Here is a 72,089-nt window from a genome sequence, read left to right on the forward strand (position 1 = left end):
CAGCGCTGTATTCCCCACAGCAAAATGGAGTAGTTGAAAGAAGGAACAGGACCATGTTGTCAACTACTCAGAGTATGCTCAAGGCAATGAATATGCCACATGATTTTTGGGGTGAAGCAATAAGACATATGTTATACATATTAAACCGGATTCCAACGAAGGCTTTGGTGAACAAGACCCCGTATGAAGCATTGAAAGGAAGAAGGCCGAATCTGGAACACTTAAAGGTTTTTAGCTGCACAACATACGCTAAGGTATTACCACTTCAACAAAAGAAGTTAGACGATAGAAGTATACCCACGGTTTATCTTGGAATAGAAGAAGGATCAAAGGCATACAGACTATATGATCCAGCGGAGAACAAGATATGTGTAAGCAGAGATGTAAAGTTTATGGAAGGTCAGCCATGGAACTGAAATAGTTATATGTAAACGATAGATTCTGAGAATCCCGAATGGACAAAATTTTTCATTCAAGAAGATAACAACCCACCAGAGTTAGAAGAAAATGCACCAAGTAGTCCTGATAATAGTGGGCCACATCATGGAGATTCAGGAGTAGACCAGACAGAAGAAGAACAAGACTCCTATGTAACCCCGCCAGCACATTCGTATAATCAGAACTCATCATGGAGTTCAAGTAGATTGTCAAGTAGAGGTCCATATTGTCAAGTAGAGGTCCATCTACATCTGAAAGTACAACGAAGAGTATTAGTGACACTCTAGTAAAACTAAGAAGTCTCGAAGAACTATACGAAGAGACAGAGGAAATTCAAGTAGATCCACAAGAATTATTACTTGCTGAAGATGAACCAACGAATTACAAGGAAGCATCTAATGATGGAAAATGTATTGAAGCAATGAAGGCTGAGTTAGACTTGATAAACAAGAATAACACTTGGAGATTTACAGAGTTTCCAAGAGATCACAAGGCAATAGGTTTAAAGTGGGTATTCAAGACTAAGAAAGATACAAACGGAAATCTGGTGAGACACAAAGCTAGGCTGGTAGCAAAAGGATACGTTCAGCAACATGGAATAGACTTTGACGAAGTCTTTGCACCAGTAGCACGCATAGAGACGGTTCGACTAATGTTGGCTTTAGCAGCATATCAAGGTTGAGAGGTACATCACTTAGATGTGAAGTCTGCATTCTTACACAGAGATCTCAAGGAGGAGGTCTATGTCTTACAACCGGAAGGATTTGTAAAGCCAGGAGATGAAGGAAAGGTTTACAAACTATCAAAAGCTCTGTATGAATTGAGACAAGCACCACGTGCTTGGAATACGAAGTTAGATTAAACCCTAAAGTCACTTAACTTCAAGAAGTGCACTTTAGAAAATGTAATCTATACAAGGACAAGTAAGACTTCTACACTAATAGTCGGAGTCTATGTTGATGATTTGATAGTCACTGGAACATCAAGAAAAGAGATAGATGTTTTCAAATCTCTGATGGAAAACAAGTTTGAAATGAGCGATCTAGGATTGCTAGCATACTATCTGGGAATAGAAGTTATTCAAGCAGGAGGTGAGATAGCCATCCAACAAACAGGCTATATCAACAAGATACTCAAAGACGCTGATATGTTAACCTGCAACGATACAAAGATTCCTATGAATCCAAGAACATAATTAACAAAGACTGAAGAAGGAGATCTAGTAGATGCAACGCATTACAGAAGCCTGATAGGTTCTCTCAGGTACTTATTGCATACGAGGCTATATCTATTTTACTCAGTCAGTCTGCTTAGTAGATTCATGCATGAACCAAAGCAGCAACACTTGAAAGCAGTAAAGCAAGTACTACGTTATATCAAAGGAATGAAAGAGCATGGGATGATTTACAAGAAGCAAGAGGATGTAAGATCACAGGTTATAGTGATAGCAGTTATGGTGTTAATACAGACAAAGGAAAAGGAACAACTGGTCTAGTATTCTATTTTGGAGAATCACCTATAACCTGGTGCACACAGAAGCAACAGACAGTGGCACTATCATCATATGAATCAGAATTCATGGCAGCCACTGCGGCAGCATGCCAAGCACTATGGATTAAAAGACTATTAAGTGAAATTACAGGCTGGAAGGAAGAGAAGATAACACTCAGGGTGGATAATGTTTTTGCAATAGCACTCATGAGAAATCAAGTCTTTCATGGAAGAAGCACTCACATTGACACACGCTATCATTTAATAAGGGAATGCGTGGAGAACGAACACATCAATGTGGAACACATAAGTGGAGACTACAATGGGCAGACATACTAACAAAGGCACTAGCAAGGGTCAAGTTTGCTACAATGCGAGAACCGCTCGGAGTTCAAGATCTACAACAACTCAATGATGTTCAACATTAGGGGGTGAATGAAGTTCTTAATCATTTCACATCCATACTACAAGGGATAGTTAGTATTTAGTTTAAATATTAGTTAGATGGCGGTTATAAAGTTCAGGGACTGAAAATGGCAAACAAGAAGTTGATAACCACCACCCCAAGGGTAGCGAAATCCCTTGGAGAGGCACCTCTTAATTTCGGCAGCCACAAGGAAAGGAAGGGGACGCGACTTTTGGCTTATGGACACACCTCTTCAAGATTCATTCTCATCCACACAATCTAGAGACACACCCGTTCACGAAGAGACGTGTCCATTCACTCGTACCCATTAGAAACTATAAATAGGGCCTTAGTTTTTCATTTGTATTCATTCCATTGTATTCAAATTCAGTATTCAATAAAGTTTAGAATATCGTTTATGTTCTAGAGATCAAAGATCAAGTCAGGGCAACATAGCCGACAAAGGTCATATGGTGAAACTATTGCTGATCGTACCATTGTTGAAAACATTTTAAGAAGGTTGACACCAAAGTTTGATTATGTAGTTCCATTTATAGAAGTGTCAAATGGTCTAGCAACTCTAACTCTAGTAAAGCCAGTAAAGCTTATGGGTTCCTTATAGTCTCAAGAAGAAAGAATTAATAGTCGTCGCCAAGACAAGGTAGAGAGGACTGATGACCATGCTCTCTAAGTGTTTCAAGTCACTAAGGTGGTGTTTGTTTTTTCTAAAAAATATTTGCGCAGACTCTTCTGTCTGCACCGCGCAGACCACGTGCAGACAATACCATTTGCATACTGTTTGTTTTTCCGATGATGTTTCACTAAAAATCATCTGCGTGAGCTCTTCTTGGTGCAGACTTGGTCCAACCACTTCTGAGATCTTCTAAGGTCTGCAGAGGGTTAAACCCCACCACTCACCTCCACCGTCCACCACCCACCACCGTCCACCGTCCACCACCCACCACCGTCAATCACCACTACCACAGTCTACCACCCACCACCATCGTCCACCACCGTCCACGTCCACCACCTACCACCACCGTCCAGCACTACCACCACCACCACCACCCACCACCACCCACCACCACCAATTTATTTTTTAAGTCTACATACGTTAAAAAACAAATAGCGTTCTTCTTGTAGAGTATAGAGTTTTAGTCTACCTTTTCTTCTACAAATGTGGTCCGGAGAGTGCAGCCATTTTACCTCTTAAAAAACAAACAACACCTAATAGAAGTCCCCAAAGCAATATAAGAGGGAAAGGTCGTGGCATGTTTAGAGCCAAAGGAAGAGGCATAATTCCTGAAAGAAATAGAGGGCCTCAGTGCTATTTGTGTAACAGGTTTGGCCATGTAAAGATTGATTGTTGGTACAATGATGAAGGCCATGCAAATGTTGCTAAAATGAAGATCAGGAAGATATGAATGCAGGAGAAGAATCTCACTTGTTTATGACGATGATTCCTTCTGAACAGTTTGCCCTCATGGCTTATGATGGTCAAAACAAAGGACCTAACTATATCTGGTTCCTTGATTCTGGTTGTTCAAACCACATGACGGAAAATATAGACAATTTTACCCATATTGGTCACTCATTTAAACTGAATGTAAGACTGGGAGACAAGAAGAGCATGTTAGTAGATGGTAAAGGTACTTTTAGAATAAATATCAAGAATGGAGGTTACAGATTGCTTGATGATGTGTATTATGCTCCAAGTCTAGAGTATAGTATTCTAAGTGTTGGCCTGTTGATGAGAAAAGGGTACTCTTTTCTATTTGATGATGGAAAGTGTTTTATAAAGGACAAAGCAACAGGAACTACACTCATGACCATTCTAGTGGCAAGGAACAACATGTTTTTAATGGATGCTTCTCATGCGGAATATACCAACTCTTCAAAGACTACTGTTCATTTTAATGAAGTGTCAAGTCTATGGCACTTTAGGTATGGCCACTATAATTCACATGCTTTAAATCTTCTGCATGATAAAAGAATTATCCTTGGTTTGCCACAAATTCAATCAATGAATGACTATGATGGTTGTAGTTTTGGAAAGGAAACTAAGGCACCATTTAACTCAAAGTTGTGGAGGGCTAAAAAGAAGCTTGAGCTGGTTTAGGCTGATGTTTGTGGTCCTGTGCAAGTACCTAGTTTGGGAGGTAATCTTTATTATCTGTTTTTATTGATAACTATAAAAGAAGATGTTGGGTCTACTTTATCAAAGCCAAGTCAGAAGTGTTTAGTAAATTTAAAATGTTTAAAGCCCTTGTTGAAAAAGAAACAGAATGCTCAATCAAAACCTTGAAAATAAATAGAGGAGAATTTTGTTCAAATGAGTTTAACTTGTTTTGTGAAATAGTGGTATTAAGCATGAGCTTACTCGTCCTTACACCATACAACACAACAGTGTGGTGGAAAGGAAAAATAGAACAATTATGGGTTTGGCCTGGAGTATAATCAAATAGAAGCAACTGCCTAATTACTTTGTGGCAGAGACAATTGTTATGTATCTTATTAATCTGGCTGCTACCAAGGTAGTGAAGAATCAAACTCCTCAGCAGGCCCGGACAAGTTATAGGCCTAGAGTTGATTATCTGAGGGTGTTCGGCAGCTTGGCATATGTTAACACACCTACTCAAGGCAGAAGAAAACTTAAGGATAGATTAGAAGCATCAGTTTTCATTGGGTATATCAATGAAACTAATCGATATAGATTGTACAGTCTAAAAAGTAAGAAACTGTTCACAAGAAGAGATGTTGAAGATCCAAGAGAATACTCAATGGGTATGGGAAGATAAGGCTAATAAAAGAACCTGTGAGTCTAGTTATTTAGATCTATTCTCTTAAATGTACATCATTGAAGCCACACTTAATAATTGTGCTTATTCAAGTGTCACGCCCCGACCCGCAGCAGATTGGTATGGGGCATCATGATTGTCCATAGCTCATGACAATGACAATTAATGATAGTTTTAATATTTAAAGCACATCCATTTTAAATTGTCACATAACAAGAAATTACCAAATAATTCATACAATGTTCAAAACATAAAACATAAGATAATATTCCAATTTATTTTTCTAAAGCCCGTCCTATGTGTGTTCATTTTCCAATCCACATACTTGATATGTTGTATGATGTTAGAAAATAAATTTTAGGTCAACAAAAGTTTGTGAGTAATCCTTATTTTTATAAAATGATTTTTATATTATTTTTAAGAACAAATTTGAACATGCTTTCAAAAGGTTAATATAAAGATCGTAATTTATCAACGGCACAAACAACAAAACCATGTATACCAACGAGAATATACAAACAAGTGAATATACGACTCAAGAGAATATATGACTATGCGACTATGTGACTGTACGAGACTTAAGCCCCGAAGAGCAAATCTAATGATGGTGGCGATACTAGGATACAACCCATGGTCGTGGGGAACCTAGTCAGTCGGTGGATCCACAATGACGTGATTGAATACAATAGTCTGTGACATCACATAAAAAATAAATAAATCCCAACTACACATCCATATAATAACATGCTGAAATTTGCATGTTACTAATAAAGTGAATAAAACGCCAAAACATGATACACCTCAAATGCTTTAAATGTAAATAGAGGAAAAAGATAGAATTACTCACGGGTTGCGAAAAATTGATCCGTGAGGATTACCGCATGAAGAGAACATATACAGTCTAAAATAATAACAATAATCACCCTAAAATATCAATAAACAAAATACCAACCGAACAGAATGTTGGACCTCCAAAAGAACAGATGACATTCAAAAGCCAAAACACGACCATGGGATTAAGAAATAAACAACAAATTGAACCAGACATCTCCACATCTCCGAAAGATGGTGAATATTGAACACTAATCAAAACATCTATTGAATATTTGCCAACATATGTTCTAGCCTTAGAAACCATTGTTGAAGAAGAGCCAAGCACTGATCAAGACCCAAGTGCTATTGAAGCAAAGATCTGTTGAAGAAGACCAAGCATCTATCAAGGCCAAACAGATATAAACAGATATGAAGCAACAACGGTTTGAAGATCAGGGGTTTCATTAATGTAACGATATTTAGCTTTGTAATGGATGTTTAGTAGATTAGATCAGATGTTAGATTCCCACAGATGTTTGCAAAAAATTGTGGAATCTTTTTTGTTAGAAATGTTAGATGTCACTATTAGGGTGGTGTCAGCCAATCACGAACAGACCTTTTGTACTTAGTATAAATAGATCTCTCCTGTTAGAGATTTATTCTATCGCATTCCATTCTCTTTTGTACGAACATGTCTCCTGTGTAATCATTTGATTCAATGAAAAACAGTCGTTGATGATAATTCCTTGCTTGTGAGTTTACTATTTCAATTGTAATCATAATTGCTTGTTTTATTTAGAATTAATTCACAAGTACAAACTCGGATCCTAACAATTGGTATCAGAGCTTGGTCATGTTGTTTAACGTTCAAAGATCAGCTCACAAAGATCCAATCTGTTCATAGCACAGAGTTGTTAAGTGTTAAATTCATAAATTATTTTTCACATACTCTGTTTTTTTTTTTTTTTTTCAAAAGAACCAAAGAGATGGCATAAAATGATCCCCATAACAATGGCTTCAGTAACAAGCCGCCTATGCTTGTTGGATCTGAGTATAACATCTGGTTAAGATAAAATTAGACCGTTAGTTTAAGCTTTCTCAAAATCCTTGTGTCCCCGGAGCCAAAAACCTAATGTGTGTGGGGTGTGCATATATTTTTATATATATTTTAGCTCTTTTTATTGGCTAAGATAAAATTATACCGTTAATTTTAAGCTTTCTCAAAATCCTTCCAAGCAGCGTTACCCTCAACCTATTGGTCTGAGTCAGTAGGGACACAGTCCCGCAAGGTCAGATTATTGAAAGATAATTAAGTTATTAATGTGAAAAGTGGTAAGCCCCCCTTCCAGAAAGCGTTATCCTCAACCCTTTGGTCTGAGTCAGAAGGGATACAATCCTCGCAGGGTTGGTTTAAAGTTTTAATAGTAGTTTACAGATAAGGGATTCAAACGGTTCTTACTTCTCCCGAGGCATATTGTACCGCACACTCGTAAAGTCTTACTAAGCTTGAACCAGGTTCTCGTAGGATGTATACACTGAATGAGACATAGAATTACCCAACCACCCTTCTAACCCCATTTCAAGTCGTTAACGTGCTTTATATAGATCGTAAAGACATGAATATGTGAATCAACAACATATGAATAATGGTTAAATAAATTCGCCTTCAATATAAAAAACTAGTTATTAGATTCATTAATACATACCCAAATAAAAAGGAGCCAAAGATTAGAAATCGCAAAGTAATACATAAAAGATTTGTCTTCACCAAGTGATGTAAGAGTTTAGCTAAGCGTGACTTTGTTTGACAAGAAGTCTTACGATCGATCTTGGATCCCGAGACTACTACACACTCTAAATGATGGAAGATGGATGATGGTGGTGGGTGTTGGTGTTGTAGTGGTGGTGGAGTGGTGGCAAGTGTGAGAGAAGTGGTTTGCCAAGGGATGGATTGGAATGGAACCAAGAACCCCTATTTATTGCTGAAGTCAGACTATCAGCATGGCCCATGCCCGCCTAGCAGATATAATGTAGATAAAGAGGATGGGTATTATGACCAGTTTGGATGTGAAGAGTATAATGATTTTGTGCCTCCACCACAACAGTTTATTCAAAGAGGTCAGAATCGGGTCAGTTTGGGTCAGCAAAGGTATAATGATGTTCAACAAAATAGTTATGGAAGATCTACCGAGATATCAAATTAGAATCACCAGCAAGGCAATCAGAGACGTTATCAGTAGAATGCAGATCAAGGAAGATCGAGTGGTCCAGTTGTAGGTTCGAATAATGAGATGATGGAACTGTTGAAATAGATAAAGAAGGGATAACCATTCGAGCTATCAAGGAGATCAAGATAACTATGACAGCAACTGGCAGGCTCAAGAGAATAGGCAACCGGGTCAACATGAGTCGGATGATTATGGAGTTTTTAAAGGATATTTAGAAAAGCAACGAGGTCAGAGATAGGGAGGTTAAAGCCTTGTCACAGCAGGTTGAACAATTAGCTAAAGAAGTGGCTATCATCAGAAGAAATCAAGATAACCTTCTTAGTGATTTTCAGAAAAATCTAGCTCACGATTCTTCTCACATGAGTGTCCACATAGATGAGGTAAGTACTCATTCTCTTTCTAAAATTTCTACTGTTGAAACTCAGTCACCACAACATGTTGAGGGGATGGTAGAGGATGTGACTGAGTCTGAGGATGAGAGTGAGAGTGAACGTGATCAGGAAATTGAAGTTTTATAAAATCTAAACATGGTCCAAATAAAACGTTTTCTAATAGTGATAATGGGAATGTAAAGGTTCCATTCCCTATGGCCTTACTTGCACCCAAAAATTTAAGTAAACGGAAATCATCAAAGGGTGAATGTTGGGAAAGTTATGAAAAGTTAAAAATAAATAAACCATTGTTGAATAAATTAAAGAAAACCCTTATCACGTTGAATTTTTTGAAGAGTTGAGTACCCGAAAACGATGTTACAAATTTCCAAAACAACTTGATATCGTTCATGTGAATGTCGTTTTGATGGGTACCCTTCCCTCGAAACTCCAAGATCCAGGTGCACCTATTATTTCAATACAAATAGGTGATTTTAAATTAGATAGGGCTTTCTTGGATCTTGGAGCCTGTGTAAGTATATTATCGGGGAGTTTACATGATCAGTATGATTTTGGGCCATTGCAAGAAGTTGAAACCATAGTGGTGTTGGCTGATCAAACTCCTACGTGTCCTCGGGGGATTGTAAAAGATGTGATTGTGAAAGTTGGGGAATTTTATTATCCTGTTGATTTCTTGGTACTTGATTGTGTTAAAAATAACCAACCAACTGTTATATTGGGTTGATCGTTCCTAGCTACTACTCATGATGTCATTCATTGTGTTAAGGGAATGGTCAGGTTTAGGTTTTGGGATCAAAAGTCGATTTTAAAAGTATTTTCAAACTCTACCAAATTTGTGGCTAATAAGTGTGGACCTTCTGAAAATAAGAGTCTTGTGGAAGAGAAAGAATGTTTTATGATTGGCAGGTTGGTAGAGTTAAGAAAAAGAAGAAGAAACCGAGGAGGAGCAGGAGAAAGAAAGGAAAGAAATCATAGAAGAGGGATGGAGAAGAAGAAAAGTATGCATTGAATAGTTGGTTGTTGAACAAGTTGGATGAAGTTTCGGAGTTGTGGATGAATAGGTTGATGAAAATGAGAGATTGCAAACACCCTACACGTCCACCATGATATGATGGGTATGATCTGGATGAAGATCTAAAACTTAGCCCTTCTTGGGAGGCAACCCAAGTTTTGGTTTTTATTTTATTTGTTTTTGTTTTTGTGTGCAATCATTCAAGTATGTGGAAGTCGGGAGGTTTGTTTAAGCTTTGGTGCAATTAAGGGCAATGCACGGTCGTTTGGGGGGTTGGGAGGTGAAAATGCGTTAAAAGTTGGAAATTTTTCTAAGGTAAAAATTTCAAAAATTTAAGAAAATGGCTGGAAAATGGGTTTCCACGCGACAAGCGGGGGGCGTTTGAGAATGTTGTCGCGATACGCTAAAGACTCAGGTCAAACAAACGAAAGTTAACGGAGTGTTTGGGTAATTGTCACGACGCGCGACGTAAGGAGCCGGAAGAAAATCTTATTTTTTAATGCTAGTCGTGGTGTTTGCCTATCAAACCTGATTTTCTCCCATTTCTCTTTGTTTACTAACCCGTTTAACCTGTTTGGAAGCTTGTGAGTTTTATATTGATGGTTTCGATCGTTTTTGTCCATACTCAATCTCCATTTGGACGAAAGGGATTCGAATTATGTAAAGACAAGCATCCCATGTTGAATGCAGCCGTGAATGAAATGATATACGGTTGCTGTGGAACAAGGCTCATACCGCGTCAAATCAGGGGAGTCTGTTCCATTTATCTCTGTATTTTGTTTTATGATGTTAGTGTGTCGTGAGTTTTGCTCTCTATTGAGGACAATGAAGGAAATAAGTGTGGGGAGGGAGACTAGCGTCTAGTTGTGTCATAGTCAGTGTCGTCTCATATTTGTGTATATATATATATATATATTGAAAAAGAAATTGAAAAAATAGAAAATGTTTGGAGAAAGTTTTTGCAGTAAATGGAAGATGATAGGTACAATTGGATCTTTTGTAAGACCCTAATTCGTATTTGACCAAAAGTCGCAGCGGAGATTCATACTATAAAATTTCTTTCCTTATAAATACCTTGTCTTACTTAAAATTTCATTTTAACACAACTTTTTCACATGGAGTCATCAATCGACTCATTTACAATTAATAACATAACATGGGTTTTCTATATTTTATACACCAATGTTCCCGTACAATCTGTCTTGTGACTCGATCCTCGATCTCTATTCCTTGATGATCCTCGTGACTCGTACTACCTGCGCTCACCACATAAAATTCATAACATTAGTACGCACTATAAACATACAAGATTTATTCATGTTTACTTTTCGTTCCGTTAACTCTTTACATCCCAGCTTTCCATCTTTAGTACTCAATTTCATTGGTTACATGCGTACCTACTTTCAGACATACTTATACACATTTATATGTTCACACATAACTATTTACATACATACGTACATACCCACATATAAACACACCTACATCATTACATACGTATCTACGTACACACATACCTACATCATTACGTACACTCATAACATTATACATATATACATACATACATCCCTACTTGCAACATACCTAACTCATACATGCCTACTCACATACATACCTTCATATATCCGTGTATATTTGCTCACATACTTATAGCATACATACGTAGGTACCTACGGGCTTACATACATTTCTACATACGTGTATAGAGACTTACAAACATACATACACACCTATCTACATGTGTGCATACACTTATACTCGTAAAAACGTAAGTTAAATTAGTCGTACGCAGTTTGGAACGCATTTAAACGAGTTTCCAAGGCAAACAGAGCAATTAAAAACTTTTGGCAAAACACACCCCGTCACGTCGCGCGACGGATACATGCTTCTACCGTCGCGTAGCGCGACGGCGTCATATGATCAGAATTGTTGCAGCTGGTTGCTGCATATTCCCAGCACATCCGGATTTTACGGAAACGAGCGTATCTTTCTCATTTTTGATCCGTTTTACCCGATTCTTTTTCCTACGTGATCGTAATTTAATTCTCTATCACATGGAGTTAACATCCAACATCCGGATTAAAAAAATTCTTGACTTTTAAGCTATCGACTTATCGCCTTTTTTATAATTTTTGACACGTTCATGCATTTATCAACATAACCTGTTTGTTTGACCTAAATTTCTCATGAACCTTATAATTTCAACGTCGTCTATCATATAAGGTTCCAATCATGGGTTTCTTACAACATCCCAACCCATTTCCACTTAAATGTTATTTTGACCCGTTAAGGGTATTTACGCATTTTTAAGGACTTTGACTCGCAAAGATCATACCTTTCGCTTTCATATATGTCCAAAGTAATCATTTAATCCCATGGCTTGTTTCTAAACAACCTTTTAAAGTCGTTTGCCCGTTATACTTATCAAGGGCGTTTTTGTCAACTTCGCTCCATCCTTTACAACAAAGGACTTCATTGCACATTCAACCAACCCTATCACTTAACTACAACTCTAAACACACATACCTTGCTTGGATCGAAGCTAAGATCCGTTTAATACTTAATCCACCAAGTTGTTAGATGATATCAACGAGATCCTTTCACTATTCAATCTGTGAATTCATAATACTTGACAAAACAACCATTAGTCGATATCGCCAAATGGTGATATCTTCACCATTAACCGATTTGGCCTTAAAAGGCAATTTCATCCTTCTGGGGTTGTAATTATTCATTATTCATTCCTTCTAATTTATTTCTTCTTTAATTCATAGTCAAAATTACCGTAATACCCTTTCTACCCTTTTCAACCCTCAAACTTAGTTTCTTGACATGGTCATATGTTCCGACCCGTATCAAACTTGTCGAAACATTATTCTTCATATATTAGATTATCATGCTCTTAATCTATACAATGAGTAGCTATTCTACAAAAGGGGGGTGTAAGTTCCACTTACCTAGTATCCGAATATGCTTCCCGTGCGCATTAGTCCCGTTTAACCCGCTTCCTTCTCAAGCTTCCATGTCGCTTATTAAGCATCAACTATCACATATCATTCTCAAGATAGTTAGCTTATTCATCATTCATCAAATCCTTTTTATCACACGGATCTCATATTAAGTTTATCATTTAACCTTAAAACATGCTAATCCATCATTTCTTGTTAGTGCATACATCTGTCGACTTCGTCTTGTATCGAGTCTTAGACTAGATTTGCTAGATCAGGGCACGTTGTACAAGAAAATAGGAGTTTAGGTTGAGTTTGGAGCTGATTTCGCTTGAAGAGGCTGTTTCTGCTTGAAATGACAGGTGTCATGTCACACCCCCAAAATTACCACCTAGGGAGTGTCCCTGTTAGGCGGGTGACGACTAGCAATGAGCCACCAATTACATTGAAACACAAGTTTGAAATAAAACTTCATTATTTAAAGATACTGAAATCCCAACATAAGTTATTCAAAAACCATAAGTTTAGCGGAAGCGTTAATGTATCGTAATATAAATGTTATCCAATCAATCATAGTAAATAAATGTCTAATAATAAATCCATCAAGCAACCATGACCACTCGCGCCCTCCAGCCAGCAAGTTCCTGCTTTCCAAGTACCTAAGGACCTGCGAGCATGTAACACGTGTATCAGACAAAGCTGGCGAGTTCACAGTTTTAGAAAACGTTTGATTACCCGTTGTATATAAAATAGTTCAATACCCAATGCAAGTAATATTGTTAATATCTCATTTCCAAACACGGACGGCTCCTGAAATACATGACTGCCCTTCCCACGTACTCCTATCTAGTACTGGGCCAGACTGGGTCATTAGTTCACCTCCGTCCTCTACAGGCACGGGGTGAGGGTGCCAAACCTAAGTAGCGCTACTAACTAATACCCGATAAGGGACTTACAAACGATGATAGGTGAGAATATTAACCAATATACCCGTTTTTACCCAAAGACTTATCCCCCCACGGGATACCCACTGACTGTCCCCAACCACTGGGACGCATGCTCGAATGTAGTGAACTCACCTTGGTTTGCTCGGTAGAATTAGTTACTCGTTTAACAACAGTGATTAACCAAGCCCTATGATAGTTACACATAACAGTCAGTTTGCATACAAGCACATCACGTATCATTTCTCATTTAATCATGTACACAATCACCAATGTTCACATTCATCACTAAGCATGTTAGGAAACTAAATCAGGTACAACATCTTTCGACACATTATCTTTCGGTTCACAGTTATCATCTTTCGATTCATAGTTATCGTTCGACACATCAGTTATGTTTCGACACATCTTTCGACACATCAACAATGTTTCGGTCAACAGTTATCTTTCGGTCAACAACAATGTTTCGGTCAACAGTTATCTTTCGGTCAACAACAATGTTTCGGTCAACAGTTATCTTTCGGTCAACAATAACTATCTTTCGACCTACAGTTATCTTTCGATCCTATGGTTATGTTTCGGTCAACAACAGTTATCGTTCAGTCAATACGGTTATCATTCAATCACAGCGGTTTTCACTCATCAAACAGTTACAACATCTTTCGGTTACAGTAACCCTAATCATACAATCCGACAATTACGTTTTGTGTTTTCACCAAAAGTCAGTCCGTGAACGTGTGTGAATGAGTGCATACTTGTGCTCTAATGTACGATATGATATTCAAACAAATCACGATAACTGAACAACAATAATCAATAGCCTATCCGATGGGCTAGAATACAACCGATTAACATTAATCCAACCGATTAACCCTAGTCCGGTTCTACAACAACCCGAAACCATTCATCAAATTAACCCTAATTGGTTGAAACAGGAACGTGGAACAATAACATCAATCAACATTATATCACAGAAATCGTCAATCAATCACCTACTTGTTAAACCCTAGTTCCATGCATGAACTATCTATCAAACAAGATCATGTAATTGAGAGCATCACATAGGAACAATATGCAAAGGATTATACTAACCAAATGACGGATGAGAATATGATGATGATCACAACAGGAGGTTCTTGATTGCTGCCGTCGCCCAAAAGGTTTCTAGGGTTTGGAATATGATTAAGTGTTTTGTGCTAGACATCTACGTAACGTTTTATAACATTGATGGGGGTTTGGGCCGGTACCGAGTTGGGCCGAAGGTTAAGGCCTTTCATCGAAGGATCCTTCTGAGTCCGAAAGATTGTCGAAGGATCTTATCCTGGGTCGAAGGATAGGTCTTTCGGTTCCGTGATCCTTCGAAGGTTGGCCTTTCAGTCGAAGGATCCCAACTTGGAAGATGTCTTAGCATAAATCAAGTATCCCAATACGTTACTCATTAACAAGTTTGCAACATAATCCTACTAGCACAATGATCTAGGATATGTAAATACAACAAAGGAGTCGGGGAATAGGATAATACTAACCTCAAGAAGTCGGGTTGTCACATCATCCCCAACTTGAAAGAAATTTCGTCCCGAAATTTAGCAAATAGGTACAAGAGAGTGAAGCGACAATTCAAGATCGTTGCGGAATTTCCTCAGGTGTTACATCATCCCCAACTTGAAGGGGAATCTCGTCCCGAGATTCACTAGTTTTGCTTGACTCTGCTTTGTCTTTGGGAAAGAGGTGAGGGTACTTTAGTTTCATCTGATCCTCGCGTTCCCACGTGAACTCCGGTCCACGCCTTGAATTCCACCGGACCCTAACAATCGGAATTCGACTGTGTTTACGCACCTTGACCTCCCGGTCCATGATTTCAATAGGTTCTTCAACAAACTGCAGCTTGTCATCCAGCTTGAGCTCTTGAAATGGCACAACTAGTGTCTCATCAACCAGACACTTCTTTAGTTGAGAAACGTGAAACACATCGTGAACATTGCCTAATTCCGCAGGTAACTCGAGTCTGTAAGCGACTTTACCGATCCGCTCAATAATTTTGAATGGCCCAATGTAACGTGGATTAAGCTTGCCACGCTTCCCAAAGCGTACAACGCCCTTCCACGGTGAAACTTTCAACATAACCCGATCATTAACTTCGAACTCTAAAGGCTTTCTACGCTTGTTAGCATAACTTTTCTGACGATCACGCGCTGCTGCCATACGATCCCTTATCCGAGCTATATTTTGCGAAGTTTCCAGAATAAGTTCAGGACCTGTGAGTTGACTGTCACCTACTTCCGCCCAACAGAGAGGAGAACGACATTTCCGCCCATACAATGCTTCGAACGGAGCTGCCTGAATACTTGTGTGGTAGCTGTTGTTGTAGGAAAACTCTATTAATGGCAAGTGTCTTTCCCATCCCTTCCCAAAATCGATCACACATGCCCGCAACATGTCTTCAAGTGTCTGAATAGTGCGCTCACTCTGACCATCCGTCTGTGGGTGGTAAGCGGTGCTCATATCAAGTTTCGAACCAAACAATTTGTGCATAGACTGCCATAATTCAGAAGTAAAGCGCGGATCTCGATCTGAGATGATAGAAGTTGGCACTCCGTGTCGAGCAACTACCTCCTTAAGATATACCGCTGCAAGCTGCGAAAACTTATCTGTTTCCTTGATTGCTAGAAAATGTGCCGATTTCGTGAGTCGATCAACAATCACCCATATAGTGTCGTTTCCAGCCTGAGTTCTTGGTAATCCAGTAACGAAATCCATAGCGATCTGTTCCCACTTCCACTTAGGTATTTCTGGCTGCTGTAGTAGACCCGAAGGCTTCTGATGTTCCGCTTTAACTCTAGCACAAGTTAAACATTTACTCACGTACGTGGCTATGAGGGCTTTCATGTTCGGCCACCAATACATAACCTTAAGATCATGATACATCTTGTCCGATCCCGGGTGGATAGAATATCGTGACTTGTGTGCTTCATCCATTACAAGTTCTCTAAGATCACCAAACAGAGGAACCCATACTCTTCCCATGATGTAGTAGATGCCGTCAGATCTCTGTTCAAACTGTTTTTCCATACCGCGCAAACCCTCAGTTTTAATGTTCTCTTCCTTCAATGCCTCAGTCTGGGCCGTACGAATCCTATCAGGAAGGCTGGAATGGATAGTGAGCTGTAAGGCGCGAACGCGTTTAGGTTTCGTTTCTTTGCGGCTAAGTGCATCCGCCACAACGTTAGCTTTACCTGGGTGATATTTGATGGCACACTCGTAATCATTGAACAATTCCACCCAACGACGCTGTCGCATATTCAATTCTCTTTGGTCGAAGATATGCTGAAGGCTCTTGTGGTCGGTGTAGATTGTGCATTTCGTACCGTATAAATAGTGCCTCCAAATCTTTAGCGCAAACACTACTGCTCCTAACTCCAAGTCATGTGTCGTGTAGTTCCTCTCGTGAACCTTCAACTGTCGAGAAGCGTAAGCTATCACTTTCTCGCGTTGCATCAACACGCAACCGAGACCCTGAATCGAAGCATCACAATAAACTACAAAATCCTCAGTGCCATCCGGTAGAGATAAGATTGGTGCGCTGCATAACCTTTGTTTCAAAAGCTGGAAAGCATCCTCCTGTTTCGTCCCCCAAGAGTAAACTACTTTCTTCTGTGTTAACGAGGTGAGTGGCTGTGCAATCTTTGAGAAGTTCTGAATGAAACGGCGATAATACCCTGCTAGACCGAGAAATTGCCGCACCTCCGAAGGGTTCTTTGGTGCCGCCCAATTTCTAATGGCGTCAACTTTGGCAGGATCCACATGTATGCCTACCTCATTGACTATATGCCCCAGAAAATGTACCTCCCGTATCCAAAAATCACACTTAGAAAACTTTGCGTACAACTGCTCCCTCCTCAGGAGTTCTAGGATAAGGCGTAGGTGCCGCTTGTGATCCTCCTTGTTCTTGGAGTAAATTAGAATGTCGTCAATAAAAACGATAACGAAGTCGTCAAGGTATGGCTTGCACACGCGGTTCATGAGGTCCATGAAAACCGCTGGTGCGTTGGTTAACCCGAATGGCATAACCAAGAATTCATAGTGACCGTATCGCGTCCGAAACGCGGTTTTGGGAACGTCTTCCTCTCTGACTCGCACTTGATGATAACCAGACCTTAAGTCGATCTTAGAGTAAAAGCTCGACCCTTGTAACTGGTCAAACAGGTCGTCAATACGAGGCAAAGGATAACGGTTTTTGATCGTCATCTTGTTGAGCTCGCGATAATCTATACACATTCGTAAGGACCCGTCCTTCTTCTTCACGAATAAGACTGGGGCTCCCCAGGGGGAAGAGCTAGGTCGGATGAAACCCCTATCCAACAGCTCTTGGAGTTGGTTTGATAATTCCTGCAGTTCTCCTGGCGCAAGACGATAAGGAGCACGAGCAACTGGGGCTGCCGCTGGGGCAAGGTCAATCTGGAATTCCACCTGACGATGTGGAGGTAAACCAGGAAGTTCCTCAGGAAATACGTCAGGATATTCCCGAACAACTGGAAGATCCTCGATCTTCCTTTCATCAGGCGATGAATCGGTAACAAGAGCTAATATAGCAGGATAGCCCTTACGCAAATACTTCTGAGCCTTCATTGCCGAAACCATGCTAACTGGGGTCCCGCTGCGATGACCTTGAACTGATAGAAATTCCCCACTGGGAAGGGGAACACGTATGATCTTCTCCTTGCAGAGAATCTCTGCTTGATACTTGGACAACCAGTCCATACCAACGATCACGTCGAAGCTTCCAAGAGTAATAGGAATCAAGTCAATGTCGAAAACTTGACCCAGAAGATCGATTTTACACCCAAATAGAACATGCGTAGCTTCGATTGTTTTACCATTTGCGATTTCTACTATGTGTTTCATTACAAGAAGTGTAGGACTTAACCCTAATTGGGAGCTAAACTCTAAAGACACGTAACTCCAGTCGGCACCAGAATCAAATAAAATAGAAGCAATAACACCGTTTACTGAAAACGTACCAGTAACCACGTTGCCGTCGTTCCGCGCTTCCCCAGCTCCCAGCACAAACCCGCGCCCACGCGCAACATTACCCCCGTTGTTCCCTGCATTGTTATTCCCGTTACCACCCCCTGTGTTCTGTCTCAGCTGAGGGCAGTCTCGCTTGAAGTGCCCCTCGGCCCCACACTGATAACACCCTTTCTGATTACCCTGAGTTTGCTGAGGCTGTTGCCTACCCGCCTGCTGCGCTGGCTGCTGCTGAGCTGGAAGTGTGGTCCTACAATCCCTGGCCTTATGCCCCGGTCGATTACACCGATAACAAACTCGAGTACACTGCCCCTTGTGATGAAGATCACACTTGCTGCACAAGGGTAGCTTCCCCGCATATGATCCCTGCCCTGATCTGTTACTCGAGTTCTGATTTACTGATGCTGTCTGGCTGAAACTGCGGGTGCTGCCAGTATCCGTCTTCTTCTGAGGCTGTGTAGAGTTGGACCCCTTGTCCGTATCGTTCCACTTACGTTTGCCATCTGCAGCAGATGCAGTGGAAGTAGTGGCAGCTGTGGTAGTGCTAGAAATACGAGGTGGCAATGAGTCGCTCTCCACCTCCTGGTCAACGATTTTATGTGCCAATCTAACAATCTGGGTTAGGTTATTGAGGTTCGCTGCTGTAACTAAACCCTTCACCCGTGGAGGTAACCCCTTAATAAACAACTCGATTCTTCGGGGCATGGGTCGGGACAAGTTCGGACACAAATCAGCTAACTCATACGACCGCTTCACATACGCCTCGATTTCAGACCCCACCATTGTCAGATGATAGTACTCATTCTCTAACTTCGCTATTTCATCTCGAGGACAGTATTCCTCTCTCATCAGTTCCTTAAAATCATCCCACGTAGTGGCGTTCGCCGCCTCAATACCTAGTAGTTGGACCTGGGCATTCCACCAGGTCAAGGCACCATCCTGAAGCGTGCCTGCTGCAAACTTTACCCTATCCCCAACTGGGCAGTTACATATCGCAAACACTGACTCCGCCTTTTCGAACCAGCGTATAAGTCCTACAGCCCCTTCAGTGCCACTGAAGGTCTGTGGCTTGCAATCCATGAAAGTTTTAAAAGTGCAGACCGGTGGGTGAGGCTGGTTTTGTGGCGCCGGCTGACCTATTAACGAAAGGAAAATAAACCAACAAGTAAGACTCAAGTTCATGATTCAAAGGAAAGAATGTCTAGTACATGTCATACCAGCCAGATAAGCTGCCAAGGCTGCAGCCACCTGGGCGTTGAGTAATGCCTCTAGCTCAGCTTGAGTCATATGGATTTCGCCTTGTCCGCCACCGCGGCCTCCACCACGCCCACCGCGTCCACCACGACGACCTCCACCACGTCCGTTCATGATTCTATAAGTATGGGAAGAAGTAACAAATTAACAGACCATTTCAGGCGAATGTCAAGTATTGCTACAGTATTCACAGTTTTCGAGGTTCTAATACAACATTGGCTAACAACGCGGGATTCCTTTTTCACACTAGTCGAGATTTACTGGGACTCACATGCACCTCACGTTGTTATTATGTGTGCACCCATAATAATAACCTGATTTGCATGCTTATCTCAGTTCCTCCCTACTCATGTTAGAAGGTTTCCCCTAATTCATTACAGTATGACCGTCGATATCACAACATAGATCATGTAAACACAAGAAGAGTCCTACTCTTAAAAACACGTAGTATGGACAGGTAGCATAGTAATTCGTATTGTAATGGCATGTGTGTGTTCGAGTGTGATATCAATCATGAGTATGTACTAACTGTATTATACAATAGTAAACAAGAGACGAACCTTGCTGCCTGGAGCTGAGTGTCATGGTCCATGTCGTATCAGTATGTCGTATCAGTTCAGTTATAGTCTGGTTTTATAAAACATTTTTAAAACCAATTCACTATAACCAGTGGCTCTGATACCAAACTGTCACACCCCCAAAATTACCACCTAGGGAGTGTCCCTGCTAGGCGGGTGACGACTAGCAATGAGCCACCAATTACATTGAAACACAAGTTTGAAATAAAACTTCATTATTTAAAGATACTGAAATCCCAACATAAGTTATTCAAAAACCATAAGTTTAGCGGAAGCGTTAATGTATCGTAATATAAATGTTATCCAATCAATCATAGTAAATAAATGTCTAATAATAAATCCATCAAGCAACCATGACCACTCGCGCCCTCCAGCCAGCAAGTTCCTGCTTTCCAAGTACCTAAGGACCTGCGAGCATGTAACACGTGTATCAGACAAAGCTGGCGAGTTCACAGTTTTAGAAAACGTTTGATTACCCGTTGTATATAAAATAGTTCAATACCCAATGCAAGTAATATTGTTAATATCTCATTTCCAAACACGGACGGCTCCTGAAATACATGACTGCCCTTCCCACGTACTCCTATCTAGTACTGGGCCAGACTGGGTCATTAGTTCACCTCCGTCCTCTACAGGCACGGGGTGAGGGTGCCAAACCTAAGTAGCGCTACTAACTAATACCCGATAAAGGACTTACAAACGATGATAGGTGAGAATATTAACCAATATACCCGTTTTTACCCAAAGACTTATCCCCCCACGGGATACCCACTGACTGTCCCCAACCACTGGGACGCATGCTCGAATGTAGTGAACTCACCTTGGTTTGCTCGGTAGAATTAGTTACTCGTTTAACAACAGTGATTAACCAAGCCCTATGATAGTTACACATAACAGTCAGTTTGCATACAAGCACATCACGTATCATTTCTCATTTAATCATGTACACAATCACCAATGTTCACATTCATCACTAAGCATGTTAGGAAACTAAATCAGGTACAACATCTTTCGACACATTATCTTTCGGTTCACAGTTATCATCTTTCGATTCATAGTTATCGTTCGACACATCAGTTATGTTTCGACACATCTTTCGACACATCAACAATGTTTCGGTCAACAGTTATCTTTCGGTCAACAACAATGTTTCGGTCAACAGTTATCTTTCGGTCAACAACAATGTTTCGGTCAACAGTTATCTTTCGGTCAACAATAACTATCTTTCGACCTACAGTTATCTTTCGATCCTATGGTTATGTTTCGGTCAACAACAGTTATCGTTCAGTCAATACGGTTATCATTCAATCACAGCGGTTTTCACTCATCAAACAGTTACAGCATCTTTCGGTTACAGTAACCCTAATCATACAATCCGACAATTACGTTTTGTGTTTTCACCAAAAGTCAGTCCGTGAACGTGTGTGAATGAGTGCATACTTGTGCTCTAATGTACGATATGATATTCAAACAAATCACGATAACTGAACAACAATAATCAATAGCCTATCCGATGGGCTAGAATACAACCGATTAACATTAATCCAACCGATTAACCCTAGTCCGGTTCTACAACAACCCGAAACCATTCATCAAATTAACCCTAATTGGTTGAAACAGGAACGTGGAACAATAACATCAATCAACATTATATCACAGAAATCGTCAATCAATCACCTACTTGTTAAACCCTAGTTCCATGCATGAACTATCTATCAAACAAGATCATGTAATTGAGAGCATCACATAGGAACAATATGCAAAGGATTATACTAACCAAATGACGGATGAGAATATGATGATGATCACAACAGGAGGTTCTTGATTGCTGCCGTCGCCCAAAAGGTTTCTAGGGTTTGGAATATGATTAAGTGTTTTGTGCTAGACATCTACGTAACGTTTTATAACATTGATGGGGGTTTGGGCCGGTACCGAGTTGGGCCGAAGGTTAAGGCCTTTCATCGAAGGATCCTTCTGAGTCCGAAAGATTGTCGAAGGATCTTATCCTGGGTCGAAGGATAGGTCTTTCGGTTCCGTGATCCTTCGAAGGTTGGCCTTTCAGTCGAAGGATCCCAACTTGGAAGATGTCTTAGCATAAATCAAGTATCCCAATACGTTACTCATTAACAAGTTTGCAACATAATCCTACTAGCACAATGATCTAGGATATGTAAATACAACAAAGGAGTCGGGGAATAGGATAATACTAACCTCAAGAAGTCGGGTTGTCACATGTCACTTTCAAGCGGAACCGTAGGCCTATATATAGATGTTCAAGCGAGATCACATGTAACAGTTGTGAACTTGGATACCGAGGTGCTGCCGGTTTTCCTTTTGCGTGTAATCTGTTATATATAAATCAGAAGTGTGTTTAAAGTGAATTACTAGCTGTTTCTACAACAGTTTCTTAGTTTCCGCCTCTGAAACTGATAAAAAATCCTCTGAACGACTCGTTCGGGTCCGTACACGATCATACAAGTGGTATCGGAGCTCAGGAGGAGGAGTTCTTTCCGATTCAGCTTGAAAATCTCTGTTTCTACACCTTCTTTTCTAAATCAACAAGATTTTACGGTTAAAATCAGTTCACTTTTTCACAGTTTGTGTAAAACTACAATCTAACAAACCCTTGAAAGTTTGAGAGCAAAATTCGGACTAAAAAGTGGTAAAAAAATGGACTTCGAAGTGATTCCGCTTGAACGCACAAGTTTTGTTTCCGCTTGAAGTTGACTTATTTCGCTTCAGTTGACATATTCCGCTTGAAAGCTACGTGTGATTCCGCTCCAAAATTGTTTTTTTTTTTGGGTATTCCGCTTGAAACTACAAGGTGTTGTTTTCGCTTGAACAAAAGTTTTGGTATTCCGCTTGAACTTGTAGATCTTATTTCGCTTGAACAGTGTTGTTCTAGAAAAACGTGTTGCCTAATCATGGAAGAAGAGTTCTATAACGCGTTTGCTACACCTTCAACTACTCCGTCGGTTATTGCTCAAAACATGAACTTAGAAAACGAAACCAGAACAATGCAAAAACCCCCGAAACTTATGGGAATCGAGGAGTACCATGGATGGAAGAATCGTTTTGAGAATTGGGTTCAGGCAAACCATCTGAGAGCTTGGGAAAGTATTGAAACCAAGTATGTCAGACCGCAGTCTGCGTTGAATGTCGACAAAATCATCTCAGAATTTTCAGACCAAGAGAGAGACAGTTATAAAGGAGAAAAAATGATGATCAGTCTTCTACAACAAGCTGTCAAAGAAGACATTTTTATTTTACTTCAACATGATGGGAGTGCGTATTCAATCTAGAAGCACTTAAGAAGAAATTTGAAGGAAGCACAGAAATGCTCAAGAGTAAAGCATCATTGTTGAAAAAGGAATTTGAATTGTTTACTAGTATGCCTGGTGAAACTACAAAGACTATTATAGAGAGATACTGTCATCTTGTGCGTACCATGTCTTAGCTGAAAATCACTAAAACTCCAGCAGAATGGGTTGAAAAGTTAGCTGATGCATTACCACAGAAAGAATGGGGTACGTATCTGATGATTCTAAAGAATTCTGGAGAGTTTAGCAGATTATCAATCGGACAGTTTATTGAAAAGCTGGAGGCACAGGATCTTGAACAGCAGAAAATTGCAAGAATGAACAGTTCAAGCCATCAACAAGACATCAAACTGTACTATAAAGGAAATGTTCAAACAGCTGAAGCAAGTCCAAAGATTCAAACCGCGTTTAGTGCAGGAAATCAATCTGGAACTGGCAGTCAAAGTTCAGTAAACACGAGTGGATTTTCAATGTTAATCCTCCAAGTGTTCAAAGTGCAAATGTTGGAAATGGTCATATGATTCAGTGCAATGTGGCATTACATCTTCAAAATGGACAGAATTTCTCTGAAGAAGTTGTGAAAAATCATATGGCATTATTGGTTACTGCTTTGGAATCTTATGAAGGATTGATTGCCGGAAAAATTGGTAATCCGATGCTAACAAAAGAAGATTATGATCAAATAGATGCAGAGGAATTGGAGCTTATGGACATCAAATGGTGTCTAGCTAGTGTACTGAGAAGAGCTGAAAAGTTTAAAATGATAACAGGAAGAAATGACATTTTGGATGCTCATCTTTCAGCTTTAGTTTTTGATAAATCTAAAGTTACTTGTTTTAAATGCAGGGAGAAAGGTCATTTCAAAAGAGAGTGCAAAAATCAAGAGTCTAGTGGAGCAAAGAATCCTTTTGGAAAAGATGATTACTATAGAAAGGCTATCTATCAACAAATCACAAATCAACCGCATCATCAAAAAGATTCACAGACTGCACATGGAAAAATGATCGAAGATGCAAACAAGAAGGCTTATTATGGCATCACTGATCAAGATGATGAGAAAGTGGCTGAAGGTTTTAGCTAGGACAAATATATTCCAGCTGATTCCAATGTTAGAGCTTTCATTGCTCAGATTATTCAAAAGCAGGAGTTAATGAAGGAATGGATAGCTGTGTTATCTGATGAAGAAAAAAGTCAAGATGAAGGATCTGTTTCATCAGAAAACAGTTCATCAGATACAAGTGATGATGATGAAGAGATTGAACAGATAAATATTGGAAAAACTCATTTATCTTCTGATAGTTTTGAATTTTATTTTGCAGATAAACTGAAGAAACTCAAAGAGAGAAAAGCCACAAAAGAAATGAAAGAGACCAAGATTGTTGAGAAGATAGTTGAAGTAGAAAAGGTAGTTGAAGTTGAGAAGATTGTGGAGGTTGAAAAAATAGTTGAAGTCCCAAAACCTTGTCTTACATGTTCAGAATCCTGCAAAAAATTTGAAGAAAAAGATGAGAGTTTTAGTGAATCAGAAAAGTTAAAGGAAAAGTTGTTGTTCGATGTCAATAATTTGAAAGAATCATATGATGTGTTGAATAGAATAGTGAACAATTTGCAAAAGACAAATACAGAAAGAGAAAATGCTTTGAAAATGATGAATGCAACGATGATGTCGAAGCAGAAAGAGATAAATTTTTATATTGAAGAATGTGTGAAATGGAAGCAAGAGTTGGATGGTGAAAAAGTTGAAAACGAAAGAATCAGACGATTACTAAGAAGTTATACAAGTTCTGATTACTTAATTGACAAAATTTATCCTACTGTTGTAGGTTTTGAGGCGTTTAAAGATGAAGAATCGAAGCCAAAGAAGAAAAAGGATACTAGTAAGAAACAGAGCGTCTGTTATAATAGGTGTCCGCCTCCAATTTGGGAAGGGTATTCGCCTAGAAAACCGAATGAGGAACAAGTCAAAAAGGCAGTCAATATAAAGTTAGAGTCCGAGTTAACCGATGTATTGCCAGAGAATATTGACATCACGTTCACAGCGTCCGACCCAGATCATGAGTCTGAATTAATAAAAAGAATGTTCGATCAGGTGTTGGATAAGGATGAGGAGTCAGAGTCAAAGTCCGAGTCCGAAAGTTCGTGTTTGTCGGTCGAGAGTTCGAGTTCGTCTGGAAAAAGTTCAAAATCGTCGGGAAAACGGGTTTATAGTAAAGAATTTTTGTTGTCAAAATCTAATTTGAATGATGAAACATTTGAGGTTGCTTATACTTTAAATGATTCTGACAAATTATATTTTGATAAAGAATTTCCAATAAGAAGTGTTCGGTTTGACATGATCAAAAAGGTTTTCAAAATGACAGAAATTAATATTTCTGAAATAAAAGATTTAAATCTTAATGAAAAACCTAAAAATACACTTCAAGAGTTCAACAACGGTTAAACAAGAAAAAGGGTTATAATTATGGTTCGGAATTTCGAAAGAAACCAAACCATAATGGTAACTTCAAAAAGAAAGGTCTTGGTTTCATTCCATCAGACAATTATAAAAATGAGAAAATTTCTAAAAATACAAAATTTGTTTCAGGAATGTCTGCTGAAGAGGAAAAGAAGAGCTCATTCTGGAGACAATCAAATCAAGAATTTCTTGCTACGAAGAAGAAGAATGAAGTTCAGAGAAAAGAAACCAGAACCTGTTTTAGATGAAATGAAGTTGGTCACATTGCATGGAACTGTCCCAAAGCAACAAAAACAAAACAGGGAGTTTCTGGAAAAATGAAAGAAGTTGTTGTTGACAAATCTGAACCACCAATTGAGAAGTTTAAAGTGTTTAAAAACTCAACATATGAAATTGGTGAATGTTCTAAGAAGTTTTACAGGAGAAGTGTGAAACTTGACAACCAAAATTGGGTTGTTAAGAAATCTGAAGTAAAATCTGGCGATGAATCTGATTCCACAAAATCAGAAGAGCCGCATGTTGTTAAACGGAGTGAAAACTCAGTTCCTTCAATGGATGATGAGAATTTTCCACCATTAAGGACTGAGAATTTTAAACAAAAAATTGGGAAAGTTGAGATCTCAAATCAAGTTTATTCTGAAAAGGATGATTTTGATGTTGAGAAGGCTTTTAATGGAAATGTAAAGAAAATTTTGGAAAGATGATGGATACGAAGGTTAAAGGGGTAAAAGATTTTTATGCTAAAAAGAAAGCAACTTACACCCCAATTGCTGATGAGTTGATTTCACCCAAGGCTGGTCAGGCTTGGGTGGACATTTTCTTTGCTTGAAAAAACTAACTTGCCGGAGATCCCAAATTTGTAATCGCGGATCAGGAATCGGAATCTTTCTTGATAATTGAAATTGTGAATGAATCTTAAAGTAGATAATTTTTTACAGGTTGTGACTTGCCGGAGCTTCCAGGTTGGTAAGTGTGAAGCAGGAATCGGCATCTTGATTGGTAAAATGGTTTGTGTAGATGTTTTATTCCTACATGTGGTTATATGATTTGGATATACTTACAAGTGGTAAGAGATTGGATCTTACAAGTGATTCGTCAAGGTCATTAGTTTGAACTTGATGTAATCCCCATGAATGTGATTTAATGAACAAAATGATGAACCAATCCCTACAAGTGGTAAAATCAACTAAACTCATTTTCCGGAAAAATCATTTTGATTAAAACAAACTTAAGTGTTTTGAAATCATAATGAGAAAATAGTTTGTTGATAGGGGGAGTTCTGATTGTATATGCCAAGTGGATGGCGAATTGAGGCAATTTAATATCAGTTGTCAATTTTCTGTATAGTTTGTTTTTCAAATTTCTTTAAATATGTTTGCATTTTAGGGGGAGTAGAAAATTTCAGAAAATCCAAAAACATTAGAAAATTTGAAAAAGCCAAAAACATGATAAAATACAAAAATGAGTTTTATTGTATAAAAGAGGAAATGATAGTACATCAGTGGACTGTCACAACATGCTAAAGAAATGGAAAGTAAAAATGTGATAAACAATCTCACTGCGGATATGCCAGTAGGTTTTTGCACATTTAGTAGATTGTGACGAGATATTAATCTAAATTTCAAACTTGCTTATTTTGTGGGTAACATTTCTTGGAAATATGGGTAACCCCCGAAATCTTGTTTGAAAGGTCCCTCTCCTGTGATACTAGGTCTTTATGCTTAGTGATATCTGGGGTATTATCCGGGGACTTCTGCTGAATGGAAATTCTGACCTAGTCCCCGCATAATACTTTCCACATTGCTTGAAAAAGCGCCGCCCTCAGCATAAAAAATGATGAAACATTGAAAAATGCTAATCATGTGTTGTTGAAGAAAAGATCCTCTAAAGGGGATACACCAAAAGTCGAGCCGTCATCTCTCTGCTGAACGGAAGTTCTGACCTGAGCTCTCACGGTTTCGCATCTAACCCCTTACAGATATCATCTAGGTATACTCACCTGTAAGACTGAATATTGGGATCTGGATACAGGATTATATTCAAGTGGTGGGACACACGAATAAGTTTAAGTGCTTAAGACATGAATATCGTATCTCAGATCAGTTGAACTTTGTGTGAAAACTTAAGTGGACCAATATACAGACAATCTAGGTGAATTGTTTAGAACTTAAAATGAAATGAAGCTTAACGGTGTTGGTGATTTGTCTCAAAAACTGATATGATCCTCTTACACAAACTCACAAAAATATTGTTTGTAAATATTTCTTTACTGCATTACGTTTCTCTTATTGCAAAAGCCAAAAAGATTTTCTGTTTGTTTTAGCATAAAATTTTGAGAAATATAAAAAGATTTTCGACAACTGGTGTTGGAAAGCTGATTTTCAAAATTCTAAGTGCTAGACATGATGACCATTTTGTAAGGGGGAGTCTGTTCTTAAACAAATAAATTTTAATCAAATCTACAAGTGGTTCATCAGGATTATAATTGATAAATCATTCTAGTTGACTTGAGGGAGAGTTTGAGTTAGTGCATATATTTTGATATTAAATTGTCATGAAATTTACTTTGAGGTAGAGATTGTGCAGATATCCTGAGCTGGATGAGAATCAGGTCACGATCTTGGAACAACTTTTTGAAGAGCCAGGTTCCGATACCTGAAGTTTCTGAATGAAGAATGAGAGCCAGATTACGATACTGATATAGATGATGCTGATGAACTTAAGGAATGCCAGCACATTGTTAGGGGGAGTCTGTTGATGCTGATTGAATGAGTGAAGCCCAGAGACAGATCAAGACTGAAGTTAGAAAGACTCGACACCGTAAGACTCGTCAACATCTGAGGGGGAGTCTGTTAGTGCATACATCTGTCGACTTCGTCTTGTATCGAGTCTTAGACTAGATTTGCTAGATCAGGGCACGTTGTACGAGAAAATAGGAGTTTAGGTTGAGTTTGGAGCTGATTTCGCTTGAAGAGGCTGTTTCCGCTTGAAATGACACGTGTCACTTTCAAGCGAAATCACATGTAATAGATTCCGCTTGAAACACACTTAGTCACTTTCAAGCGGAACCCTAGGCCTATATATAGATGTTCAAGCGAGATCACTTGTAAAAGTTGTGAACTTGGATACCGAGTTGCTGCCGGTTTTCCTCTTGCGTGTAATCTGTTATATATCAATCAAAAGTGTGTTTAAAGTGAATTACTAGCTGTTTCTACATCAGTTTCTTAGTTTCCGCCTCTGAAACTGATAAAAACTCCTCTGAACGACTCGTTCGGGTCCGTACACGATCCTACATTTCTTATGCAATTTCTTTAAACATACTTACACATAATATGATTTTCAACATTATTAGCATAAACATATCATTACTTCTATCATATCATTAAAAACCCACTTCATAACTACTTTGTTAATCACTTTTAAGTGATCTAATCTTAAGTTCTTCATAATTTCATCATACTTTTGATGTGTGTACTACCTCCTAAGCATAGTGTACAACTAGTTCATGCATATCCTTCTAATCTCATTCATAATTCATCAAATTCCTCCTTCTAATCAACATAAATCATTCATGCATAAACATCAAACATACTAGTATCACATTGCTTTCAATTCCTCTAACAAGAATCCATCATACAAATCAAAATCAAAAGAAAACATCAATATTAAGCAAGAATTGGACATGGGTGATCACTGAAGTTGTCATCACCACCATAATCAACGGGTTTCATCTCTAAACATCAAATTAACCTAAATCATGCATAACCCATGTTCTATATGATGATTCTAACATATCCTCATACTCAATTTCATACAAATTCGCAACTTACACCATAACCCACTTCGTGAAAGATCACCAAATCCAATCTTTAAGACATACCTTATGATCCCCATGAGAAGGTGTTCACTAATCCATGCTCGGTTATGAATTTAAGCTTCATTAATCCTTCCAATTTGAGGATTTAAGTGAAACTGGGGTTTGAACCTTGTTTCTTCTTCCTGGATGTCGATACACACACTGTGTGTGTGTGGTGTTTCAAGTTTATTTTATAAAAATCATGTTTCCCACTTAACGTTTTTGGTCCCTCAAGTTTCATTTTAATTATATAAGAGACTAAAACTCACTTCTTTATATTAACCGGGTTCTAATTTACCAAACCCGTTTTTGGGGTGTTACAAGTCTACCCCCCTTAAATTAGGTTTCGTCCCCGAAACCTTTCTCATTTCCATTAAACACCAATTACCCTTTCCCTTTGCCTCATCAACACGACCACTAGCCCATCTCAGTGACAATCTTCTATTTCCAAGAACCCATCCCGGAGTTCTTATTAGTGTCGCTTTCACTAATAGCGTTAGCTTCTATCGCCTTTCATAGCTAATGGTTCATTCATCATTCTAATACTTGTATCTCCTATGTGATATACCATCTTGTTTACTTGAAACAATTCCGACATCCTATTAGTAACATTCCTTTCTGTTTATTTCAAATTCCATATCATCTTCGACGACTATACGATCTAAATCCGTAATTTATACATACACATCTATGTTTAATTTCGATAGGTACGTCATAATGCTAAGTAACTATCCATTCTCGATTCATACCCATTCATATAATTGACTTCTTTCTAACAAGTCCACAATTTTCATACTTTATCTTTACACACATTCTCATTTCCTTGGCCTGTTAATAACGGGTCAATATACATACTACTTCAACCTGCGGTCATGCATACATTCATATGATCCTTTCATAACGGATCTAATACCTTCATCTTATTTCTTAAAATTACATTCTCTACATGAACTGTATAATATTTACTATTGTTTTGTTACCACAACAAAACTACTATTTCATAGTCACAACTACGTGCCTAGCTCTCATGTTAACATCATTCTACGTTTTCCACAGTTACTTGTACTTTGCATACCTTTATGTTGCCTTCAATCGCTTCATCCGTTTCATATTACTATTGCTTTCACTTCCTGCATTACTTGATCTACCTAAGTAAACATGTCGTGCAAATTCATCATACGAAAGTTTAATAAATACTCAAAATTTCCCACTCAAACTTTTGAAATTTACTTTTTAGTGACATACTTTCTTCTTATGTCAATTGTTAAAAATTAAACATTCCATACCATACCATACATATCCTATCAGTCATTTCGTAGGTCTTTCTCAACCTACCAATTCATACATGTCCAACATGAATTACACATTTTACTAACCTCGATTTCTTTACATAATATAACGGTCCGCAAACCAGTTCTCTCCGCTTCTTCACGAGTACTAGCCATACCAGGCCAGATTTCCTTCATCCGTGTAGTGTGCTTTCGCTCGTGCACATCCTTCCACCAATTCAATTGGTTTCATCACACTAAGAATTCTAACATCACCACCTACAAAATTGGCGGTTAGCACATCTCATTCAAATACTGAGTCTACTAGGTGATTAGTCACCTATAATTCTTTTACATATTTCATATGTACAAGCTATAACATATCTTACATTCCATTTTTTACACGCAATTATTTCATTTTAGTTACTTATTTTGTCAACCTTTGCAGTTTGACCTTTTAAGGTTAAACTGACTTTTCTTACTTATCATATATGCATTGAGGTACACATTCTTGCTTCCTTTCATTCATGCTTACTTACAAAGTCATTCATTACATCATTTTGGTATTTTTAACAAACTTACCCTTCTTGTTCATACTTAAACCATTGTCCGGGTCGTAGCCCGTTATTTATTCTGACTCCTAAGAGTCGATTTCTAACACATTTAACACATAACTTGTTCAAAACTTCTTTCTTTCGTTTTTAAAACTTAGGTTTGGGTGCCCATTATGATCATTCTTTTGTTCATTTACTTTACATTCACTCATATGACTCGTTTGACACAACCATGGTCAAACTATCGACACATTCTAACGTGGACTAATTTCATCCGTTTTATATATTAAATCTGTCCCGCGGATTCAAACGTAACATCCATACCTTTTATTATTTCTATGTTTTGAATCTGCCTAGCGGCTTCATACATATCATTCATATTTTCCATTACTTATATGTTTTCAATCCATCTAACGGATTTCAATCATATCATTCACATCTTTCATTCCTTTCATGTGTTGAATCCGTTTCGCGGATTCAGACATATCATTTCTACATTTCATTTCCTTGAATCCGTTTTACGGATTCAAACATTCCATTCATGCCTTTCTTTCCTTGAACCCGTCTCACGGATTCAAACAAGCCATTCATACTTCATTACTTTCATGCTTCGAATCCGTCTCGCGGATCCTACTATATCGTTCATACCTTCATTCCTGAAAGTCTTACGTTTCTTTTTACCCTCACGTCCACCTACTACTTAATTCCAACGGACATGCCTATAACAATTATCACGGTCTAATGAACGTCATATGTTACTTGTGTACTGGCCAGGTACACAATCCACATACTAGTTTCGTTTCTTCGTGTAATCGCCACCTTATGTCCGAAGAATCAAGTTTCGGCACGCGTATTCTTTTCAAAACTTCATTGCCATATCACTATGATATTTCATTTAAAATTTTTTTTCACTCACTTCATTATACCACTTCATACGCCCACACGCTAAATTTACGTACCTGGGGTCCATTTGTCTTATCATTTGCCTTGTTGCCGGTTCTAGACCGCATTCACGGATCATCCTTTCCAAGAAGTCATGCTTACCTTACAAATAATATAACCGTTAGTTTCTTCATATGAATGCATACATACACGTTTTCATTCCATTTCTACCTTTAGATCTTGATCGAGTCATGGATTGTACGGGTTCCTTATCACAAGAGCACACAGGTTTGAGTTCAAGTACCTATCCTTTCGTACTTGATTCTCTCAAACCAGGGCTCTGATACCAACTTGTAAGACCCTAATTCGTATTTGACCAAAAGTCGCAGCGGAGATTCGTACTATTAAATTTCTTTCCTTATAAATACCTTGTCTTACATAAAATTTCAATTAACACAACTTTTTCACATGGAGTCATCAATCGACTCATTTACAATTAATAACATAACATGGGTTTTCTATATTTTATACACCAATTTTCCCGTACAATCTATCTTGTGACTCGATCCCTGATCTCTATTCCTTGATGATCTTCGTGACTCGTACTACCTGCGCTCACCACATAAAATTCATAACATTAGTACGCACTATAAACATACAAGATTTATTCATGTTTACTTTTCGTTCCGTTAACTCTTTACATCCCAGCTTTCCATCTGATCACACAATCCGTGGTGAGACTTCTTTGCTATTCCTGCGTTACACTTCATTCACTAGGCACGCTAATATCATCGTTAGTACTCAATTTCATTGGTTACATGCGTACCTACTTTCAGACATACTTATACACATTTATATGTTCACACATAACTATTTACATACATACGTACATATCCACATATAAACACACCTACATCATTACGTACACTCATAACATTATACATATATACATACATACGTCCCTACTTGCAACATACCTAACTCATACATGCCTACTCACATACATACCTTCATTTATCCGCGTATATTTGCTCACATACTTATAGCATACATACGTACGTACATACGGGCTGACATACATTTCTACATACGTGTATAGAGACTTACAAACATACATACATACATACCTATCTACATGTGTGCATACACTTATACTCGTAAAAACGTAAGTTAAATTAGTCTTACGCAATTTGGAACGCATTTAAACGAGTTTCCAAGGCAAAACGGAGCAATTAAATACTTTTCGGCGAAACACACCCCCTCGCGTCGCGCGAAGGGTACATGCTTCTGCCGTCGCATAGCGCGACGACCTCATATGATCAGAATTGTTGCAGCTGGTTGCTGCATATTCCCAGCACATCCGGATTTTACGGAAACGAGCATATCTTTCTCGTTTTTGATCCCTTTTACCCGATTCTTTTTCCTACGTGATCGTAATTTAATTCTCTATCACATGGAGTTAACATCCAACATCCGGATTAACAAATTCTAGACTTTTAAGCTATCGACTTATCGCCTTTTTACTAATTTTTGACCCGTTCATGCATTTATCAACATAACCTGTTTGTTTGACCTAAATTTCTCATGAACCTTATAATTTCAACGTCGTCTATCATATAAGGTTCCAATCACGGGTTTCTTACAACATCCCAACCCATTTCCACTTAAATGTTATTTTGACCAGTTAAGGGTATTTATGCATTTTTAAGGACTTTGACTCGCAAAGATCATACCTTTCGCTTTCATATATGTCCAAAGTAATCATTTAATCCAATGGCTTGTTTCTAAACAACCTTTTAAAGTCGTTTGCCCGTTATACCTATCAAGGGCATTTTTGTCAACTTCGCTCCATCCTTTACAACAAAGGACTTCATTGCACATTCAACCAACCCTATCACTTAACTACAACTCTAAACACACATAACTTGCTCGGATCGAAGCTAAGATCCATTTAATACTTCATCCACCAAGTTGTTTGATGATATCAACGAGATCCTTTCACTATTCAATCTGTGAATTCATAATACTTGTCAAAACAACCATTAGTCGATATCGCCAAATGGTGATATCTTCACCATTGACCGATTTGGCCTTAAAAGGCAATTTCATCCTTATGGGGTTGTAATTATTCATTATTCATTCCATTTAATTTATTTCTTCTTTAATTCATAGTCAAAATTACCGTAATACCCTTTTTACCCTTTTCAACCCTCAAACTTAGTTTCTTGACATGGTCATATGTTCCGACCCGTATCAAACTTGTCGAAACATTATTCTTCATATATTAGCTTATCATGCTCTTAATCTATACAATGAGTAGATATTCTACAAAAGGGGGGGGTGTAAGTTCCACTTACCTAGCATCCGAATATGCTTCCCGTGCGCATTAGTCCCGTTTAACCCGCTTCCTTCTCAAGCTTCCATGTCGCTTATTAAGCATCAACTATCACATATCATTCTCAAGATAGTTAGCTTATTCATCATTCATCAAATCCTTTTTATCACACGGATCTCATATTAAGTTTATCATTTAACCTTAAAACATGCTAATCCATCATTTCTTATCCAAATTCTTTAAACATACTTACACATAATATGATTTTCAACATTATTAACATAAACATATCATTACTTCTATCATATCATTAAAAACCCACTTCATAACTACTTTGTTAATCACTTACAAGTGATGTAATCTTAAGCTCTTCATAATTTCATCATACTTTTGATGTGTGTACTACCTCCTAAGCATAGTGTACAACTAGTTCATGCATATCCTTCTAATCTCATTCATAATTCATCAAATTCCTCCTTCTAATCAACATAAATCATTCATGCATAAACATCAAACATACTAGTATCATATTTCTTTCAATTCCTCTAACAAGAATCCATCATACAAATCAAAATCAAAAGAAAACATCAATATTAAGCAAGAATTTGACATGGGTGATCACTGAAGTTGTCATCACCACCATAATCAACGGGTTTCATCTCTAAGCATCAAATTAGCCTAAATCATGCATAACCCATGTTCTATATGATGATTCTAACATATCCTCATACTAAATTTCATACAAATTCGCAACTTACACCATAACCCACTTCGTGAAAGATCACCAAATCCAATTTTTAAGACATACCTTATGATCCCCATGAGAAGGTGATCACTAATCCATGCTCGGTTATGAATTTAAGCTTCATTAAGCCTTCCAATTTGAGGATTTTTGTGAAACTAGGGTTTGAACCTTGTTTCTTCTTCACGGATGTCGATACACACACACTATGTGTGTTTGTGGTGTTTCAAGTTTATTTTATAAAAATCATGTTTCTCACTTAACGGTTTTGGTCCCTCAAGTTTCATTTTAATTATATAAGAGACTAAAACTCACTTCTTTATATTAACCGGGTTCTAATTTACCAAACCTGTTTTTGGGGTGTTACATCGTTGGCATTTGATTACTATATATATGAGAAAATAAACGGTCGGTCACGCGTATAACTTAGGATATGTGGGTAGGCCCAGCTACTTGATGAGTTCCTTAGGATTGATATAAAATATCTTAAATTAGGAGTCTTGTGGGTTCTCACCTTAGGAGCTATGGCAAAACTGAAACTTAGGAAAGTATAAGAGATACGTCATAAGTAAAAGGCTTATAAGTTTTTCCGATTAAATTGGCACACATGTTTCTTTTTGTGAAAACAAAGTCGAAACAGTGTGGCGCCTGAAAAAAACATTCCATCCATTCATTTGAGCTACATGTTTGAGAATAAAAGAGAAAAAACGAAGCCTATGGTATTAACTGTTGGATGGTGACTCAGATGGGGTATACCCGATAGGTGGAGTTAGAAAAATATGTGAAGTTTATAGCATTAACCCCTGGGATGGTGACTCGGGTGGGGTATGTCGTTGAACTGATCATAAGTAACACATGTAAGGCTCGCAACATTATCCATCTATCCATCATAAGTTTAATCGGAATAACATAAAAGTTTTTTTAAATAAGACCGTAGATATAATCTTTTAACCTTACAAGCTTGTAGCGGGATTAAGTAGCGTTGTGGTCTTTTGAGTGTAGGATCCATAGTTACACCGATTGGCTCATTGTTTTGTTCTTCAATGTTAGCATTTGCCCGAAAATCTCGGAGGCTATCTTGGTAAATTGGAGCATTGGCAGCAAGAATTGCTTTATATTTGGATGACGACAGGATGTCAATTATTGAGTGGAAGGCGGTGTTTTTGTCAGTTTTCTTGAAAGTGGGGAGGTAGTTATGAGGGTTTTTGATTATCAGAGCCATGATCAGAGCATAGAAATTGCGAGAGGTTGAAGAAGAAGTGAAGAAGAATATGGTAACCACTTTGGAGAATTTTTGAATTCGATACGGCGCGTAAAAGCTCTGTTTGGGGGATAAAACATGGTTTTATAAAGGGAAAAACTGAATGCTGATGTAGCAGCTATTTCAAAGATCGGACGGTTAACATCTGCCCACATGACAACCTCTGATGGAAAGTGGGTGACAGTTGTTTGGAAACCACTGTTAGGCAACAACAGTGGTTGGGAATAGTAAATATGAAAACAATGGCTGATTTTAGTCTATCAGTGGATAGACATCAGAGGTTGATACCAACAGTTGTTTGGTCAACAGTGGTCAACAAAGGAAATTGAAAACATAGGTTGTCTTTCAGCAGTGGGTGAATTTTCAACCAATCAGAGGTTTAAAACAATCAGTGGATATGGACAGACTTTTAAAGATTTATGAACAATTTTCATTTTAAGCTATTTTTAAGGATGAATCTTTGATTTTCTGAAAACATTTTAATGATTTTTATTCATGGAAAACAAGTTTTTGCCTTCTAATCCATGTTAAGCATGCCAATCCTAGAGATCAAGCTTTCAAAGGTAGATGTGTCTAATGCTTTTGTTAGCACATCTGCAAGCTGATCATTAGTTGGAACATGATGCAGAGAAATCAAATCTTTTTATAGCAATCCCTCACAGAGTGATGTCTGATGTCAATGTGTTTGATGGTTGAATGGGATACTGGATTTTTTGAGGATATTTTCAGCTGCTTGACTATCCAACATGCGAGGAGTCATTAGAGCAGTTATACCAAAATCCAGTAGCTAGTTTTGAAGCCACAATAGTTAGGTTGTACAGCTTGCAGCAGCAATATATTCAGTTTCAGCAGTGGATATGGAAACAGCTGCTTGCTTTTTGCTTTGCCAAGACACTAAGCAATTGCCTAGGAGTTGACACCCTCTTGAAGTAGACTTCCTTGTAGTGTTGCATCCAGCAAAGTCAATATCTGAAAACCTAAAAGCTTGATATTCCCATTAGCAAGATACCATATACCAAGTGTGGGAGCACCGTTTATGTATCTGAATATCCTTTTCACAGCAATGAGATTAGACTTTCTAGGTGCTGACTGGGATCTGGCACAGACACATGTTGCAAACATGATGTCTGGCCATGATGCAGTTAGGTACAATAAAGACCCAGTCATGCTTCTATATAAAGTTTGATCAACCAAATCATCTTTTTCATCAGCAGTGACAAGCTTTGTGGTTGCGATGGGTGTACTAAATGGTTTGCAATCATTCATGTCAAATTTGTTTAAAAGTTCTTTTACATATTTGCTTTGATGAATGAAAGTTCCATTTTTGCAATTGCTTAACTTGGAGACCAAGAAAGCATTGGAGTTCACCCATGGCACTCATTTCAAACTCTGCTGTCATGAGTCTCCTAAACTCTCCACACATGGAGGCACAGGTGCTTCCAAAAATGATGTCATCAACGTTAATTTGGACAATCGTCAAATCTTTTCCTCTCCATTTTAAAAACAATGTTTTATCAATTTTACCTCTTGTAAAGCCTATGGAAATGAGAAAAGTGGAAAGAGTTTCATACCAGTCCCTTGGTGCTTGTTTCAAGCAATGCAAAGCTTTACTAAGCTTGTAGACATGATCAGGATAAAAAGGATCTTCAAAACCAGGAGGTTGGCAGACATATACCTCTCCCTGTGTTTTGCCACATCGGAAAGCATACTTTATATCCATTTGATACACCTTGATGTTGTGGTTGACAACAAAAGCTAAGAACAGGCTGATAGCTTCAAGTCTTGCTACAGGAGCAAATGTTTCATCATAGTCTATGCCCTCTTCTTGTCTATAACCTTGAACCACAAGCCTGGCTTTGTTCTTGACAACAATGCCCCTTTCATCAGTTTTGTTTTTGAAGACCCACTTTGGGCCAATGGGACTTACATCCTCAAGCAGTGGTACAAGTTCCCATACTTGTTGTCTTTTAAACTGTTGGAGCTCCTCTTGCATAGCTTCAACCCAACTATTGTCTTTTAGTGCCTCTTGGTACTTGACTGGTTGGATGAGAGAGAGAATGCCTGTAAAAAGACAAATGTTTTGGGATTGACTTCTTGTGAGAACCCCTTCATTGATGTTGCCAATAACTTGATCAGGTGGATGAGATTTAAGGAAGATTAGATCCCCCAATAGCATTAAGAGGTGAAGGCTACAGATGTGAATCATCTGAGCTAACATCTGTTGGCAATTTTGAAGAACCAACATCTGTTTGGAATGGAGATGGAGGAATGGGAGGAATGGGTGTGGCACAATGTTGATTTTTATCCACTATTGATGGATTTTTATCAACAGAAGTTGTAGATGATGAAGTGGCAGAGGTTTAATCAACAACTGTTGATTCAGCAGTGGTAGAGTTTTGACAGCTGTTTTGAGCATCTGCTTCACTGGTGGTGGTAGTAACTTTGTATTGTGGAATCACAATATCACATCCATTATCTTGTGAGAAAGATTGTGGAGTACCTGCAGGGTTAGTCTTGACAGACACATCTTCAAATGTAAATTTATCAAGGTCAAACAGTTTAGTAGGGTTTGCTGGGGTTTTCAATGATGTAAATTCATTGAACTTTACATTCAAAGTCTCTTCCACACACCTAGTCCTTGTGTTAAACACTTTATAGGCCTTGGCAGTGGTTGAGTATCCAAGATGATAAGCACAATCCACTTTGGCTGCAAATTTTGAAATTGAATCTTTTAAGTTTAGGATAAAACATGGGCAACCAGAGATTTTGAAATAAGAGATCAGTGGTTTAATCTTGAACAGAGTTTCATAGGAAGTCTTTTGATGCCTGTGGTTGATTAAAACTCTGTTCTGCACATAACAAGCAGTGTTTACACCCTCTGCCTAAAATGTTAAGGGTAAACCTGAGTCTGCAAGCATTGTTCTGACAGCCTCAATGTAGGATCGTTGTATGACCCGAATGAGTCGTTCAGAAGAGTTTTGGATCCGAATCAAAGGCGGAAGCAATGAAACGGACGCGAAAACAGCTTGATTAACTTTAATATGTCTCTATTATTGATTTGATAGTCATACAGCACCTGGACACAATTTGACAGCACTTCGTTACAAGATCTTAATTCCGTGCCAAATGAAACGGGAATACAGGGTATATATAGACGTTTAATTTCGTGTGGAATTAACATGTTTAGTTCAAGCGGAGTTAGCTAAAGCTAATTCCGTGCGAAATTAACCATGTTAATCTTCAAGCGGAATTAACCTCCAAGCGAAATTACCAATTCCAAGCGGAATTACCAAGATGGTAATTTCGTGCGGAATTACCCTTAAACACATAAATCCTATTTTCTCGTTCTACGAACCCTGATCTATCAATTCTATTACATGACATGACTCAAGAAGAAGTCAACAGACATAGTGCACTAACAGACTCCCCCTTGGATGTTGACGAAGTCTTCAGTGTCTATTCTTTAGCATGACACATCTTCACTCATGATCAATCTTTAGGCTCTTTCCAAATTGTCTAACACTGTAAGCATCCATCAATCTTTCTTCAAGTCTTCAGCTTCCATCTTGAATGTTATACCAGAATCTGTCCCTGGCTCTCTCATTAACAGCTTCTTCAGGCTCCCCCTTTCGTCAAGCTTTCGTGCTTTAGGGATCGACACCTTGCTTTCTGGTTACAAGCTCCCCCTTTCTTTGAGCTCGTCTTCAGACTCCCCCTTAGACTCTGCTGTCGGGATCGTAATCTGGAATACTTCCTGCAATTCTCAAACATCTATAAGTACAAACATTTTGAAATTGTCCAGAAATCGTAATCTGGCTCTTTTAAACTCTCTAAAACATTCTCTCTATCAACAATTTTCCAAGATTTGCAGTTTCAGGAAACAGAATCGGAAACTGCCTCTTTAATAATATAAGCATCCAAATCCCTCACAGTTAATCATCCAAGTCCAATTTAATGACCTTGAAGATATCACAAACTGTGTTTTATTTTTTATTTTAAATTCAAGTTTCAAATTAATGAACTTGTTTTATTTTCAAAAACACAATCAGCATACTCAGATTTTGAAACTCAGCACTCAGACATCGGTTGTCGAAACTAAAGTGAAATCAAAATCTTTTTGTATTTTCTGAAATATAAAGCAGTAAAGAAATATTTACAAACATATTTACAGACTATATTTTTGTTTTGAGTTCGTGTTAGAGGATCATATCAGTTTATGACAAATCACTAGTACCGTTGAGCTTTTAAACAATTTAAGTTCTAAACGATTCACTTAGATTGTCAGCATACTTGTCCACTTAAATATTCACACAAAGTTCAATTGATTCGAGATACGAGATTAATGTTTTAAGCACTTAAACTTATTCGCGTGTCCCACCTCAGAATATACTCCCGTATCCAGACTCCTATATTCAGTCTTACAGGTGAATGTACACTAATGAAATCTGTAAACGGGTCATGCAAAACCGTGAGAGCTCAGGTCAGAACTTTCGTTCAGCAAAGAGATGACGGCTCGACTTTCAGGTGTGTCCCGTTTGGGGATCTTTTCTTCAACAACACATGATTAGCATTTTCAATGTTTCATCATTTTTATGCTGAGGGCTAGCTTTATGATTAAAGCAATGTAAAGCATAATACGAGGACAAGGCTATTGCTTCCGCAAAATCAGAAGTCCAGGTATAATACCCCAGATATCACCACGCACAAAGACCTAGTATGTCAAAAATAGAAAGCCCTTCAAACAAGATTTCAGGGGTTACCTATATATCCGAGAGATGTTTCCCACGAAATAAGTAAGTTTGAAATTTAGATTTATATCTCGAATACAATCTACTAAGCGTATAAAAATCTACTGGCACATCATCAGTGAGACCGTTTATCACAATTTAACATTCCATTTCTTTAGCGTACTGTGATTGTCTACTGATGTACTATCATTTCCTCTATTTACACAAAAACTCTTTTTCGAATTTTATCATGTTTTTGGCTTTTTCAAATTTTCAAATGTTTTTGGATTTTCTGACAATATTACTCCCCCTAAAATGCAAAACCATTTAAAGAAAATTTGACAAACCGACACTGATAGCTTTGTCTCTCCATCCATTTTCTGTTACACATTAGCAGAAATATAACATACCCCCATGATTTACAACACATTGATCTTTTATAGTTTGAAAACCGTTTTTCAATCTTGTGAAATTAATCATGTTTGTTCCGCCGTGAGGGTTTCGGCATATTCAAGTAACATATTTTTGAAATATTTTTGATTTTTCAAATTTTTGACAAAATAAAAAAAACATATTTTTGGGTTTTTTTTAATAAATTTTTCAATTTTTTAGAGTTTTTGAAATGTTGTTTATTTATGTACAGAAAACAAACAAACTAACTCCCTGTTTCACCCAACACAGGATCCAGCAGCCTCCTCTCCTCGTTGTGTCAGGCTGCTCCAACTTCCATTCTCACAATCTTTGGATTTGTTGAGCACCTGCACATTAAAATTACTCAATTACTTGAACAATTTAGCCCAGGTCTGTTTGACCTTAGGCATTTCAACACAATAAACTTCATTCAATGTCGGAAAGTGTAGGATCGTGACTTGACCCGATTGAGTCGTTCAGAGGCGTTCTCCTAAGTTTCAGGTGCGGAATAACAAGAAACGTAGGTAGAAGTAGCTTGTTCTTCACTTTAATCCACTGTTCTATTGATTTGTCAACAATTACAGCTCAAACGTCACACCGGCAGCACCTCGGTATGGAATTCGTCAAAAGTTACAAATGAGTTCGCTTCAAGGCTATATGTAACATTTGTGCTTGTAATCATTATGAACAGTTCAGTTATCAATAAAACAATGTTATTTGAGCCCAATGTTTGTTTGGATGTGTTTACATTTTTCATGTTTTGACTTTCGTTCAATTTCAAACTCTACATCGCTTTCTGGAGAATTATACGCAAACTGGTGCGTAAACGTACTCAGTTTAATGCGACAAATACTCCAGAACATCAACATATACTCGACATACCTTAAATAACCTTTACATAACTTAGAAATAAGTTTTGAAGGCCTTGGTATGGCAAAAACAAGTTAATTCGCTTACAGGGACTAAACTTGACAAACTGCGAAAGTATGCCAATTTGAACTGTAACAAACATTCCAGAACATGTCCATAAGTTAAACATACCATAAATATCCTTTACATAGCTTAGAAATAGGCTTTGAGGGGTTTGGTATGCTAAAACAAACTATTGGATCATTCAGGGGCTAAAAGTGTCAAAGAGTGCACAAGTTTGCACTTTCGCGCATAACTTACGTTCTGAATGCATCCGGACATCCAAAAATTTATGTAAGCATCCTTATATTATGCCTTAGTGTTTGGCATGAGAATAATCCATTCGTCACACATTTTGGATCGTTTTTCGCGCTTATGCGCATTCCGTCGTAATTAACCGAACATCGCGATCGTACGGCCAAACGAACCAACATCCGACATATTTTTGAGCATGTTTCATGTCCACAATGTTTAGGCATCATTTTAGGGCCTTAAAGTTGGCTTTACGGGCCTTAGAATTGTCGGAAATGGCTTAAATACGCAACAGGGACCTAAACTGTAAATTCTGAAACTTGGTTTCTGATCAGGACTCCCAGGTGGGGCGCGTAAGGTTTGTCCAAATCCTTACGCGGGCTGCATCAGGCAAACAGACCAGATGCAATGCTTTCTGATCCACTTGCATTGGCCTTTCGAACACCCAAAGGGCAACGACACGTGTCAAATCCCTATGGTGGGGGCAAAATAAGGCACCACAACTTTGAGACAAGTGTACGGCTTGGATCGTGGCACGATATTCAAGAAACGATCCTAACGGTCTTGCTTTCCTATAAACACCCCCACCCCCTTTTGGTTAAAAACTCACAAAATCTGATCTAAAGCTCTAAGTTGAGGCCTTTGCTTCATACCTGAGCTCTTGGATCGAGATTAGCTTTCGGGGACCCTTCGTAAGTGTTCTTTCGTTCTTTTTTTTCGCTTTTCGAGTCCGAAAGTCAACGTTTTGTTTGACTTTCTGCGTTGACCAGCCTATGATCAACACGAAGTTCATTGGAACTTCATAACGTGAGCGTGATCACGATGGTTATAGTCCATAGCGACTATACCTACTGATTACCACGTTATCTAGGCTCAGTGACGAGTCGTAGTTTCGGCCAAAATGCGCATTCTTGCGTATTTTGTAACCAAACTACTCGTGAGCATCAAAGCCGTTTGTTTTGATGCCAAACCTGTTTTCTAAACTTAGTTAAAGCATGTTCTAACATGCTTAGCTCGTCACTCTTAGTATAGTGCTTATATAGGGTCGTAAGGTAAGCGATCTAAACCATCGCTTATACCTTCGAACCCGACCCATTTGGTCGATCATTAGGATCCGACCAAACACATTAGGTGACCATAGCAGTAACCTTCCGAGGTTATACCTTGTGGTCACGATGATTAGGCGTTCCAAACGTGTTCTACGCGAACGACGCGTTAAGGTAGCATAAGCTACCTAAACGGGTCGTAATGGGCCGTAAGCACTTAGGTTAGGTTTCATTTTAGTATGTAGGCTTTGTCAAACCATATTACATGAGACTCCATACTCGTTTGGTTTACGAACCCGCATACTATCCGATCCTTCCGATTTAGGTCCGGTGTATTAACATAGCTACCTATTAGGTGCCGTTTGATATTCCGTGATCTATAGCATTGTTTGGTTATTATACAAGAACTTCAAAGCAATCTCAGGTGAGTACATAGAACCCCATCTTTTACTGTTTTCCAAACATTTTGGGGTGAAACACATGTGCCTACTTGTTACTTTCATGCTTTCCCTATTTTCACATCATATACCTGCTATGTTCGTTAGTACATTATAGTACATGTTTTCATTACATTTCATGCTATGTATGCCCATTGTGTGCGTCTTAGTACATTGCTTTACATTACATTTCATGCTATGTATGCCCATTGTGTGCGTACTTAGTACATTGCTTACATTACATTTCATGCTATGTATGCCCATTGTGCGCGTACTTAGTACATTGCTTTACATTGCATTTCATGCTATTTATGCCCATTGTGTGCATACTTAGTACAATTGTTTACATCACATGCCTTCATTTTGGTATAACATTTGGTTTGTTTAACATGGAACAATACATTCATTAACATTAGCTACGACGTTCGTTAGTAGGTAGTGGTACCATAGGAATTGACAACTCCCGTTCCGGACATCCTAGGTTGGTTTGGATGAAAGGAATGACCGAATTCGATACACATAACTTAGATAAACCTTTAATTTGTTTAAGGGTTTATCGCCACAGTCTCAAGGCTTGGATGTATGCATTTTCACAATACTGCATAAATGTTTGTATCAGTATAGCATGCATTGTTCCACAAAACATAACTTTGATTTAAACCATGTTTTACTTCAATACCTTGTTTTTGTGCATTTTACATATGGTTTAGTTGATACATTTCACTTACCATACATGATATATTTTGGGTACACATTATATGATCTACATTAAACATAAACATTTTGACATTGATATACACATTTGGGGGTTTACATTGAACATAGACATTTCGATATGGTTTACACAATAACACTTGACGACTGATTTATACATGAACAATTTATATGGTGGTTGGTTTAGGTAAATGGTCTGAGTAACGTGGCGTATGTAATATGATACAAACATGGTGGATACGCCGCTGGTACTTCCTATATATAAATGCTTGTATAATATTACATATCGTAGCGTTATCTAAATCATTTCAGTTAGACGTATTACGTTTTACACAAGTAACATATTCTTCACAAGACATTATTTTTACAAACAACTTAACTTATACAAACTCATTTTACTCGGTTATTCATTTAACCTTACACTTTATTTATACATATCATCTGATCTTATCGTTTTTCATATGAGTTACAAAACAAAACAATTTACATGGTTCATGACTGACTGTTATTGAACGTTTTCTTTAAACTTAAGTCATGAATCCCATTTTCACAAAACCTATGTATCTCACAGGCATTTTATGCTGACGTACCTACTTTCACATGTGTTTTCAGGAGCTATCGCTTAGGATGACGATTGTGACACTAGGGCGGACCCGTGCCTTAGAGACTAAAAATGAAGATAGACTAGTTTAATTATGTTATGAACTCTGTATTACCTGTTTTGAAACGATGTAACACTCGTTTTTAATAAATAAAATGAAACTTTAATTTCTACATTGCTTGAAAAAGCGCCGCCCTCAGCATAAAAAATGATGAAACATTGAAAAATGCTAATCATGTGTTGTTGAAGAAAAGATCCTCTAAATGGGATACACCAAAAGTCGAGCCGTCGTCTCTCTGCTGAACGGAAGTTCTGACCTGAGCTCTCACGGTTTCGCATCTAACCCCTTACAGATATCATCTAGGTATACTCACCTGTAAGACTGAATATTGGGATCTGGATACAGGATTATATTCAAGTGGTGGGACACGCGAATAAGTTTAAGTGCTTAAGACATGAATATCGTATCTCGGATCAGTTGAACTTTGTGTGAAAACTTAAGTGGACCAATATACAGACAATCTAGGTGAATTGTTTAGAACTTAAAATGAAATGAATCTTAACGGTGTTGGTGATTTGTCTCAAAAACTGATATGATCCTCTTACACAAACTCACAAAAATATTGTTTGTAAATATTTCTTTACTGCATTACGTTTCTCTTATTGCAAAAGCCAAAAAGATTTTCTGTTTGTTTTAGCATAAAATTTTGAGAAATATAAAAAGATTTTCGACAACTGGTGTTGGAAAGCTGATTTTCAAAATTCTAAGTGCTAGACATGATGACCATTTTGTAAGGGGGAGTCTGTTCTTAAACAAATAAATTTTAATCAAATCTACAAGTGGTTCATCAGGATTATAATTGATAAATCATTCTGGTTGACTTGAGGGAGAGTTTGAGTTAGTGCATATATTTTGATATTAAATTGTCATGAAATTTACTTTGAGGTAGAGATTGTGCAGATATCCTGAGCTGGATGAGAATCAGGTCACGATCTTGGAACAACTTTTTGAAGAGCCAGGTTCCGATACCTGAAGTTTCTGAATGAAGAATGAGAGCCAGATTACGATCCTGATACAGATGATGCTGATGAACTTAAGGAATGCCAGCACATTGTTAGGGGGAGTCTGTTGAGGCTGATTGAAAGAGTGAAGCCCAGAGACAGATCAAGACTGAAGTTAAAAAGACTCGACACCGTAAGACTCGTCAACATCTGAGGGGGAGTCTGTTAGTGCATACATCTGCCGACTTCGTCTTGTATCGAGTCTTAGACTAGATTTGCTAGATCAGGGCACGTTGTACGAGAAAATAGGAGTTTAGGTTGAGTTTGGAGCTGATTTCGCTTGAAGAGGTTGTTTCCGCTTGAAATGACAGGTGTCACTTTCAAGCGAAATCACATGTAATAGATTCCGCTTGAAACACACTTAGTCACTTTCAAGCGGAACCCTAGGCCTATATATAGATGTTCAAGCGAGATCACTTGTAAAAGTTGTGAACTTGGATACCGAGGTGCTGCCGGTTTTCCTTTTGCGTGTAATCTGTTATATATCAATCAGAAGTGTGTTTAAAGTGAATTACTAGCTGTTTCTACATCAGTTTCTTAGTTTCCGCCTCTGAAACTGATAAAAACTCCTCTGAACGACTCGTTCGGGTCCGTACACGATCCTACATTTCGTATGCAATTTCTTTAAACACACTTACACATAATATGATTTTCAACATTATTAACATAAACATATCATTACTTCTATCATATCATTAAAAACCCACTTCATAACTACTTTGTTAATCACTTTTAAGTGATCTAACCTTAAGTTCTTCATAATTTCATCATACTTTTGATGTGTGTACTACCTCCTAAGCATAGTGTACAACTAGTTCATGCATATCCTTCTAATCTCATTCATAATTCATCAAATTCCTCCTTCTAATCAACATAAATCATTCATGTATAAACATCAAACATACTAGTATCACATTTCTTTCAATTCCTCTAACAAGAATCCATCATACAAATCAAAATCAAAAGAAAACATCAATATTAAGCAAGAATTGGACATGGGTGATCACTGAAGTTGTCATCACCACCATAATCAACGGGTTTCATCTCTAAACATCAAATTAACCTAAATCATTCATAACCCATGTTCTATATGATGATTCTAACATATCCTCATACTCAATTTCATACAAATTCGCAACTTACACCATAACCCACTTCGTGAAAGATCACCAAATCCAATCTTTAAGACATACCTTATGATCCCCATGAGAAGGTGTTCACTAATCCATATTCGGTTATGAATTTAAGCTTCATTAATCCTTCCAATTTGAGGATTTTAGTGAAACTAGGGTTTGAACCTTGTTTCTTCTTCCTGGATGTCGATACACACACTGTGTGTGTGTGGTGTTTCAAGTTTATTTTATAAAAATCATGTTTCCCACTTAACGGTTTTGGTCCCTCAAGTTTCATTTTAATTATATAAGAGACTAAAACTCACTTCTTTATATTAACCGGGTTCTAATTTACCAAACCCGTTTTTGGGGTGTTACAAGTCTACCCCCCTTAAATTAGGTTTCGCCCCCCGAAACCTTTCTCATTTCCATTAAACACCAATTACCCTTTCCCTTTTGCCTCATCAACACGACCACTAGCCCATCTCAGTGACAATCTTCTATTTCCAAGAACCCATCCCGGAGTTCTTATTAGTGTCGCTTTCACTAATAGCGTTAGCTTCTATCGCCTTTCATAGCTAATGGTTCATTCATCATTCTAATACTTGTATCTCCTATGTGATATACCATCTTGTTTACTTGAAACAATTCCGACATCCTATTAGTAACATTCCTTTCTGTTTATTTCAAATTCCATATCATCTTCGACGACTATACGATCTAAATCCGTAATTTATACATACACATCTATGTTTAATTTCGATAGGTACGTCATAATGCTAAGTAACTATCCATTCTCGATTCATACCCATTCATATAATTGACTTCTTTCTAACAAGTCCACACTTTTCATACTTTATCTTTACACACATTCTCATTTCCTTGGCCTGTTAATAACGGGTCAATATACATACTACTTCAACCTGCGGTCATGCATACATTCATATGATCCGTTCATAACGGATCTAATACCTTCATCTTATTTCTTAAAATTACATTCTCTACATGAACTGTATAATATTTACTATTGTTTTGTTACCACAACAAAACTACTATTTCATAGTCACAACTACGTGCCTAGCTCTCATGTTAACATCATTCTACGTTTTCCACAGTTACTTGTACTTTGCATACCTTTATGTTGCCTTCAATCGCTTCATCCGTTTCATATTACTATTGCTTTCACTTCCTGCATTACTTGTTCTACCTAAGTAAACATGTCGTGCAAATTCATCATACGAAAGTTTAATAAATACTCAAAATTTCCCACTCAAACTTTTGAAATTTACTTTTTAGTGACATACTTTCTTCTTATGTCAATTGTTAAAAATTAAACATTCCATACCATACCATACATATCCTATCAGTCATTTCGTAGGTCTTTCTCAACCTACCAATTCATACATGTCCAACATGAATTACACATTTTACTAACCTCGATTTCTTTACATAATATAACGGTCCGCAAACCAGTTCTCTCCGCTTCTTCACGAGTACTAGCCATACCAGGCCAGATTTCCTTCATCCGTGTAGTGTGCTTTCGCTCGTGCACATCCTTCCACCAATTCAATTGGTTTCATCACACTAAGAATTCTAACATCACCACCTACAAAATTGGCGGTTAGCACATCTCATTCAAATACTGAGTCTACTAGGTGATTAGTCACCTATAATTCTTTTACATATTTCATATGTACAAGCTATAACATATCTTACATTCCATTTTTTACACGCAATTATTTCATTTTAGTTACTTATTTTGTCAACCTTTGCAGTTTGACCTTTTAAGGTTAAACTGACTTTTCTTACTTATCATAGATGCATTGAGGTACACATTCTTCCTTCCTTTCATTCATGCTTACTTACAAAGTCATTCATTACATCATTTTGGTATTTTTAACAAACTTACCCTTCTTGTTCATACTTAAACCATTGTCCGGGTCGTAGCCCGTTATTTATTCTGACTCCTAAGAGTCGATTTCTAACACATTTAACACATAACTTGTTCAAAACTTCTTTCTTTCGTTTTTAAAACTTAGGTTTGGGTGCCCATTATGATCATTCTTTTGTTCATTTACTTTACATTCACTCATATGACTCGTTTGACACAACCATGGTCAAACTATCGACACATTCTAACGTGGACTAATTTCATCCGTTTTATATATTAAATCTGTCCCGCGGATTCAAACGTAACATCCATACCTTTCATTATTTCTATGTTTTGAATCCGCCTAGCGGCTTCATACATATCATTCATATTTTCCATTACTTATATGTTTTGAATCCATCTAACGGATTTCAATCATATCATTCACATCTTTCATTCCTTTCATGTGTTGAATCCGTTTTGCGGATTCAGACATATCATTTCTACATTTCATTTCCTTGAATCCGTTTTACGGATTCAAACATTCCATTCATGCCTTCCTTTCCTTGAACCCGTCTCGCGGATTTAAACAAGCCATTCATACTTCATTACTTTCATGCTTCGAATCCGTCTCGCGGATCCTATTATATCGTTCATACCTTCATTCCTGAAAGTCTTACGTTTCTTTTTACCCTCACGTCCACCTACTACTTAATTCCAACGGACATGCCTGTAACAATTATCACGGTCTAATGAACGTCATATGTTTCTAGTGTACTGGCCAGGTACACAATCCACATACTAGTTTCGTTTCTTCGTGTAATCGCCACCTTATGTCCGAAGAATCAAGTTTCGGCACGCGTATTCTTTTCAAAACTTCATTGCCATATCACTATTATATTTCATTTAAAATTTTCTTTCACTCACTTCATTATACCACTTCATACGCCCACACGCTAAATTTACGTACCTGGGGTCCATTTGTCTTATCACTTGCCTTGTTGCCGGTTCTAGACCGCATTCACGGATCATCCTTTCCAAGAAGTCATGCTTACCTTACAAATAATATAACCGTTAGTTTCTTCATATGAATGCATACATACACGTTTTCATTCCATTTCTACCTTTAGATCTTGATCGAGTCATGGATTGTACGGGTTCCTTATCACAAGAGCACACAGGTTTGAGTTCAAGTACCTATCCTTTCGTACTTGATTCTCTCAAACCAGGGCTCTGATACCAACTTGTAAGACCCTAATTCGTATTTGACCAAAAGTCGCAGCGGAGATTCATACTATTAAATTTCTTTCCTTATAAATACCTTGTCTTACTTAAAATTTCATTTTAACACAACTTTTTCACATGGAGTCATCAATCGACTCATTTACAATTAATAACATAACATGGGTTTTCTATATTTTATACACCAATTTTCCCGTACAATCTGTCTTGTGACTCGATCCCTGATCTCTATTCCTTGATGATCTTCGTAACTCGTACTACCTGCGCTCACCACATAAAATTCATAACATTAGTACGCACTATAAACATACAAGATTTATTCATGTTTACTTTTTGTTCCGTTAACTCTTTACATCCCAGCTTTCCATCTGATCACACAATACGTGGTGAGACTTCTTTGCTATTCCTGCGTTACACTTCATTCACTAGGCACGCTAATATCATCGTTAGTACTCAATTTCATTGGTTACATGCGTACCTACTTTCAGACATACTTATACACATTTATATGTTCACACATAACTATTTACATACATACGTACATATCCACATATAAACACACCTACATGATTACATACGTATCTACGTACACACATACCTACATCATTACGTACACTCATAACATTATACATATATACATACATACATCCCTACTTGCAACATACCTAACTCATACATGCCTACTCACATACATACCTTCATTTATCCGCGTATATTTGCTCACATACTTATAGCATACATACGTACGTACATACGGGCTTACATACATTTCTACATACGTGTATAGAGACTTACAAACATACATACATACATACCTATCTACATGCGTGCATACACTTATACTCGTAAAAACGTAAGTTAAATTAGTCGTACGCAATTTGGAACGCATTTAAACGAGTTTCCAAGGCAAAACGGAGCAATTAAATACTTTTCAGCGAAACACACCCCCTAGCGTCGTGCGAAGGGTACATGCTTCTGCCGTCGCATAGCGCGACGGCCTCATATGATCAGAATTGTTGCAGCTGGTTGCTGCATATTCCCAGCACATCCGGATTTTACGGAAACGAGCATATCTTTCTCGTTTTTGATCCGTTTTGCCCGATTCTTTTTCCTACGTGATCGTAATTTAATTCGCTATCACATGGAGTTAACATCCGACATCCGGATTAACAAAATTCTAGACTTTTAAGCTATCGACTTATCGCCTTTTTACTAAGTTTTGACCCGTTCATGCATTTATCAACATAACCTGTTTGTTTGACCTAAATTTCTCATGAACCTTATAATTTCAACGTCGTCTATCATATAAGGTTCCAATCACGGGTTTCGTACAACATCCCAACCCATTTCCACTTAAATGTTATTTTGACCCGTTAAGGGTATTTATGCATTTTTAAGGACTTTGACTCGCAAAGATCATACCTTTCGCTTTCATATATGTCCAAAGTAATCATTTAATCCAATGGCTTGTTTCTAAACAACCTTTTAAAGTCGTTTGCCCGTTATACCTATCAAGGGCATTTTGTCAACTTCGCTCCATCCTTTACAACAAAGGACTTCATTGCACATTCAACCAACCCTATCACTTAACTACAACTCTAAACACACATAACTTGCTGGGATCGAAGCTAAGATCCATTTAATACTTCATCCACCAAGTTGTTTGATGATATCAACGAGATCCTTTCACTATTCAATCTGTGAATTCATAATACTTGTCAAAACAACCATTAGTCGATATCGCCAAATGGTGATATCTTCACCATTGACCGATTTGGCCTTAAAAGGCAATTTCATCCTTATGGGGTTGTAATTATTCATAATTCATTCCATGTAATTTATTTCTTCTTTAATTCATAGTCAAAATTACCGTAATACCCTTTTTACCCTTTTCAACCCTCAAACTTAGTTTCTTGACATGGTCATATGTCCGACCCGTATCAAACTTGTCGAAACATTATTCTTCATATATTAGCTTATCATGCTCTTAATCTATACAATGAGTAGATATTCTACAAAAGGGGGGGTGTAAGTTCCACTTACCTAGCATCCGAATATGCTTCCCGTGCGCATTAGTCCCGTTTAACCCGCTTCCTTCTCAAGCTTCCATGTCGCTTATTAAGCATCAACTATCACATATCATTCTCAAGATAGTTAGCTTATTCATCATTCATCAAATCCTTTTTATCACACGGATCTCATATTAAGTTTATCATTTAACCTTAAAACATGCTAATCCATCATTTCTTATCCAAATTCTTTAAACATACTTACACATAATATGATTTTCAACATTATTAACATAAACATATCATTACTTCTATCATATCATTAAAAACCCACTTCATAACTACTTTGTTAATCACTTACAAGTGATCTAATCTTAAGTTCTTCATAATTTCATCATACTTTTGATGTGTGTACTACCTCCTAAGCATAGTGTACAACTAGTTCATGCATATCCTTCTAATCTCATTCATAATTCATCAAATTCCTCCTTCTAATCAACATAAATCCTTCATGCATAAACATCAAACATACTAGTATCACATTTCTTTCAATTCCTCTAACAAGAATCCCTCATACAAATCAAAATCAAAAGAAAACATCAATATTAAGCAAGAATTGGACATGGGTGATCACTGAAGTTGTCATCACCACCATAATCAACGGGTTTTATCTCTAAGCATCAAATTAGCCTAAATCATGCATAACCCATGTTCTATATGATGATTCTAACATATCCTCATACTCAATTTCATACAAATTCGCAACTTACACCATAACCCACTTCGTGAAAGATCACCAAATCCAATCTTTAAGACATACCTTATGATCCCCATGAGAAGGTGATCACTAATCCATGCTCGGTTATGAATTTAAGCTTCATTAAGCCTTCCAATTTGAGGATTTTTGTGAAACTAGGGTTTAAACCTTGTTTCTTCTTCACGGATGTCGATACACACACACACTGTGTGTGTGTGTGGTGTTTCAAGTTTATTTTATAAAAATCTTGTTTCTCACTTAACGGTTTTGGTCCTCAAGTTTCATTTTAATTATATAAGAGACTAAAACTCACTTCTTTATATTAACCGGTTCTAATTTACCAAACCCGTTTTTGGGGTGTTACATCGTTGGCATTTGATTACTATATATATGAGAAAATAAACGGTCGGTCACGCGTATAACTTAGGATATGTGGGTAGGCCCAGCTACTTGATGAGTTCCTTAGGATTGATATAAAATATCTTAAATTAGGAGTCTTGTGGGTTCTCACCTTAGGAGCTATGGCAAAACTGAAACTTAGGAAAGTATAAGAGATACGTCATAAGTAAAAGGCTTATAAGTTTTTCCGATTAAATTGGCACACATGTTTCTTTTTGTGAAAACAAAGTCGAAACAGTGTGGCGCCTGAAAAAAACATTCCATCCATTCATTTGAGCTACATGTTTGAGAAAAAAAGAGAAAAAACGAAGCCTATGGTATTAACTGTTGGATGGTGACTCAGATGGGGTATACCCGATAGGTGGAGTTAAAAAAATATGTGAAATTTATAGCATTAACCACTGGGATGGTGACTCGGGTGGGGTATGTCGTTGAACTGATCATAAGCAACACATGTAAGGCTCGCAACATTATCCATCTATCCATCATAAGTTTAATCGGAATAACATAAAAGTTTTTTATATAAGACCGTAGATATAATCTTTTAACCTTACAAGCTTGAAGCGGGATTAAGTAGCGTTGTGGTCTTTTGAGTGTAGGATCCATAGTTACACCGATTGGCTCATTGTTTTGTTCTTCAATGTTAGCATTTGCCCGAAAATCTCGGAGGGTATCTTGGTAAATTGGAGCATCGGCAGTAAGAATTGCTTTATATTTGGATGATGACAGGATGTCAATTATTGAGTGGAAGGCGGTGTTTTTGTCAGTTTTCTCGAAAGTGGGGAGGTAGTTATGAGGGTGTTTGATTATCAGAGCCATGATCAGAGCATAGAAATTGCGAGAGGTTGAAGAAGAAGTGAAGAAGAATATGGTAACCACTTTGGAGAATTTTTGAATTCGATACGGCGCGTAAAAGCTCTATTTGGGGGATAAAACATGGTTTTATAATGGGAAATACTGAATGCTGACGTAGCAGCTATTTCAAAGATCGGACGGTTAACATCTGCCCACATGACAACCTCTGATGGAAAGTGGATGACAGTTGTTTGGAAACCACCGTTAGGCAACAACAGTGGTTGGGAATAGTAAATATGAAAACAATGGTTGATTTTAGTCTATCAGTGGATAGACATCAGAGGTTGATACCAACAGTTGTTTGGTCAACAGTGGTCAACAAAGGAAATTGAAAACAGAGGTTGTCTTTCAGCAGTGGGTGAATTTTCAACCAATCAGAGGTTTAAAACAATCAGTGGATATGGACAGACTTTTAAAGATTTATGAACAATTTTCATTTTAAGCTATTTTTAAGGATGAATTTTTGATTTTCTGAAAACATTTTACTGATTTTTATTCATGGAAAACAAGTTTTTGCCTTCTAATCCATGTTAAGCATGCCAATCCTAGAGATCAAGCTTTCAAAGGTAGATGTGTCTAATGCTTTTGTTAGCACATCTGCAAGCTGATCATTAGTTGGAACATGATGCAGAGAAATCAAATCTTTTCATAGTAATCCCTCACAGAGTGATGTCTGATGTCAATGTGTTTGATGGTTGAATGGGATACTGGATTTTTTGAGGATATTTTCAGCTGCTTGACTATCCAACATGCGAGGAGTCTTTAGAGCAGTTATACCAAAATCCAGTAGCTAGTTTTGAAGCCACAATAGTTAGGTTGTACAGCTTGCAGCAGCAATATATTCAGTTTCAGCAGTGGATATGGAAACAGCTACTTGCTTTTTGCTTTGGCAAGACACTAAGCAATTGCCTAGGAGTTGACACCCTCTTGAAGTAGACTTCCTTGTAGTGTTGCATCCAGCAAAGTCAATATCTGAAAACCTAAAAGCTTGATATTCCCATTAGCAAGATACCATATACCAAGTGTGGGAGCACCGTTTATGTATCTGAATATCCTTTTCACGGCAATGAGATTAGACTTTCTAGGTGCTGACTGGGATCTGGCACAGACACATGTTGCAAACATGATGTCTGGCCATGATGCAGTTAGGTACAATAAAGACCCAGTCATGCTTCTATATAAAGTTTGATCAACCAAATCATCTTTTTCATCAGCAGTGACAAGCTTTGTGGTTGCGATGGGGTACTAAATGGTTTGCAATCATTCATGTCAAATTTGTTTAAAAGTTCTTTTACATATTTGCTTTGATGAATGAAAGTTCCATTTTTGCAATTGCTTAACTTGGAGACCAAGAAAGCATTGGAGTTCACCCATGGCACTCATTTCAAACTCTGCTGTCATGAGTCTCCTAAACTCTCCACACATGGAGGTACAGGTGCTTCCAAAAATGATGTCATCAACGTTAATTTGGACAATCGTCAAATCTTTTCCTCTCCATTTTAAAAACAATGTTTTATCAATTTTACCTCTTGTAAAGCCTATGGAAATGAGAAAAGTGGAAAGAGTTTCATACCAGTCCCTTGGTGCTTGTTTCAAGCAATACAAAGCTTTACTAAGCTTGTAGACATGATCAGGATAAAAAGGATCTTCAAAACCAGGAGGTTGGCAGACATATCCCTCTCCCTGTGTTTTGCCACTTTGGAAAGCATACATTATATCCATTTGATACACCTTAATGTTGTGGTTGACAACAAAAGCTAAGAACAGGCTGATAGCTTCAAGTCTTGCTACATGAGCAAATGTTTCATCATAGTCTATGCCCTCTTCTTGTCTATAACCTTGAACCACAAGCCTGGCTTTGTTCTTGACAACAATGCCCCTTTCATCAGTTTTGTTTTTGATGACCCACTTTGGGCCAATGGGACTTTTATCCTCAAGCAGTGGAACAAGTTCCCATACTTGTTATCTTTTAAACTGTTGGAGCTCCTCTTGCATAGCTTCTACCCAACTATTGTCTTTTAGTGCCTCTTGGTACTTGACTGGTTGGATGAGAGAGAGAATGCCTGTAAAAAGACAAATGTTTTGGGATTGACTTCTTGTGAGAACCCCTTCATTGATGTTGCCAATAACTTGATCAGGTGGATGAGATTTAAGGAAGATTAGATCCCCCAATGGCATTAAGAGGTGAAGGCTACAGATGTGAATCATCTGAGCTAACATCTGTTGGCAATTTTGAAGAACCAACATCTGTTTGGAATGGAGGTGGAGGAATGGAAGGAATGGGTGTGGCACAATGTTGATTTTTATCCACTATTGATGGATTTTTATCAACAGAAGTTGTAGATGATGAAGTGGCAGAGGTTTGATCAACAACTGTTGATTCAGCAGTGGTAGAGTTTTGACAGCTGTTTTGAGCATCTGCTTCACTGGTGGTGGTAGTAACTTTGTATTGTGGAATCACAATATCACATCCATTATCTTGTGAGAAAGATTGTGGAGTACCTGCAGGGTTAGTCTTGACAGACACATCTTCAAATGTAAATTTATCAAGGTCAAACAGTTTAGTAGGGTTTGCTGGGGTTTTCAATGATGTAAATTCATTGAACTTTACATTCAAAGTCTCTTCCACACACCTAGTCCTTGTGTTAAACACTTTATAGGCCTTGGCAGTGGTTGAGTATCCAAGATGATAAGCACAATCCACTTTGGCTGCAAATTTTGAAATTGAATCTTTTAAGTTTAGGATAAAACATGGGCAACCATAGATTTTGAAATAAGAGATCAGTGGTTTGATCTTGAACAGAGTTTCATAGGAAGTCTTTTGATGCCTGTAGTTGATTAAAACTCTGTTCTTCACATAACAAACAGTGTTTACACCCTCTGCCCAAAATGTTAAGGGTAAACCTGAGTCTGCAAGCATTGTTCTGACAGCCTCAATGTAGGATCGTTGTATGACCCGAATGAGTCGTTCAGAAGAGTTTTGGATCCGAATCAAAGGCAGAAGCAATGAAACGGACGCGAAAACAGCTTGATTAACTTTAATATGTCTCTATTATTGATTTGATAGTCATACAGCACCTGGACACAATTTGACAGCACTTCGTTACAAGATCTTAATTCCGTGCCAAATGAAACGGGAATACAGGGTATATATAGACGTTTAATTCCGTGTGGAATTAACATGTTTAGTTCAAGCGGAGTTAGCTAAAGCTAATTCCGTGCGAAATTAACCATGTTAATCTTCAAGCGGAATTAACCTCCAAGCGAAATTACCAATTCCAAGCGGAATTACCAAGATGGTAATTTCGTGCGGAATTACCCTTAAACACATAAATCCTATTTTCTCGTTCTATGAACCCTGATCTATCAATTCTATTACATGACATGACTCAAGAAGAAGTCAACAGAGATAGTGCACTAACAGACTCCCCCTTAGATGTTGACGAAGTCTTCAGTGTCTATTCTTTAGCATGACACATCTTCAGTCTTGATCAATCTTTAGGCTCTTTCCAAATTGTCCAACACTGTAAGCATCCATCAATCTTTCTTCAAGTCTTCAGCTTCCATCTTGAATGTTATACCAGAATCTGTCCCTGGCTCTCTCATTAACAGCTTCTACAAGCTCCCCCTTTCTTTGAGCTCGTCTTCAAACTCCCCCTTAGACTCTGCTGTCGGGATCGTAATCTGGAATACTTCCTGCAATTCTCAAACATCTATAAGTACAAACATTTTGAAATTGTCCAGAAATCGTAATCTGGCTCTTTTAAACTCTCTAAAACATTCTCTCTATCAACAATTTTCCAAGATTTGCAGTTTCAGCAAACAGAATCGGAAACTGGCTCTTTAACAATATAAGCATCCAAATCCCTCACAGTTAATCATCCAAGTCCAATTTAATGACCTTGAAGATATCACAAACTGTGTTTTATTTTTTATTTTAAATTCAAGTTTCAAATTAATGAACTTGTTTTATTTTCAAAAACACAATCAGCATACTTAGATTTTGAAACTCAGCACTCAGACATCGGTTGTCGAAACTAAAGTGAAATCAAAATCTTTTTGTATTTTCTGAAATATAAAGCAGTAAAGAAATATTTACAAACATATTTACAGACTATATTTTTGTTTTGAGTTCGTGTTAGAGGATCATATCAGTTTATGACAAATCACTAGTACCGTTGAGCTTTTAAACAATTTAAGTTCTAAACGATTCACTTAGATTGTCAGCATACTTGTACACTTAAATATTCACACAAAGTTCAATTGATTCGAGATACGAGATTAATGTTTTAAGCACTTAAACTTATTCGCGTGTCCCACCTCAGAATATACTCCCGTATCCAGACTCCTATATTCAGTCTTACAGGTGAATGTACACTAATGATATCTGTAAACGGGTCATGCGAAACCGTGAGAGCTCAGGTCAGAACTTTCATTCAGCAAAGAGATGACGGCTCGACTTTCAGGTGTGTCCCGTTTGGGGATCTTTTCTTCAACAGCACATGATTAGCATTTTCAATGTTTCATCATTTTTTATGATGAGGGCTAGCTTTATGATTAAAGCAATGTAAAGCATTATACGAGGACTAGGCTATTGCTTCCGCAAAATCAGAAGTCCAGGTATAATACCCCAGATATCACCACGCACAAAGACCTAGTATATCAGAAATAGAAAGCCCTTCAAACAAGATTTCAGGGGTTACCTATATATCCGAGAGATGTTTCCCACGAAATAAGTAAGTTTGAAATTTAGATTTATATCTCGAATACAATCTACTAAGCGTGTAAAAATCTACTGGCACATCATCAGTGAGACCGTTTATCACAATTTAACATTCCATTTCTTTAGCGTACTGTGATTGTCTACTGATTTACTATCATTTCCTCTATTTACACAAAAACTCTTTTTCGAATTTTATCATGTTTTTCGCCTTTTCAAATTTTCAAATGTTTTTGGATTTTCTGACAATATTACTCCCCCTAAAATGCAAAACCATTTAAAGAAAATTTGAGAAACCGACACTGATAGCTTTGTCTCTCCATCCATTTTCTATTTTTTGGAACACATTAGCAGAAATATAACATACCCCCATGATTTACAACACATTGATCTTTTATAGTTTGAAAACCGTTTTTCAATCTTGTGAAATTAATCATGTTTGTTCCGCCGTGAGGGTTTCGGCATATTCAAGTAACATATTTTTGAAATATTTTTTATTTTTCAAATTCTTGACAAAATAGAAAAAAACATATTTTTGGGTTTTTTTAAATAAATTTTTCAATTTTTTAGAGTTTTTGAAATGTTGTTTATTTATGTACAGAAAACAAACAAACTAACTCCCTGTTTCACCCAACACAGGATCCAGCAGCCTCCTCTCCTCGTTGTGTCAGGCTGCTCCAACTTCCATTCTCACAATCTTTGGATTTGTTGAGCACCTAAACATTAAAATTACTCAATTACTTGAACAATTTAGCCCAGGTCTGTTTGACCTTAGGCATTTCAACACAATAAACTTCATTCAATGTTGGAAAGTGTAGGATCGTGACCTGATTGAGTCGTTCAGAGGCGTTCTCCTAAGTTTCAGGTGCGGAATAACAAGAAACGTAGGTAGAAATAGCTTGTTCTTCACTTTAATCCACTGTTCTATTGATTTGTCAACAATTACAGCTCAAACGTCACACCGGCAGCACCTCGGTATGGAATTCGTCAAAAGTTAAAAATGAGTTCGCTTCAAGGGTATATGTAACATTTGTGCTTGTAATCATTATGAACAGTTCAGTTATCAATAAAACAATGTTATTTGATCCCAATGTTTGTTTGGTTGTGTTTTACATTTTTCATGTTTTGACTTTTGTTCAATTTCAAACTCTACATCGCTTTCTGGAGAATTATACGCAAACTGGTGTGTAAGCGTACTCAGTTTAATGCGACAAATACTCCGGAACATCAACATATACTCAACATACCTTAAATAACCTTTACATAACTTAGAAATAAGTTTTGAAGGCCTTGGTATGGCAAAAACAAGTTAATTCGCTTACAGGGACTAAACTTGACAAACTGCGAAAGTATGCCAATTTGAACTGTAACAAACATTCTGGAACATGTCCATAAGTTAAACATACCATAAATATCCTTTACATAGCTTAGAAATAGGCTTTGAGGGGTTTGGTATGCTAAAACAAACTTTTGGATCATTCAGGGGCTAAAAGTGTCAAAGAGTGCACAAGTTTGCACTTTCGCGCATTACTTACGTTCTGAATGCATCCGGACATCCAAACATTTATGTAAGCATCCTTATATTATGCTTTAGTGTTTGGCATGAGAATAATCCATTCGTCACGCATTTCGGATCGTTTTTCGCGCTTATGCGCATTCCGTCGTAATTAACCGAACATCGCGATCGTACGGCCAAACGAACCAACATCCGACATATTTTTTAGCATGTTTCATGTCCACAATGTTTAGGCATCATTTTAGGGCCTTAAAGTTGGCTTTACGGGCCTTAGAAGTGTCGGAAATGGCTTAAATACGCAACAGGGACCTAAAGTGTAAATTCTGAAATTTGGTTTCTGATCAGGACTCCCAGGCGGGGCGCGTAAGGTTTGTCCAAATCCTTACGCGGGCCGCGTCAGGCAAACAGACCAGATTCAATGCTTTCTGATCCACTTGCATTGGCCTTTCGAACACCCAAAGGGCAACGACACGTGTCAAATCCCTATGGTGGGGGCAAAATAAGGCACCACAACTTTGCGACAAGTGTACGGCTTGGATCGTGGCACGATATTCAAGAAACGATCCTAACGGTCTTGCTTTTCCTATAAATACCCCCCCCCCTTTTGGTTAAAAACTCACAAAATCTGATCTAAAGCTCTAAGTTGAGGCCTTTGCTTCATACCTGATCTCTTGGATCGAGATTAGCTTTCGGGGACCCTTCGTAAGTGTTCTTTCGTTCTTTTTTTCGCTTTTCGAGTCCGAAAGTCAACGTTTTATTTGACTTTCTGCGTTAACCAGCCTATGGTCAACACGAAGTTCATTGGAACTTCATAACGTGAGCGTGATCACGATGGTTATAGTCCATAGCGACTATACCTACTGATTACCACGTTATCTAGGCTCAGTGACGAGTCGTAGTTTCGGCCAAAATGCGCATTCTTGCGTATTTTGTAACCAAACTACTCGTGAGCATCAAAGCCGTTTGTTTTGATGCCAAACCTGTTTTCTAAACTTAGTTAAAGCATGTTCTAACATGCTTAGCTCGTCACTCTTAGTATAGTGCTTATATAGGGTCGTAAGGTAAGCGATCTAAACCATCGCTTATACCTTCGAACCCGACCCATTTGGTCGATCATTAGGATCCGACCAAACACATTAGGTGACCATCGCTGTAACCTTCCAAGGTTATACCTTGTGGTCACGATGATTAGGCGTTCCAAACGGGTTCTACGCGAACGACGCGTTAAGGTAGCATAAGCTACCTAAACGGGTCGTAATGGGCCGTAAGCACTTAGGTTAGGTTTCATTTTAGTATGTAAGCTTTGTTAAACCATATTACACGAGTCTCCATACTCGTTTGGTTTACGAACCCGCATACTATCCGATCCTTCCGATTTAGGTCTGGTGTATTAACATAGCTACCTATTAGGTGCCGTTTGATATTCCGTGATCTCTAGCATTGTTTAGTTATTATACAAGAACTTCAAAGCAATCTCAGGTGAGTACATAGAACCCCATCATTTACTGTTTTCCAAACATTTTGGGGTGAAACACATGTGCCTACTTGTTACTTTCATGCTTTCCCTGTTTTCACATCATATACCTGCTATGTTCGTTAGTACATTATAGTAAATGTTTTCATTACATTTCATGCTATGTATGCCCATTGTGTGCGTACTTAGTACATTGCTTTACATTACATTTCATGCTAGTATGCCCATTGTGTGCGTACTTAGTACATTGCTTACATTACATTTCATGCTATGTATGCCCATTGTGCGCGTACTTAGTACATTGCTTTACATTGCATTTCATGCTATTTATGCCCATTGTGTGCATACTTAGTACAATTGTTTACATCAGATGCCTTCATTTTGGTATAACATTTGGTTTGTTTAACATGGAACAATACATTCATTAACATTAGCTACGACGTTCGTTAGTAGGTAGTGGTACCATAGGAATTGACAACTCCCGTTCCGGACATCCTAGGTTGGTTTGGATGAAAGGAATGACCGAATTCGATACACATAACTTAGATAAACCTTTAATTTGTTTAAGGGTTTATCGCCACAGTCTCAAGGCTTGGATGTATGCATTTTCACAATACCGCATAAATGTTTGTATCAGTATAGCATGCATTGTTCCACAAAACATAACTTTGATTTAAACCATGTTTTACTTCAATACCTTGTTTTTGTGCATTTTACATATGGTTTAGTTGATACATTTCACTTACCATACATGATATATTTTGGGTACACGTTATATGATCTACATTAAACATAAACATTTTGACATTGATATACACATTTGGGGGTTTACATTGAACATAGACATTTCGATATGGTTTACACAATAACACTTGACGACTGATTTATACATGAACAATTTACATGGTGGTTGGTTTGGGTAAATGGTCTGAGTAACGTGGCGTATGTAATATGATACAAACATGGTGGATACGCCGCTGGTACTTCCTATATATAAATGCTTGTATAATATTACATATCGTAGCGTTATCTAAATCATTTTAGTTAGACATATTACGTCTTACACAAGTAACATATTCTTCACAAGACATTATTTTTACAAACAACTTAACTTATACAAACTCATTTTACTCGGTTATTCATTTAACCTTACACTTTATTTATACATATCATCTGATCTTATCGTTTTTCATATGAGTTACAAAACAAAACAAAACAATTTACAAGGTTCATGACTGACTGTTATTGAACGTTTTCTTTAAACTTAAGTCATGAATCCCATTTTCACAAAACCTATGTATCTCACAGGCATTTTATGCTGACGTACCTACTTTCACATGTGTTTTCAGGAGCTATCGCTTAGGACGACGATTGTGACACTAGGGCGGACCCGTGCCTTAGAGACTAAAAATGAAGATAGACTAGTTTAATTATGTTATGAACTCTGTATTACCTGTTTTGAAACGATGTAACACTCGTGTTTAATAAATAAAATGGAACTTTAATTTCCATGGTTATGAAACAATTAATTCTGTCCCAACACTCCCCGACGTTTCCGCCGCGGTTGCATGTTATACGCGGCCGGGGTGTGACAGTATATATAGTGATGAGGTTTCGCTTCAAGTGACATGTACTGATAAGCGAAACCTTTCACTTGACATTCAAGCGAAACCTCTAGCAAATGACCCTATAAGCGAAACCTTGACCCAAAACATATACAATTTCATATTTTCTCGTATGTTGAGCCCTAATCTATACAATACAATATAAGACTCGATCCAAGACGAAGTCCACAGATGAAGTGCACTAACAGACTCCCCCTCAGATGTTGACGGAGTCGTCCATCGAGTCACGACAACGCTGTATCTTCACATCTTTAGTCATGATCAGTCTCTGGGCTTTTCACTCTATCTTCATCAATTCTCTTGATCAGATATCTTGATTCCTTAAGTTCATCAATTTCAAGATTGAGATCTGTCTCTCATTTTACTCAGGTATCTTAAGACTCCCCCTCTCGATTTGCTGGCATTCCTTTGTTCTTCAGCAACATCTTTAGGATCGTTGTCTGGCTTACATAGGTTCTCAGGATTGATTTCCAGGATCGAAACTTGGCTCTCTTCCATTAGAAGTCTTCAAGAATCGAGACTTGGCACTCCATCTTTAGTTCCAAGAACGAAACCTGGCTATACCTACACATTCTTAACCCAGCAATAAGATTTCTTGATTTAACAACTTAAGTGCACCAACACTAATTCCCTCTCATATACTATTTCTATGATGAACCACTTGTTGATTACAGAGTTTTATCATTAAAACACATTCTCCCCTCACAACAATGTCATCATGTTTAGCACTTGGAATTTTGATAATCAGCTTTCCAACATCAGTTGTCGAAAATCTTTTTGAATTTTCTGAAACTTTATGCTAAAACACACAAAATCTTTTTGGATTTTTATAAAGAAGTTGACACCACTTATAGAAACATGAAAATGAAGAAATAAACTTTTTACAAAACATGTTTTTGTGAGTTCGTGTAAGAGGATCATATCAGTTTATGAGACACGTCACTAACACCGTTAAGCTTGATTACATCTTTAGTTCAAAACAATTCACCTAGATTGTCAGTATATCGATCCACTGAAATTTTCACACAAAGTTCAATTGATCCGAGATACGATGTTAATGTCTTAGATACTGACTTATTCGTGTGTCTCACTACTTGAATATACTCCCGTATCCAGATCCCAATATTCAGTCTTACAAGTGAGTATACCACAGCTGATATCTGTATAGGGGTTAGATGCGAGGGCCGTGAGAGCTCAGGTCGATACTTCCGTATACGCAGAGAGATGACGGCTTCGACTTTTGGTGTGTCCCCTTTAGAGGATCTTTTTATTTCAACAGCAGCGACTATCAATTTTATTGTTTCATCAGCATGCTGAGGGCGAAGCTATGTTTCAAGCTTTTGCGGAAAGTATTATCCGGGGACTAGGTCAGTACTTCCATACAGCAGAAGTCCCGGGATAATACCCCAGATATCATTGAGCATAAAGACCTAGTATCTCAGAATAAGGGACCTTTCAAACAAGATTTCAGGGGTTACCTATATATCCAAGTTTGTGTTAACCCACAGAACAAGCAAGTTTGAAAATTAGTTTATATCTCGTCATAATTTACTAAATGTGCAAAAACCTACTGGCATATCCGCAGTGAGACTGTTTATCACATTTTATCTTTACATTTCTTTAGCATGTTGTGACAGCCTACTGATGTACTATCATTTCCTCTTTTCACAACGAAACTCATTTTTGAATTTTATCATATTTTTGTCTTTTTCAAATTTTCAAATGTTTTTGGATTTTCTGAAATTTCCCTACTCCCCCTAAAATGCAAACACATTTCAAAGGAAATTTGAAAATAACTAGACTCTTGACCCACTTGGAAAACATAGAAAACAACACAAACTGTACAGAAACTTGACAACTGACATCGAATCACATCAAATCGCCATTCACTCGGCATAAACAATCTGAAATCCCCTTTCAACAAACCATTTTGTCATTTAGATCTCAAAATACTTAAGTTTGTTTTAATCAAAATGATTTTTCCAGAAAATGAGTTTGTTTTTACCACTTTTAAGTTTACCACTTGTGAAACATGGGGATATGGTTCATCATCTGGTTTATCAATCTCATATGTATAGTAAATCAAGTACAACTTAATGTCCCTGATTTACCATTTACAGTTCAGAAACTTCTGTATCACTTGTAAACATTACCACTTGTAGGTACAACCAATTAATACCAATTGTAGGAATATTACATCTACATTTTCAATCAGGATGCCGATTCCTGCTTCGCACTTACTCACCTGGAAGCTCTAGCGTAGTCCTTTCACCTGCAAACATTCAAACATTACTCAAAATCTTTCAAACAGATTTTTCGAACACTAGAATGATGCCGATTCCTGATCCACGATATAAACTTGGGATCTCCGGCATAGTCCTAAGACTATCATGGAAAGCAAACTTCCATCCAAGTCTTTTCAGACTTGATGGCTTTCAACTCTTGCTCAGTGGGGTTGTATGTTGCCTTTTTGGTAGCATAAAAATCTTTAACACCCTTTGCTTTTCCACTCAACATTTTCCCAAAAATCTTTTTAACATTCCCGTTGAATGTTTTCTCGACATCAAAATCCTTTTTCTCATTGTAGAATTGATTTGAAATCTCTGTTTTACCAACTTTCTTTTTAACCTCCTCAAATTTCAGCGATGGAAAATCATCATCATTTACTGAAATTTTCTCCTCACTTTGTGGCTCTTCTGGCTTTGTGGAACCAGATTCATCGCCGCCATTCACATCAACCTTTTTAGCAACCCACACTTGGTTATCTTTACCTTTCTTTTCATACCTATTTTTCTTTGAACACTCACCAATCTCATAAGTTGAATTTTCAAAAACTTTAAGTTTTTCAGTTGGTGGTTCAACATCAACAGCTTTTTCTTTAAGTTTCTTAGAAACTCCATGTTCTTTCTTGGCATTTTTCGGACAATTCCATGCAATGTGACCAGCTTCACTGCATTTAAAACAGGTTCGAGTTTCTCTTGGATGAAACACTCCAGTACCATTCCTTCTCTTCTCAGCAAGAAACTCCTGGTTCGATTGTTTCCAGAACGGTTTCTTCTGTTCATCTTCTGAACTTCCATCTGACACAAATTCAGTTTTTGTTTTAGAATTTTTCTCATTTTTATCATTTTCTGGTGGAACGAAACCTAATCCTTTCTTTTTGTAGCTACGATTTTGGTTAGGTTTCTTTTGAAAACCAGAACCAAAATTGTAACCCTTTTTCTTGTTTAACCGTTGTTGAACTCTTGAAGTATATTTTTTAGGTTTTTCAAAACTTTTTAAAACTTTCAATTCAGGAATATTAATTTCTATTAATTTGAAAGTTTTGTTAATCAAGTCCGTTTTAATACTCATAATTGGAAACTCTTTGTTGTAATATAATTTGTCAGAACCATTCAAAGTATAAACAACTTCGAATGTTTCATTATTCAAATTTTCCTTTGATAACAAAAATTCTTTACTATAAGACCGTTTGACTGACGAATTTGACCCTCCAGACCCAGACTTTGACTCAGACTCCTCATCAGTATCCAACACCTGATCGACCACCTTTTTGATCAACTCAGACTCATGATCAGTATCGAACGAGGTAAACGTGACATCAATGTTATCTGGTAAAGCGTCAGTTGTATCGGTTTTTAGCTTTATATTGACTGCTTTTTCAAGTTGCTCCTCATTTGGTTTTCTAGGAGAGTATCCTTCCCAAATTGGAGGCGGACACTTGTTATAGCTAACAGTCAGTTTCTTACCGCAATCTTTCTTTTCCTTCGGCTTCTCGTCTTGAAAAGCTTCCATTCCTGCAACAGTTGGGTAAATACGATCAATGAGATAATCAGAACTAGAATAGCTAAGCAATAAACGTCTAACCCTCTCATTTTCGATCTTCTCGGTCTCCAACTCTTGCTTCCATTTAGCACACTCTTCGATGTAAAAGTTTATGGCCTTTTGCTTTGACATCATGACTGCATTCATCATTGTCAGTGCTTGTTCTCTCTCTGAGTTTGTCTTTTGGAGGCCAGTTACTGTTTTGTTCAAGACATCATACGATTCTTTAACATAGTTGAGATTGAACAATAATTGCTCCTTCTTCTCATACTCAGCAATTATACCATCCTTTGCTGCACATTCCTTGCAAGCTTCCAAACACTTTGTGCAAGGCTTGACAACTTCAACAATCTTCTCAACTTCGATTGTTTTCACAACTTCAATCACCTTTTCTTCTTCTTTCACCTTCTCAGCTTCAATTACTTTCTCAACTTCGGTAATCTTCTCTTCACTCACCCGCTCAGTCTTAACATTCTCCTCAGCAACACTATCAATCTTCATTTCCATGTGTTCTTTTTCAGCTCTTTTTGCTTTCAACTTTTCCATGCGATCTGCAAAATAGAAATAAAAACTTTCAGGAGAAAGATGAGATTTAGCAACATTAATATGTTTCTCTTCCTCATCATCACTGCTATTATCAACTGGTGATTGATCAAACTTTACAGATTTTTCAGAATCAGCATCTGATGAACCAGAATCAGATGGTGTTTGATCAAATACTACTTCCTTTTCAGAACTAGCAACATGTTCAACACTCTCATCTGAATTCACTGAAATTTCCTCAACATTTTCTGAAAGTTCATCACTACTTTCCGAATTTTCATCAGATGTAACAGACTTTTCATCCTCACTCGTCACATTCACTCCGATAGACTTCATCCATGTATCAAACAAGTCTGGCTCTTTGACAATCTTGGCAATGAAAGCCTTGAACTCTCCTTTCTCATCAACAAACATATCCCAACTAAAACCTTCAGGTAGTTTCTCATCATCTTGATCGACTATGCATGCTGCTTTGCCATCAGATGATATTTAATTACTCCAGCTGAAATCTACCAAACGTGCTCTCTTTGAATCTTCGATCTTCCTACCATGAGCCGTTTGTGAGTCTTGAGATTGACCAACTTGCTGATAAATGGCTTTCCGGTAATAGTCATCTTTTTCGAACGGATTCTGAGCACCACTAGCTTCTCTACCTTTGCACTCCCGTTTGAAATGGCCTTTCTCCCTGCATCGAAAACAAGTAACTTTAGATTTATCAAAACCTAAAGTAGACACATGAGCATCAAGAAAGTCATTTCTCCCGGTAATAGTCTTAAACTTTTCAGCACGCCTAAGAACACTAGCAAGACACCATTTGATATCCATGAGTTCCATTTCTTCGGCGTCTATCTGATCGTAATCCTCCTTTGTGAGCATAGGATTCCCGATCCGACCAGCTACTAGACCCTCATAGGATAATAACACAGAACCAAGAAGTGCCATGTGGTCTTTAGCAGTGTCTTCTGAAAAGCTTTGACCTTCTGGAAGGTTGAGAGCTATGTTGCACTGAATAACATATCCATTTCCTGTCTTTTTCCCCTGAGACTGAAAGCTTGTCTTTGACTCTTTGGGATTGACACTCGGAAAAGATGAAAACCCGCTGCTGCTGTTGCCCGAACCCTGATCAGCTTTTTCTGATGAATCCCCAGCACTGAACGCAGTCTGAATTTTCGGACTTCTATCAACTTCAGGAACTGGAATACTGCCTTTATAATACATTTTCACATCCTGTTGACCACTCGGACTGTTCATCCTAGCAAACTTTTGCTGTTCCAGATCCTGACTCTCGATCTTTTCGATAAACTGAGAGATCGTTAACCCATCATAAACACCCGTGTTTTTTAATATCATCAAGTATGTTCCCCACTCTTTCTGCGGTAGTGCATCAGCCAACTTATCCACCCACTCTTCACGGTCTTTTTCAACACCCAACATCGACAATGATCGCACTAAGTGACAGTATCTCTCAATCAGCTTCTTTGTATCCTCTCCCGGTAAGCTGCTGAATAGATCAAACTCTTTCTTTAGCAATGCCTTCTTGCTTTTAATCATATTCTCGCTTCCCTCAAATTTTACTTTAAGAGCATCCCATATCGACTTTGCAGTTTTGTCATGTTGTAGCAGAATGAATATATCTTCTTTAATCGCTTGCTGCAATAAGCTGATCATCATCTTCTCGGCTTTGTACATCACCCGTTCCTGATCCGTGAATTCGGATAACTGTTTGATAACCTATAGTTCTGTTCAAGGCAATACATACTTCTTCAATATACACTCCCATGATCTAAGATGATTCGCCTGAACCCAGTTCTTGAACCTATCTTTCCACCCGTAATATTCTTCAATACTCATCAATTTCGGGGGCTTTTGGGTGGTTCCCGCCTCATTCTCTAAGTTCATGGCCTGAGCAATCGCAGCTGGAGTAGACGGAGTAGCGAACGCATTGTAAAATTCTGAATCCATGATGACTTTGCAAGTTTTTCAAAAACAGTGACAAATAAGCGAAACCCTTGAAGTGAATGTACAGATAAGCGGATCTCAAGATGACCGAATAAGCGAAACTGCTATGTTCACAGAAGCGAAACCCTGATTGTCCTTTGAAGCGAAACCAGTTGATGACCTTTCAAGCGGAAGTGTTCAAGCGGAACTCTAAAATGTCAGTTGAAGCGGGACCTAGAAGCGGAACTATCAAGTGTCCAAACAAGCGGAACCTAGTTCGAAGATGTTTTGACCCATTTTTAATCCGAATTTTGGCATGAAACTTTCTAGGATTTGTCTTTGATCTATTGCACACAATCTGAGAAATTCTGAACCAATTCTGACCGTTAAATCTTTCTGAAATGAGAATAGAAGGTGTAGAAGAAGAAAACAATGATAAAATCCAGCTAATCTCTGTAGAAAACCTCCTCCCAAGATCTGATACCAATTGTAGGATCGTGACTTGACCCGATTGAGTCGTTCAGAGGCGTTCTCCTAAGTTTCAGGTGCGGAATAACAAGAAACGTAGGTAGAAATAGCTTGTTCTTCACTTTAATCCATTGTTCTATTGATTTATCAACAATTACAGCTCAAACGTCACACCGGCAGCACCTCGGTATGGAATTCGTCAAAAGTTACAAATGAGTTCGCTTCAAGGGTATATATAGTGATGAGGTTTTGCTTCAAGTGACATGTACTGATAAGCGAAACCTTTCACTTGACATTCAAGCGAAACCTCTAGCAAATGACCCTATAAGCGAAACCTTGACCTAAAACATATACAATTTCATATTTTCTCGTATGTTGAGCCCTAATCTATACAATACAATGTAAGACTCGATCCAAGACGAAGTCGACAGATGAAGTGCACTAACAGAAAGTCTTTGTCATCTTTTACAAATATCTTATCAACTTTGACTTCAACCTTTTCGTCATTTACCGAAGCCACCGGTTTCTTAACACCCCATGTTTGACCTTTAGGAGTACCTCGTTTGTAAAAATGTGA

The sequence above is a fragment of the Helianthus annuus genome, chromosome 8 (genome assembly GCF_002127325.2).
Source record: "Helianthus annuus cultivar XRQ/B chromosome 8, HanXRQr2.0-SUNRISE, whole genome shotgun sequence".
Lineage (NCBI taxonomy): Eukaryota > Viridiplantae > Streptophyta > Magnoliopsida > Asterales > Asteraceae > Helianthus > Helianthus annuus.